This window comes from Gobio gobio (genome assembly GCF_949357685.1).
Source record: "Gobio gobio genome assembly, chromosome: 11".
In the NCBI taxonomy this organism is placed as follows: Eukaryota; Metazoa; Chordata; class Actinopteri; order Cypriniformes; family Gobionidae; genus Gobio; species Gobio gobio.
In genome coordinates, this window is record NC_137104.1 from 49,479,071 (window position 1) to 49,539,282 (window position 60,212).

General features: G+C 38.0%; 2 protein-coding genes across 3 annotated transcripts; one reads left to right on the top strand and one right to left on the bottom strand.

Annotated features, from left to right (window-relative positions):
- Positions 1-14,131: 14,131 nt before the first annotated feature.
- On the bottom strand, positions 14,132-40,401 carry LOC307134378 (casein kinase II subunit alpha). Of its 2 annotated transcripts, XM_079830076.1 has the most exons (14): positions 40,297-40,401; positions 36,089-36,158; positions 30,755-30,885; positions 28,481-28,592; positions 25,770-25,871; positions 25,623-25,673; positions 25,477-25,536; positions 24,191-24,274; positions 23,756-23,866; positions 20,975-21,076; positions 19,250-19,350; positions 19,003-19,151; positions 18,334-18,423; positions 14,132-14,528 (listed from the first exon to the last, which is right to left on the bottom strand). In XM_079830076.1, exons 3-14 carry the CDS (start codon positions 30,853-30,855, stop codon positions 14,410-14,412), a joined length of 1,182 nt encoding a protein of 393 aa, XP_079686202.1. In that variant the 5' UTR covers positions 30,856-30,885; positions 36,089-36,158; positions 40,297-40,401; the 3' UTR covers positions 14,132-14,409. The 2 variants fall into 2 exon arrangements, with proteins under 2 accessions (XP_079686202.1, XP_079686203.1); XM_079830077.1 differs by lacking the exon at positions 25,477-25,536 and having other exon boundaries at positions 40,297-40,377.
- A 12,426-nt stretch (positions 40,402-52,827) lies between these two features.
- On the top strand, positions 52,828-57,175 carry LOC307133499 (uncharacterized protein; the record flags this gene model as incomplete). Its single annotated transcript, XM_079828583.1, has 10 exons — positions 52,828-52,913; positions 54,097-54,155; positions 54,426-54,458; positions 54,550-54,582; positions 54,673-54,708; positions 55,545-55,577; positions 55,658-55,693; positions 55,807-55,836; positions 56,858-56,890; positions 57,003-57,175. The coding sequence occupies 10 exons, from the start codon at positions 52,828-52,830 to the stop codon at positions 57,173-57,175; spliced, it is 552 nt and encodes a 183-aa protein (XP_079684709.1).
- Positions 57,176-60,212: the final 3,037 nt, after the last annotated feature.

Here is a 60,212-nt window from a genome sequence, read left to right on the forward strand (position 1 = left end):
CAGGTGAGAAAATAAATATTTCATAAACGGTAGAGCACAGACATGTTTCATTAACAGTGTTGAGTGTTCATTGAACTGACCGTGTGAGAAACTGCTTTATCTGCTTGTTTCTCCTTTACTTTATTAAATTGTCTTTTCACCAGAGATGAAGAAAGAGTTTAATGATCTTACATCCAGATACAACACACTCAGAGAATGGCTGTCCTTTTACGATGGTGAGTGTCAGTTTACAAGCTTAGTGTGACACAAAGTGTGAATATTTTTGCACATGGAACCAGTTTGATTAACTTCATGATCTAAATAATAAAAGGTTTAATCACACTTTATTCATTACTCACAGCTCAGTCTTGTAATCTCTCTGTGGACGGCTGGATAGCTTGTCGTGGAAAGCTGTATTCATTCAGCTCTGATAAACTGAACTGGTGGAGCAGTCGAGATGCCTGTGTTTCAAAAGGAGCCGATCTGGTGACCATAACCAGCCAATCAGAACAGGCAAGTCAGATCAATTAGGAATAAATAAGGTTTGATCTCACACATATAACTAAATGTAAATGTGTAAAGGGTTCCTAAGCCAATTTCGAAGTGTCTATTTACACTTAGTGCAAATAGCCTGCCTTGTTGGCAAATGTTATTTGCACTAACTCTGCAATGACGTTTGGTCAGAAAATTTACGCAAATCGACCCGAGGTTCGAATCCCCCTTTTGCCAAACTTATCAGATCGGAAAGGCATTTATTTTCAATAAAATGAAGAAAATATTCAAAATGTGGAAATAAAGTGTTTATCGTGCTTATCAGTTAGGGGTAGGTTTAGGGAGGCCTTTATTTCCCAAAAACGGCGGCATTCAGAATTGCAACAGCTATTGAAAAGAAATAAGCTACATGCGAATCGATAAAATGTAATGTTTTTGAACTTTATATTAACGTAGACATTTCAATTGATAAAAAATTGACTTTTAAAAATATATTTTGGTGACCCAACAGATAAAATACACTTAAAAAGGTCAGAAGGACTCGAATCATACCGGTTTCGTGGAATGGCTCCTAATACAGTCATGGCCAAATTTGTTGGCACCCCTGAAATTTTTCCAGAAAATGAAGCATTTCGTACAGAAAAGTATTGCAATTACACATGTTTTGCTATGCATGTTTTGCGTGTTTATTTCCTCTGTGTGTATTGAAAAAACACAAAAAAGACAATTCACAACAAAAATGGGCCGAACAAAATTATCGTCACCCTTAATATTGGTTGCACACCCTTTGGAAAAATAACTGAAATCAATCGATTCCTATAACCATTAATAAGCTTCCTACACCTCTCACCCGGAAATTTGGACCACTCTTCTTTTGCAAACTGCTCTAGGTCTCTCATATTGGAAGGGCGCCTTTTCCCAACAGCAATTTTAAGATCTCTCCACAGGTGTTCAATGGGATTTAGATCTGGACTCATTGCTGGTCTCTTCAGAACTCTCCAGCGCTTTGTTGCCATTCATTTCTGGGTGCTTTTTGAAGTATGTTTGGGGTCATTGTCCTGCTGGAAGACCCATGATCTCGGACGCAAACCCAGCTTTCTGACACTGGGCCCTACATTGCAATCCAAAATCCTTTGGTAATCCTCAGATTTCATGATGCACACAGTCAAGGTACCCAGTGCCAGAGGCAGCAAAACAACCCCAAAACATCTTTGAACCTCCACCATATTTGACTGTAGGTACTGTGTTCTTTTCTTTGTAGGCTTCGTTCTGTTTTCAGTAAACAGTAGAATGATGTACTTTACCAAAAAGCTCTATCTTGGTCTCATCTGTCCACAAGACGTTTTCCCAGAAGGATTTTGGCTTACTCGTGTACATTTTGGCAAACTGTAGTCTTGCTTGTTTATGTCTCTGTGTTAGCAATGGGGTCCTCCTGGGTCTCCTGCCATAGCGTTTAATTTCTTTCAAATGTCGACGTATAGTTCGCGCTGACACTGATGCACCCTTAGCCTGCAGGACAGCTTGAATTTCTTTGGAACTTGTATTGGGCTGCTTATCCACCATCCGGACTATCCTGCGTTGCAACCTTTCATCAATTTCTTTCTTCTCTCCACGCCCAGGGAGATTAGCTACAGTGCCATGGGTTGCAAACTTCTTGATCATGTTGCGCACTGTGGACAATGGAACATCTAGATCTCTGGAGATGGACTTGTAACCTTGAGATTGTTGATATTTCTCCACAATTTTGGTTCTCAAGTCCTCAGACAGTTCTCTTCTCCTCTTTCTGTTCTCCATGCTTAGTGTGGCACACACAGAAACAATGCAAAGACTGAGTCAACTTCTCTCCTTTTTATCTGCTTTGAGGTGTGTGTGATTTTTATATTGCCCACACCTGTTACTTGCCCCAGGTGAGTTTAAAGGAGCATCACATGCTTGAAACAAACTTATTTATCCACAATTTTGAAAGGGTGCCAATAATTTTGTCATGCCCATTTTGTGAGTTTTGTGTGAAATTGTCAAATTTGCTTTTTTTCATCAGTTTTTTTGTGTTGTTCCAATTAACACAAAGGAAATACACATGTGTATAGCAAAACGTGTAATTTCAATACTTTTCTGTGAGAAAAACACTTTTGGCCATGACTGTATATTTTAATTTAATGTAAATCACAGATCGCTAGGAAACACTATTTTATACTTATGTACATTTACTCCATTAGGATTTCCTGGTCTCTAAAATTGAAGTGGCGCACTGGATTGGTCTCAATGATCTGGACACTGAAGGACACTGGGTTTGGGTGAACAACCAAACTCTCACTGAAACTGGAGTACAGTAAGAACTCATATGTGATCATGTCTAGGAATGTTAATCAATGTACCAATATACAGATGTTTTCTAAATATATTATTGCTTGTTTGTCTCTTGAAGGTTCTGGTTCATCGGGGATTCGAAACAACCTAATAACCGGAGAACACACGATCCATCTGGAGAGAATTGTGCTCGTCTGGGAAATGTGAAAGACAACTTAGACTCTTGGTTTGATGCTCCTTGTAAAAAAGAGAACAGATTTATCTGTGAAAAGGAATATTAATTTGCCTCCATCAGTGGTACTGTACGTTATTAAAGAGGTCTATCATATAAATGCACAGACAAAATATATTGTTAGCAAATTTTAGACATTTAGACAGTGTGATTGAGCCAGATTTTTGTCTAAAAATATTATTCATGAAACTGTACTGCGGTCAGCAGAGGGCAGCCTTGCAGTTCTGAAAAGGTTTTCTTGGAATAACCAAGTGTTATCTATATGTAGCCTACAAATAAGACAAGATCTGAAAAACCCTTTAGAGTTAAAATGAAAACACCAAAAAGGAAATTTCTGTCATTAATTACTCACCCTCATGTCGTTCCAAACATTACTGAGTTGTTAGAGTGCTGTCAGCACGAGTTTATTTTGTTTGTATCTGAATAAACACGAGTCCCAGTCACGCCGAGCCCGTCTTCCTCCTTATTCTACCAACTTTGAAACACATGTAATGTACCATTACAGCTGTCGAGATGAACGAGTTACGAGTAAGTGTAGATTATAGCATTATTTTGAGATATTTTCCAATCATATGAAAGGCGCCAGTGACTTGCATTGAGTACACAGCGCAAACAAAGACAACAGCAGTAATCGAATGTAATCCAGTTTATTGTGGGGATTGCTGGCTAGCCTAGCCCAGAGACCCCGCGCTTACCCCCTTCTGCTTAATCTCGTGCCGCGTTTAGTGCCTCTGCTGTGGGCGAGATGCGGTACTGGGGGTCGGTGATGTTGAAGGCCGACTGGTCAATGCAGCCCAAGCTTCGGTGTGCGTGAGGTTTATCTCTAAAGATGTGGCTCTGCCAATGTTGAGCAGAAACTCACGACTGTATGCACATTTTAGAACAGATAGACGTGACGAGGATGTACAAAAACACTGACTCACAAGATAGAAAACACTAGAACACTGTTCTGTGTCGGGAGAGAGAGAAGCCGCAGCACGAATAATAAAGTTCTGTGTGAACTTGAATAATTAGCTACATATCAGAAATCACTGATCACAGATCAGAAGGAACTGAAAAAAGACTTCTGTTTTCATTTGTACATCCAAACACTGAGAAACTGCCAGCATTCGCTCGTTCACAAGCCATGATCTCTCGAGGACAAACAAATATGGCGCTCGCATGGGCGTGCCAAATTCTCTCGGTGGAGGAAAGGGAGGTAACCGTTCCTGTTATGACGTCATAACAGGAAAATTCAAGATCAGCTCGTCTGGGCTGTCATTTTCTCAAAGGCAGAGAGAGACAGCCAGAACTCGGTTTACATCGATCAAAATTCCTAGCCACTTATTCAGGCTAGGGGGACTCATATTAATGTTGAAAAACCTCATAAAATTAAAATTTCATGCCATGGGACCTTTAATAAAATCTGAGCCAGTTCTGCCTCCATTGACAGCTACACAACTATTCCAAGTTCAAAAAGAGATCATAAAACAAATCCATATGAAGAGCAGTTTAGTCAAAATATTCTGAAGAACATGCTTGAGCTTCCAGCTTTTCACAATATTACTGTTATAATGTAAACTTGGAAAGCAATTTTGAATAAAAGCATCTGCCAAATGCACAAATGTAAAAATGGTTCTTGCACGTTTGATTTTTGTCTATGAATTATGTTGTACTTTTAAATCCCCAAACCTGTAGATTAACAGCAATCTCATCAGCAAATATCCATATTGTTCGAATAAACAGAAACCAAAAATAGGGACATATAAAATACATTTTATTATCCATTTTTCAGAATCTCTACACTGTAGTGACTTCTATATAGACACCATCATCAGGAAAAACTGCTGGACAACATAACAACTGTCTGCTGTGTGTCCCAGCTTCAATATATAATTATTGTATGGAGAAAAAAAAAACAAGAAAATAAAGGAAGAAAAAAAAAAGAAACCTAGTTTAGTCTCTCTTTTGTTTGTTTACACTCAACATAAAACTGTGGCCGGGGCAGAGAGAGCGTGAGAGTGTGTTCAGGGCTGCGCACCGGCGGCTGCAGGAACCTGTGTGGCAAGAGCACTGGGAGACGAGATGACAGGAGAGCCTGCCATGTTGGCCATCGGCTGGGACGAGGACATGGATGTGACGCCTCCTGCAGGGAAACAAACACATCAGCATTTAGAAGCAAACACACGCGCAATGAGTCAAGGATAAGCTGACAAACACAAGAAACACAAGCTCGATTCCTTCAAGAACTGCAGATGTTTCTCATGAAAACATCTGTCACAGAAAAATACCAATAGTTTTGTAATCGTAATTAGGAGCCAAGCACCTTTTGTAATCGTTGGCGTTCTTATTCTTCTTTTTCCATCTCTTCTTCCGCTCTGGAAGTCAGTGGCATAGAACCGCTTGTGGGAAAGTTGTGAAATTTGCACCACCTTGTGGTCTAAATTTAAAATTAAATTTACAAAAATTCTTATAACTTGATTATATTAGCCTATTATAATCATAGACAGTAAAAGAAATGGACACAGCGACCCCATAGACTTTCACAGAGAAAAGTGAAGTCAATTAGAAGCACTCACTTCCTGATGGCTGATGTACTGCGCAGCCTCAAACTGAGCTTGACGACGTTGATGTGACGAGAGCTACCTGTCTGACAGTAGTTGTGCAAAGTGAAATCTGAATCACCGAATCTTGCAGAGACGGAGAGCGTGAGCAGGAGCAACTTTTGGTAAGTATTCTTATTAATTGTTTAGTCATTTTGCATAGTATTTATTTATTTTAATAAATTGCCTCATAGACAGTAAAAGATTGCCTGCGAGCTTCTCCTCTTGTCTATACGGTAATTTCTCTACTGCGCAATTTCTCTACCACGAGTCTCGTGGTTATGACACAATCGTTAGCCTATTTTTACAAAAACAGCTTCTACGGGGCGATAGTGTAAGATACAAGGTAATGGAGCCTTTTATACATTGTTGTGTTTCTTTAGAAATAAACAGTGGTCAAATGGAGTCTTTAAACACCTCAGATGCAAAGTTATTCGCTGTCAAAGTGACGCCAAAATGACTGGGAGTCAATGGGATGCTAACAGCAGGTGATGGCTTGGTTAGCAATGGCTGCCCCTATGGAAGGTACGCTTTCCGGGTGCTGGATTACCCCCTTGATTATAATGAATCTGGTCTTAATAGGTTCCTCGGGTCATGCCGAGAACATAGATACCATATTTGGACGAACGTCCTGTCCGCCATTTTGATTTTATTTCAAAACCCCCTTTTTCTGCAAAATGACCAAGAGGGGTAAAAGCAGAGGGGAGCACACCTGGGACGCCATGTGTTGCTGTTGAGCCCTTTGGAGGTGTCGTGGACCTATCAATGAAACACCAAGGAAGTAGGATGCCCACCTGATGATCCCCATGATGTGATTACCCCTACCCATGCAAGATGTTAAGAAAGTGCCGATTATTCAAAGGGATTGTACTATCAAGTCCTATATGCTCAACTGATAAGTTGGAGAAATCCAATGACTGCTGTGAAAGTGCGGCTGACAACTAGGGAAAGACCATGTGGCTGCGTGGAAAGACAGCTGAGAGGAAGAAAAGACCCCAAGGGGCTGTCATGGACTAGCTATCCATGACGGCAGGCTTTGTTTTGTGACTAGGAGTCACCCTATATGGCTACGGAAAATTCTATAAGGAAAACACCACTTGAGTCTGCGAGAGCGGGGGCGGAAGATGACTCATCGATTGACAACCTGGTAATCGACGCTGGCAGGAATATGACGATGAATCAGATAATCGGCATGGCACCTACAACATCAGCTGTGAGACAAGAGCTCCGAACATGCAGCTGCGGCTGGTCCAAGATAACATCCATCAGAGGCCTAAAAATACATCAAGGGCAGATGAAGTGCTTGAAGGAGGTGAGACCGGGACCTCGCATTGATGTCTCTTGAGGAAAAGATCAAGTTGAGTGATGCTCAGTGGCAGGACATAATCCATAGTCCACGGAGCATCAATATCCCACACTCTAAAAAAAAAAAGGTTCTATATGGCACCAAAAATGGTTCTTCGTCGTAATCATAGGGGAACCATTTTTGGTGCTATATAGCACCATATCTTAACATGTTCTGTATATGGTAGCGGTGATAGCACCTTAGTTAGCAGTGCTATATAGCACCTTAGTCAAAGAACCGGTGAAGAACCTCTGAAGAACCACTGAAGCACCAAAATTGGTGCTATATAGCACTTCCCCTATGATTACGAGCCAAGAACCATTTTTGGTGCCATATAGAACCTTTTTTTTTTTAGAGTGCAGTTGCTGAGGAGGGCAATTTGAGCACAACACTGGAGAACCTGGAACCCAGCCAGAGGCAGTCTGTTATGGAGAAGAACATTCAAGGCTACAAACCTCAAGTGAAGTGGCCAAAGTCCGGCAGCAACTCTGATCAGGCCAATTACATCGTGTTTAGAGTCGGTGGGTGGGCTTAACATAATGACGGCAGAGTTGCGGCGGTTCTGCGTGCTACTTGTAAACAAAGAAGCTGGCGAACAGCAGTCTTTCGAATCGGCTTTCAAAGAGTCTCGAAGACTTGGAGTTAAGCTTTTCTTTGAGAAAAGAACAAAGAATGACACTGAAGTCATTCTTAAAAAAATGTGTTCTGAGTTTTGCCGACTGGATACGGCGAAAGTTTAATCTATCAACTAGCTCCGCTTCACCTTCTTCGTTGCTCTGGTTGATTGTAGCGCTATCCTATTGCGTGCAGAGGGAATTTGAAAGACAGCCGTTTATCCCGCCCCTCGGATTGAGCCCTGCCAATGGTGAGTTCCCAGACCCAACAGCTTGATGTGGGTCTGGCTTGTCAGGCTACAGAACTATGTATTTATTCACTAACGCGAAGAATCTCGGGACTAATAATATATTTGACGCATATTAATGCAAATATTGTTTGCAAATAGTCCCAAAATGAGTATTTCCCAAATAGAGCTAGACCTAGAATTTTCTTTATGCTTTAGGCTGCGTTCACACTTGACGTCTTTCTTGACAAGAAAGATTTGACAAGAGCACACAAAAAAAGCTGCAGAGATGCAAAATGTATTGATGAGAAACCCTGCGTAATTTAAAAATACTACCGTTAACCCCACCGAGAGCAGCCTTTGCTCGGCTAGTCCTTCTGACATTTACCGCTGGCTCTGATGTCCTGTGGTAGTAAAACATGAGAGATCATTTTTCTTGTGTATACAGGTGCTGGTCATATAATTAGAATATCATCAAAAAGTTGATTTATATCACTAATTCCATTCAAAAAGTGAAACTTTTTACTAGTATATTACATTCATTCATTACACACTGATTGATATATTTCAAATGTTTATTTGTTTTAATTTTGATGATTATAACTGATAACTAAGGAAAATCCCAAATTCAGTATCTCAGAAAATTAGAATATTGTGAAAAGGTTAAATATTGAAGACACCTGCTGCCACACTCTAATCAGCTAATTAACTCAAAATACCTGCAAAGGCATTTAAATGGTCTCTCAGTCTAGTTATGTAGGCTACACAATCATGGGGAAGACTGCTGACTTGACAGTTGTCCAAAAGACGACCATTGACACCTTGCACAAGGAGGGCAAGACACAAAAGGTCATTGCAGATGAGGCCGGCTGTTCACAGAGCTCTGTGTCCAAGCACATTAATAGAGAGGCGAAGGGAAGGAAAAGATGTTTAGAAAAATGTGTACAAGCAATAGGGATAACCGCACCCTGGAGAGGATTCTGAAACAAAACCCATTAAAAAATGTGGGGGAGATTCACAAAAAGTGGACTGCAGCTGGAGTGCTTCAAGAACCACTACGCACAGGCGTATGCAAGACATGGGTTTCAGCTGTTGCATTCCTTGTGTCAAGCCACTCTTGAACAACAGACAGTGTCAGAAGCGTCTCGCCTGGGCTAAAGACAAAAAGGACTGGACTGCTGCTGAGTGGTCCAAAGTTATGTTCTCTGATGAAAGAAAATGTTGCATTTCCTTTGGAAATCAGGGTCCCAGAGGCTGGAGAAAGAGAGGAGAGGCACACAATCCACGTTGCTTGAGGTCCAGTGTTAAGTTTCCACAGTCAGTGATGGTTTGGGGTGCCATGTCATCTGCTGGTGTTGGTCCACTGTATTTTCTGAGGTCCAAGGTCAATGCAGCCGTATACCAGGAAGTTTTAGAGCACTTCATGCTTCCTGCTGCTGACCAACTTTATGGAGATGCAGATTTAATTTTCCAAAATGACTTGGCACCTGCACACAGTGCCAAAGCAACCAGTACCTGGTTTAAGGACCATGGTATCCCTGTTCTTAATTGGCCAGCAAACTCACCTGACCTTAACCCCATAGAAAATCTATGGGGTATTGTGAAGAGGAAGATGCGATATGCCAGACCCAACAATGCAGAAGAGCTGAAAGCCACTATCAGAGCAACCTGGGCTTTCATAACACCTGAGCAGTGCCACAGACCGATCTACTCCATGCCACGCCGCATTGCTGCAGTAATTCAGGCAAAAGGAGCCCCAACTAAGAATTGAGTGCTGTACATGCTCATACTTTTCATGCTCATACTTTTCAGTTGGCCAAGATTTCTAAAAATCCTTAAGTAATATTCTAATTTTCTGAGATACTGAATTTGGGATTTTCCTTAGTTGTCTGTTATAATCATCAAAATTAAAAGAAATAAGCATTTGAAATATATCAGTCTGTGTGTAATGAATGAATCTAATATACAAGTTTCACTTTTTGAATGGAATTAGTGAAATAAATCAACTTTTTGATGATATTCTAATTATACAGACCAAAACAAAGACAGTTCGGACACAGAATGCACATTTTCACAGGAGAATAAATGACTATAGCAATGTTTTTCAGATAAACAAGTATGTTAACTTAACATGTTTCTTAAATATTTGCAAACATATTATGGTATTTTTATGCTTTAGTAGAGTCAAAAACCTACATAGAGCCCCTTTAAAAAGGTCAGAGACTCTAATCATACCGGTTTCGTGAAATGACTCCTATCACCATTTCCACTTAGTGTAAATCGCAGATTGCTAAGAAATGTTGCAATTTTCACTTGGTGTAATTATAATATATTACACTTTTCTGCTTTAGGATTTCCTGGTCTCTAAAATTAATGAGTCGCACTGGATTGGTCTCCATGATCTGGACACTGAAGGACACTGGGTTTGGGTGAACAACCAAACTCTCACTGAAACTGGAGTACAGTAAGAACTCATGTGTGATCATGTCTAGGAATGTTAATCAATGTACCAATATACAGATGTTTCACAAAATATTATTGCAAATGCATTATTGCTTGTTTGTCTCTTAAAGGTTCTGGTTCACCGGGGATCCGAAACAACCTAATAACCGGAGAACACACGATCCATCTGGAGAGAATTGCGCTCGTCTGGGAAATGTGAAAAAACAACTTTGACTCTTGGTTTGATACTTCTTGTAAAAAAGAGAACAGATTTATCTGTGAAAAGGAATATTAATTTACCTCCATCAGTGGTCAGTGGATCAGCGTCAGTTGTGTCGCATCCTCTCCCGTGGCCTCATGGGATAGTAAATTGTCCATGGATTGCACTTCACAATCTTGGCGGAAGTAGTCATCCGGGTAATTTGCCTACTCTTTTATGATTACTGTGAATTCAGACGTACTTCTTTTGTCACTTTTTGCCCACTATATAGTAGGGAAGTATATGATTTCAGATGAAGCCAATGTGTAACAAAATATCATCAACCTCTATTCAAAATTATGGGTTTTTTTGTTTTACAATATATTCACACAAAAAACAGTTCATTTAAATTGTAATCATTTTTCACAATATTACTGTTATAATGTAAACTTGGAAAGCAATGCAAGTCACTTTGAATAAAAGCATCTGCCAAATGCACAAATGTAAAAATGGTTCTTGCACTTTTGATTTTTGTCTATGAATGGGCTATGTTGTAGGCTACTTTTAAACCAGGGGTCTCCAACACGTGGCTCGCGAGCTACCAGTGGCTCGTGGCCTGATTGGTGGTAGCTCGCCAAGATGTAGGCTACTTTTCATCTCAGAGCCGTGAGGTTATTATTTTTATTTATGAACAAATGTAAATGTAAACATGCAAATGTAGGGATGTCACAAGTACCGGTACTTGACTTCGGTACCATGTAGGGCTGGGCCGGTTACCGCATTACCGCAATACCACGGTCACGTGACGCCTACCGCGGGTCTGAGATTGTCACCGCCATCACCGCAAAAAACAACAAAAAAAAAAACATTGGCCTGCACGTGTGCACGTTGTGTCTAATTCCATGGATTCATTGATTCTAATGACATGGATTGTGTCTAATGACGTGTGTCTTATATGGATTCAAGGTTTTCTAAACAAAACTTAATCAAAAGATGGAGCAAATCCGACCTTTCGTGAGTTGGGGAGCGCAATGTTCCATTATAACATTCCACCTGTGTAATGTCTTTTAGCCTATAATTTGAATTTCATTTTACTAAAGCATAAAATACAGGCGCATAAGCAGGACGTGCACGTTTTAATTGCACGTGCTTAACACAATTCTCTCACATGGTTGCGCAGCCGACAATAGCGGGTAGGGAGATAGAAGTCATGAAAGCAGAAGAAGAACGCATGGGTTTGCGTCGACCGCTGGTGACCGCTTTCTCCCATAGCTGATGAAAAAAAAAAAAAACACGGCTTCAGAAAGAACAAACTGAGCTGGACCTGCCTCAGTACTGGAAAGTTTTAACTCTCAACTCTGTTTGGGAAAGATTGAGCTGTGCCTGCGAAATTTCATTCAATATAATCAATAAATAATCTATTGTAGGCAATTAAATATAAGTTGGCTATGTGATTCTGAAATTCCAATTTCATTAAAAGGCTATCGAAAAAGATATCCGTCTGGCAGGCATACAAGCACAGTAGTGTGCGACACTTTGTTAAATTAAATAGCCTTCGTTAAATATTTGAACCACTGAGACAAAAGCGCACACGAGATATATAAATTAATATGAATATGTAAACATATATAATATAAATATATATAATAAGTAATATACAATCACGGTAGGCTAGTGTGAGCAGCGACACTTTGTTAAATTAAATAGCCTTCGTTAAATAGCCCCACTGAGACAAAAGCGCACACGAGAGGCATATAGCCTATATATAAATTAATATAAATATGTAAAATATGCCTAATATAATAATATAATATGTAAAAAATTGTTTATGTAATATAAATAACAAATATAAATAATTATATATATAGCCTATATAATTATTTATGTAATATAAATAACATATATAGACCTATATATATATATGTATGTATGTATGTATGTATGTTCAATCATTAGCCTAAAAAGTATTCCTTAAATAGCCTTGAACCACTGAGACAAAAGCGCACACCACACGAGATACGTAAAATAATATTTGTAAATGTTATAAAATATAAAAAATAAATATAAATAATAAAAGTAGCATAATATAGGCTACAATCAAGGTAGTGTGAGCAGCGAGTGAGTGACCACACTTTGTTAAATTAAATAGCCTTGAGCCTCGTTATTCTTCATTAACCACTGAGACAAAAGCGCACACAAGATGTAAATTGTAAATGTAAATTAATAGCCTGAATATTTAAAAATATGTAATATAAAAATATAAATAGCCTACTATAAATATAAATAATATATTATATTATATGGGCGGGTGTGCGCGAAAGTCATTATAGTTTAAGTGATTGTTTGATGACGACGACTGTAATCTGAAATTAAAAATATTGGAAATAAATAAACAAATAAATATACATTACTGATCAATACCGATAAATAAAAATGTGTTTGTTTGTCTTTGTTTATGCTGTTCCATCTTCAGATCTGTCAGTCGGGATCTGATCTGCTCTCTCAGCAAAAAATATGAAGGCTGGGATGTAAACCATGGTCTAGTCTAGATTTCGTTTTGCCAGCACTTTTTTTCAGATATCATTCCATTTCTGTTCTAATTGTTCCTGTTCTAAACGTGAAAAAATAAATGTAAAATAAACATGTTCCTTATTATGTTCAATTGCCTGCGCTGGTGTGTGTGTGAGCGGCTGTGCGCGAAAGTCGAGCGGGAGCCCTTTAAAGCGGTTTACCGCTGAACCGCGGGAATTTCTTGCTTTTCAACCGCGGTAAGAAAAAATCCATACCGTCCCAGCCCTAGTACCATGGTAGTGACATTTTTAAAATGTGACGATACCAGCATTTCTGTAGTACCGGTAGTACAGCCTCCCGAGGTACCCGCAGCTGCGTGGTCGCTTCCGTGTTTATCCAAGCGCAGGACTCCAGAATGTAGCCGAATATATATATATACACACACACACATACATATACACTATTGTCTGTGAATATTAAACTGCTAAATACTATTGAAATATTACTCCTGCATGTTCTGCCTCTCGCTCGTTGTCTTTGTAGTCTCTGCCGTTTGTCACTAAATGAGGACCTAACCCTCATTTAAAAAAAATTTCATAACATGAACACAAACACACTAAGGTCAACTTAAAGGCAACCCGTCAAAAAAAAAAGTTTGGTTTAACGTGAAGAAATTTGACAGAATATATTAGGCTATTGTTGTAGCCTACAGTAGATTTAACTACGTCTCTATGTAATAATAATACGTCTCTACTAATAATAATTATGCCTAGATGGTTGCTTATTTTTCACTCGAAAAATAAACACAATATAAACAATGTTTACTTTTAAACAGCATACAGCCTTTAAATATTTATGTATTGTTTACTTATACTGAATATCATCATAAATAGGCTAATAAACTATTGAATTGAATTTATTTATTTATTTTAATAGTTAAATAAAATAAAAAAATAAAAACTTTTGCTGTGGTAGCAAAATTGATACCAAGTAATGTTACCGTAAAAGTTTTATGGTATTGGTACTGACTACTGGAACTACTACTACACTCTCTCAGGTGCAACTTTCATTTTTTAAAAAGCAGCTCTCAAATGAAAAAAGGTTGGAGACCCCCGTTTTAAACTGAACCGAAACCTGTAGATTAACAGCAATCTCATCAGCAAATATCCATATTGTTGGAATAACAAACAGAAGCCAAAAATAGGGACATATAAAATAAATTTTATTATCCATTTTTCAGAATCTCTACACTGTAGTGGTTTCTATATAGACACCATCATCAGGAAAAACTGCCAGACACTGATGCAACATAACAACTGTCTGCTGTGTGTCCCAGCTTCAATATATAATTATTGTATGGAAAAAAAAACGAGAAAAAAAAAGGAAGAAAAAAAAAAAGAAACCTAGTTTAGTCTCTCTTTTGTTTGTTTACACTCAACATAAAACTGTGGCCGGGGCAGAGAGAGCGTGAGAGTGTGTTCAGGGCTGCGCACCGGCGGCTGCAGGAACCTGTGTGGCAAGAGCACTGGGAGACGAGATGACCGGAGAGCCTGCCATGTTGGCCATCGGCTGGGACGAGGACATGGATGTGACGCCTCCTGCAGGGAAACAAACACATCAGCATTTAGAAGCAAACACACACGCAATGAGTCAAGGATAAGCTGACAAACAAGCTTGATTCCTTCAAGAGCTGCAGATGTTTCTCATGAAAACATCTGTCACAGAAAAATAACAACCTTCTAAAACTGACCATTGTAATATCAGTGTCAGGTAAGACACATGTATAGATTTCTCTGCTAGGCCGTTGCTCAGATTTTCGTGAAAATTGAAACAGATCATCTTCAGACCAGGCCGACAAAAACTTAGGAAATTCAAGATATTTCGTCAAAACGTTCTCAAAAAACAAGCGAAGGAAAAATTAACATGAAGCTGAATCTCTGCAACGCTTTAGCGAATTCTGCATGACCTGAGGCTGCCAGCAGCGCTTCGACGCAGTGCCACCTAGTGAGATATGAAAGGAGATATGAAAAATTATTAGGGCTGTAATCAACCAAAGAAAATCTTGGTCGACTGAAGTCCTGAAATTTTCGACTAAAAATCGACTAAAATAACGTTAGGAAAAAAAAAACCTTAAATGAATAAGCTGCACACTGTGCGCAGTACTTGGTAGCCTTGTTGTCTCCCTAAATTAATTATAAATAAACATAAAAACTAGTAGGCTATTTGCAGTACATTAAATAGTTTGAGAGCTGATTATTTTGCACTGAAATGAGTCTGACACAAGAATCTGTCGGCTCTGACAGCGTCGCATCGCATGCACCTGCGCAATATCATAGCCTATGACTTCCGAAAATATAGCACTGTGTTGTCAACACAAGAACTTTTGAGGAATATGCAACATAATTTAGACAATTGTTTTTGTCATATGTATAACTGACAGACACTCATTTCAGCCGCTCTGTGCAGCTCGAACAGGAGCTCAGCTTCGCGGCTGAGACACGAATAGACTATTAACTTAAAGCTTGTACTCTTAAACACAAAAGGCACGTCCACTTTAATAAAAAAGGAATATTTATTAAACAAGCCAGATCAAGAGCAGAAAAAACGCTCTCACAATTAAATAAATAATATACAAGAAAACTAGCCTTCTTCAATCTGTCTCTCTCTCCAGCGGGTTGGGCTAATCCAAAATAAGTGAAACAATGGGGGTGTTCTGAAGACAGTCCGTTACCTGTGAAACAGGGGTGCTCTGAAAACACCCCCATTAGCAATTAGTGCTTTCCACCTGATGAAATGAACGCGGCGCGGCAAAACTGATGAAATGAACGCGGCAAAACTAATGAAATGAACGCGGCAAAACTGATGAAATGAACGCGGCAAAACTGATGAAATGAACGCGGCAAAACTGACAGTACAGATCCACTTATAACGCGGTGATGTGACGCTTCCCCTCGTGTGTATGTTGATGGGCGTTCCTCAAGTTTACCGCTATGGGTGTGCGTTTGAGCCAGCGGCCCAGCGGGGAATGAAACACAAAGGACCCGCGAGAGACTTCGCATCTCCAGTGGGTTGGGCTAATCCAAAAGAAGTGAAAACAATGGGGGTGTTCTGAAGGCAGACTGTTACCTGTGAAACAGGGGTGCTCTGAAAACACCCCCATTAGCAATTAGTGCTTTCCACCTGATGAAATGAACGCGGCGCGGCAAAACTGATTAAATGAACGCAGCAAAACTGATGAAATGAACGTGGCAAAAAATCGACCAATCAGAATTTTGGTCGAGCCAGACGTATCGACTAATAATCGACTAATCGACTGGGAGATTACAGCCCTAAAAATTATCCTTATAACTTCTGAACGCTTTGGCCAAAAATCACAAAACTGGTCTCTTTAGATTCGGTGCAGTCATACTAGTGCTGGGCGGTATGACCAAAAATGTATATCACGGTATTTTTCTAAATTATATCGGTTTCACGGTATATGACGGTATTTTTTCCCCCTATGCATGACCGGGTGTTAACCACATTTTCTACTGATTGAGAGAGGAAATACTGCAGGAGATTGACTGGAATGCCCTGTTTTACTGTCATGACGTCATGAGTTAATACAGGTTTGCAAAGACCCAAAAAATGATGCTATGAGACAACCGATAAAACACAGACCTGCAACACACTCATTACAGGCACATGAATATTAAAATATGACCACGGAGAGAAAAAAAAACAGTTGAGGGCACCTTAAGCATTTTAAAAATCTAACCCTATATAACAACAAACTGACAGAAGGAGGGAGAAACGCGGATATTTAACGCAGATTATACATTTAAGAGAGCTCTCTGAACAAATGACACGCATCAGAAAGAATAAAGCAGTTACTTTTTTGCCCATTCTTCTTTGAATTGTCAGTCTATTTATTAACTTACATCATTCATTGTCTTTTGTATAAGCAGAATAATCCATCGTGTCATCGCGGTCGTGATCAGATGTATGGTTGTATCGGTGTAGCCTAATTAGTGCACATTTCATTTGAAGACGACGTGATGAAATGTGCGCATACACGCTTCTGGTAGATGTTCGGAGCACTAGAGTATATGAAATATGTCCATTAAAAACTTAAACACGCTTGCTCTGGTCTATATATGTGCTATATGATCCATGTGGAGAACGCTGTTAATCTCATCACAGCGCTCATCACTGCCGCGTGCAGTTTGAATTATCCGCTATTATCAAGGGCTGAATCCAAAATCGCCCCCTATAACCTCAAATAGGCCGTTATTTGGAGGGGACAGCGCTTTGTAGAGGTGTCCGAAACCACAGAGGACGTTATTGAGTGCACTCATTCTATCCCACATCGCACCGCAATAACGATGCACAGCCGATGTAGCCTAAACACAACAGCTGTCCGACTTCACTCACTCATTTTCATTCACTCCTTCAAATAAAGTGATAACTTGGGGAATAGTGAATGAGGGTATAGGGGGCGATTTCGGATTCAGCCATAGGCTGTAATGCCATCTCAGCTATGCTCTGACTGCTCTCACTAGTACAGTGCAAATGAACAGCTTGTCAGGCTATAGAATTACAACACTTTATACCCAAATGTCAAAACATTTACTCAAATCAATGAACAGCATTAATAAAGCCCCAGTCTTGCAGATCATTAACTAAAAAAAGTTGGTTTAGGGTTTAGTTACCCTTTAACGAACACATTGGCGTATCATTACCAAACTTGGTATGCGTTTTCAGCACCATGCCCTTGAGGTACTAAAAGTTTCAGGGAAGCGCCACCTTGTGGTCTAAAGTCAAAACATAATTTACAAAAATTCTTATAACTTGATTATATTAGCCCATCATAATGAATCTGGTCTTCATAGGCTCCTTGGGTCATGCCTAGAACATAGATACCAAACCACCTTTTTCGAACTCCTGCTAGACCATTTGTTCAAATTTCACCAAAATCAAATCATCGTCAGACCGCGCTGACAAAAAGTTATGGATTTGGTGTCGAAAGACAAAACCGTTTCTGTATAGCGTAGCAACAAATTTGAATCATGATGCCATAATGACTCTTGAGGCTGTATCTCTGCAATGCGCTGGCATAATGACAACAAACTTCACATACATCATTGTCACCTCACTCTGACCACACCACATCAATTAGGTCACAGCACCACCTATTGGTTGAAAGTGATAAACCATTAAATAACTTTACCAGTGACTATATTTTTCTGCCATTTTGCCTAAAATCATCTTAATGTTTTTTGTTGCTTGTTTTTGCACTTGGTCTGATGCTACCAGCCATGTTGGCCCCGATAATTGCTGCTTGCAGTTATATTTATCATTTGTACTTCTCAATTCAATAAGCAAAGTTAAGCATGAGTCAAGGGTGGGAGTCACATGACTGACCTGTGATCATACTGGATGTGCTGACTGGAGTGGAGCCAGTGGACAGTCCTGAAGTGGAGCCCATCCTCGCCTGCTCCTTCACAATGGGATCTGACATGAGACATGAGCACAGTGATGAAATGCATGATCAGTACAGTCCGTTGTCCTAATGAAATTCATCCACCGTGTCCTCAGAGGCTCAGATGCCAGGAGTCTATGGAGACTCATGTTCATTGGTAAATCCAATAACAATATTTTTAATGTTTTTTTTTTGCGCAGACATTCTATATCTGCAGCTGCTACAGTGAGGAAACGGAAATGGCAGAGTGCTGCGGCTCACTCAGGGCGGGATCTATGCCAATAGGGCAGATCATCACCAGTCATGGGCGGGGCTTACGAAAAAGTAGAGGGAAATCTGGAACCGCTCATTGGGAGAGACCGTTTATGATTTATAGTGACTATTAAAAAAAAAGGAGTGGTGGATTTTTGTTTACACTGTGGATACACATCTGTATTCAAACCTTATCAAATTGAATTTTGCATAATGGGTCCCCTTTAAGCCAGCAGAATTGAATAAAATGCGTTTTAGAGATATTGGACTCTGGCTTGAGAATTATAGCAACGGATCTTCTTGTAAATGTGGCAATCAGGGTTTGATTTTTTTGAGCTTCTCTAGATGAAGACACTCACAGAAATAAGGGTGCTCCATGGCCTCGCGGGCAGTGAGGCGAGCTTGGTGGTCATAGCGCAGCAGTTTGTCAAGGAAGTCCAGCGCTTCAGTACTGACCAGGTGCTGGTTCTCACTGTGGACAAACCGTTCCCACCTTTTCCGGGAATGTCTGGAGAAAGAGAGCAAGAGGACAATGAATAAAAGAGACATAGTAAAATCCTTAAACTGAGGTTACATGCATAAACACAATCACACATCTCAATTTACCTTCCCAAAATATCATTGAACCGTGGGTCGAGCTCAATGTTGTATTTGTCGATGTAGTCGTAGAGGTCCTCTGTGCCCAGGACTTTGGCAATCCGTACAAGCTGGACAAAGACGTGTTAAACAGTACTGGTTAAAAACAGCAGAGGGCAGCAGACACCACACATCCAACAGATCAAACCAGCTGTCGTGTTTTATAGGCCAACCTGAAGTCAGCATCACCCTGATTCCCTCCACAAAATCCCAACAGGATTTTTCCATTGGCTTTTGGATTATTTCAGAAAATTAGCTCTGCACAAGTTTGATTCTTGCATGTTTTGGTTATGATAACCTTCTCAAATTGAGATAACATTTATGAATTTTAAAGCCTAAATACAACTGAACTACACCACAGTCGCACAACTTCCACAGTCCTAATAATAAAAAATAAAAAAACATCTCCTTAAATTTGAGTTAAAATAGTTTGCAAGTGTGTGGTTGTAAATATAAAGCTGTGAAAGCGACTACTGAGTAGATGAGTTTTCCTGTTCAGTGGGATGACGTTTAATGTCCCAAAAAAACACTGTAGTCCCATTTCTTTTCTTTATCACAAGGGGATATTACTAATGTGTTTTATGTCATAGAATAAAATGTATTGAGCTTGTGTTAACCAGAAACCTGATTTTAGGCATTTAAACAAAAATCCATTAAAAAAAAAAAACCTGATGAAACCGGAAGTGCTAAATGTACTCATTTTCAGGTTGGCCTAAAAAATTCTGTCATCATAATTGTATATATGGTTATATTACTATATAATTATATATAATAATCTTTTAGGGCTGCAACTAATGATTATTCTGATATATCGATTAATCTGTTGTTTATACAGACGTGACTAATCGATAATCAAATTGGTGATCAATTTTATCGATTAGTTGTTGCAGCCCTAATATATTTAATATTATTATAACTTATATACTTATGAGTATGCAAAGTATGTACTGCACTTTATTTACCAAGACAGACAGTAGGACACACAAACTAACATCATCTTGATAACATCAGAAAGGGGTCACACATCTTTCTTTTCACTAACACAAGGGGGATTGTGGGAAATATTAGTGCATACAATTCTCAAAATGTGCTCAATTCTGAGCAAATTTAAAAAATGGGTAAGTTACTCTTAAGAAGTAGTGAATTACTCGCTACTGATCTTCAACAGTGTAATGAGATTACTGTACTAATTACTTAGAAATATTGGATAACTTATTACTAATATTTTTTAAAATCCTATATCAATCTTGAACAGTTGAACAAACAAGGATAAACAAGAAACTTTTATACAATTGCATAAATTATTTAATTTTTAAATAATTTTAAATAGACCAAAGTGTGTAAAGGATTTACATTAAAAACACATTTTAACATTAAATATTTGTTAAATCCACTATTGCTTTGCATTAAATACTGTATAGATTATACAACAATTCTATATAATTACATTAGAAGTAACTAATTAAATTACAGAAGAATTAAGAGTAATCCCTTACTTTACTTTTTCAAGTGAAAAGTAATTTGATTACTTAGTAATTAATAATTAATAATGACCTCCAACACTGTTTGAGGCAAATTAATTCTGATAATGTTGTAATGTATAGTATACGAATTGGGATTACGTCACAAAAAGAGGACACTATAAAGTGGCAAGACAATGAATATCTGAAAACACCTGAAAGCAGTAGGTCTCACCTGATCATAGTTGTCGTGTCCGTGGAAAAAAGGCTCTTTCCGGAAGATCATACTCGCCAACATGCAGCCTAAACTCCACATGTCTAAACTGTAGTCATACATCTGTGGGACGAAACCAACATGAGCTACAAACAAGCAGCAAAGCGAAACAAACTAACCAAACGACTCAATGTTATACTGTTTCTGCATAGGGCTGTCAAATAAAAATTTGAATTTCAAATATTCGTTGAATTTACACCAAAAAAAAAATTGCACATTCGAATGCAAAAACTGTGCATTTGAATTTTTGGTAGAGGCGCGTGAGACATGATGGCATAGCTTACGCGTTATTTTTTTATCCAGTACAGCGCGGAAAAAAAAAGAGGCGGAAACAAAGAGTGAGGACTCGGAGAGAAAATGGGCAACCTGTTCGACGCCGTATATATAGTCAGACACAGAGAAGTGCAGGAGGCAATCAGGGCTTTGGAGCATGAGATGGATATAAATGAAAGATGATACGCTACCTGCTGACAAAAATCATGCGGTATACCGTATTTTCCGGACTACAAGTCACACTTTTTTTTCATAGTTTGGCTGGTCCTGCGACTTGTATATCAAAATTAATTCATACTGACTGACAAGAATAAACATTTAGCTTCGTCTACAGCTGCGAGAGGGTGCTCCTGTAGCCTACCCATGAAAAAATTTACTGAAAACAACTGAAAAAACTGTTAACTGAAATAATAACTTAAAGACAACTGATACCCCTTTTCCACCAAGGCAGTGCTAGAGCTAGTTTGGAGCCAGAGCCTAGTTTCAAATCGGTTCTTTGTGTTTCCACACCCAAAGCCCCAGCTCCGAGCCAGGAAAAGTGGTTCTTAAGTAGCACCAAAACATTGCTGGGCTAGAAGTAAGAACCGATTACGTCAGGCGCTGGGGGCGGGGTCAACAAGAACAACACAAACTTGAGATCCGCATTGTTGAAATAGCAGCTAATGGAGCTAACAGCTGCTGCTCGTTTGTAATCTCCATCTATACAAATTGCGGCGTAATGCATGAATGCGTTGAATTCGCTGTGTTTTCGTTGTGTTTTGTCGCCGATGTAGGATCGTAAAGCCATGTGAATCAATAGTAACACAACGTTTGCATTGTTGATGGAAGGCTTGTTGGCAGCGGTGCTGTGCAGAGACCGATCGCCGTATGATAACGAGTCCAGCGAGAGCACACGACTCCTTATGCTTTTGATTCACTCATGCGTTTTTTTTAATATCATACGTGGATTGGTCTGTGCAGCGTCGATGCATCTCAAACAAGCCTGGTGTGTGTTTCCCGCTGCCCAGGGTTGCCAGGTTGTCACAACAAAACACGCCCAATTGCTACTCAAAACAAGCCCAATCACGTTTCAGGGGGGCTTCCCCGGTAAAAATCACATTTGGGGGTAAAATATGTGTTTTTGGCATGGTTGCGTACTAAAATTCGCATTCCCGGGGCTAAATATCACATAATTGGGGTCGCTTCAACCCGCGGCAACAGTGATGAAGTAGCCCAATTCCGCGGGAAAACCGCGGACTTGGCAACACTGCCACTGCCTCGCTAGCGTTGCTGAGAAAGATGAGACATATACAGTGACGTAAGACCTGGCTCTGTTGTGGCTCTCAGCATGTGGAAAAGCAAACGGTTCTTAGAAGGCTCCTCAGTCGAACCAACTATGAACTGGGATTAGCATTGGCTCTGAACTAGCACCCGGTTCATTCTGGTGGAAAAGGGGTATGAGAGACTGAACACAAACAAAATGCCCCCCAAAAAGAAAATCCTATTCTGCAAATTACAAACTGCAGGTAGTAAAATATGCAAAGTTTGGAGTGAGTGAGAAACTTGTGAGGGACTGGCGAAAAGCAGAGGTTACTTTAACTGTAATGAAGAAAACAAAGAAAGCTAATCGCAGACTGAAAGCAAGATGGCCAGAGCTGGAGGAATGAGTCCACAGATGGGTACTTGAACAACGTACTGCCGGGAGAGGCTCAGCTGCACGAGACAACCGCTGCCAGTGTGAATGCACAGCGGGCTCCCGCTCTCCGCACTGCTTCTGCCCTGCCAATGCACGCGGTGTGAAGCCGGCGTTATAGTCCAGTGCAACTTATATGTTTTCTTTCCTCTTTATGATGCATTTTTTGACAGATGCAACTAATAGTCCGGAAAATACAGTATATGGATCCACATATTGCGCAGCTGGCAAGGACATAATTGACCATACCTCAGCAAAGTTGACTGTTTGGTGTTTTTGACGAACAATATGTAGATGTTTAGTGAGTGGAAATGGATTGTTTCTGAATGTCCGTTTGTTATTTTGTGTTCACGTTACGTTGTCTGTTGAAGGTGTTTTCACGGGTTACTCATGCACTTGCAGTTTTATGCACTTTTGTTACCTAATTTTTCTTATATGCTCATTAATGAAATTACATTAACTTTTTACAGTGCATTAACTTTTTAAACAATTCTTAAATAAAATATAATTTAATTTCAATAAAAGACGCAATGCTTGATTTGGTTTACAATCGCTTGTGTCCTCTTGTGGGCATAGGAGACAATACAGTACTTTTTCCCTCTAACATGAAATATTTAGAATTCGAATAGAATTCGAATTTTGCTAATATTTAAGAAAGAATTTTGAATTTAGCTTTTCAGCCATTTTGACAGCCCTATTTCTGTATGTGCATGCTTATTCAACAGAAGCATTTGATGCTAGATTTGTGTCTCAAACAGCAAACCAAGTCTTGTTTGTATCGCTGTCTCTTGTCTCACCTGATAGTCCACCAGCAGTTCAGGTCCTTTGAAATATCGAGACGCCACCCTGACGTTGTACTCCTGACTGGGGTGATAAAACTCTGCTAAGCCCCAGTCTATCAGACGCAGCTAAACAACAAAACACACGATCAGACAAGAATCAAATGTGAACTCAGCCAACAGGGGAATAATTAACGATTCATAATTACAATTTGATTTTCATAAGAGTGACCCAGCTGATGCAGGGAATGTGCAAACTGTAGACATTTTAAATTTGATCTAGCTCAAAGTAATGTGCTTGATTGCACAGCAACAAACAAAGCTTCTCTTTTACTACAGCAATTGTGATTGGTGCAGGCAAGCGAGCTCGTCGTCATTTAGCCAATCAGACGTGTGGAGTGAGATGGCATAAACACAAAGGCTGACGCGAGTGATGACGCGGGCGGGCAGTACCTTTCTGTGTTCATGGTCGATCATTACGTTGTGTGGCTTTACATCTCTGTGCATGATTCCCATACTGTGGCAGTAGTCCAAAGCCTGAGAGACAGAGAGAACCAGACTTTACAAACAGGCTTCTCATGCCTTGACAAATAAATCATTATTTCATTGTTTGTGATTACTGGATAATTTTTTTAAATAAAGATTACTGATGAAATATTTGTACATTAAAAATATTTTATATTTGTGATTACTGGATTTTTATAAAAAAAAATTATGATAGCTGATGAATATTTGTATATTAAAATATTATATTATTTTATATACTCTAATACAATTCTAATATACTGTATAATTTAATTTAACTCAATTTTAATGTAAATTTAAAAAGGTTGAATATTAAAAAAACATTAGGGAATAATCTAATTGTATCTTGTAAAATTCCGAATGAAAAAAAATCTATATTTTCTAATAATCACAATGCAATGACTTCTATATGTTTTTTAAAATAAATAAATATATAAAATAAATACAATCCCATATATAATCTTTTATGGAGCAAGGATGCAGTAAATTGAATAAAACTGACAATATTTATATTGTAAATAAATGCTGTTCTTTTAAAATTTCTATTTATCAAAGAATCCCATTCCCACAAAAAATATGAAGCAGCACAACTGTTTTCAACACTGATAATAATCATAAATGTTTCTTGAGCAGCAAATCATCATATTAGAATGATTTCTGAAGGATCATGTGACACTGAAAATTCAGCTTTGAATCACAGGAATAAATTACATTTTACAATGTATTCAAATTGAAATATTATTTCACAACATTATAAGAAATAGGAGATTGTTGATCCTAATACAAAAAGGGTCTGGGAATCAAAGACAAAGCGAGAAACAGAAGGAGGGAAAAGCAGCAAGAGTGGTAAAGGTACAGAGGTTAAGTCAGTGGACAGATGCTCTTTCTGCTGCAGTGACGCAGGTTTACCTGATCCAGATTAACTCCGGGATTCCCACACAACTGACTAACAGCAAATGTACGTCAACAACATACTAAAACTGGAGCAATACGATCTTTCTGAGTGTGTAACAGCTGCACAACTAGCAGCACCAAACAAATGCAGAAAGTGGGGTTCAACATGACAACTACACATTGGTTCAAGATGGGGAGAGTTTGAAACAGATTGGAAAAATACAGGTACAAAAACTAATATTTAGGTACAAGTGGGCACAGACTTGAGATACTGTGGAGTTTCTGTGAACAGCTTTAAGATGATATCTGAAGGAACTTACCTTTAGGATCTCGTACATGTAGAACCGAATGTCGTAGTCTGATAGCGTTTGATACAATTGCTGCACGACAGAACAAGCGGATGGTTGAGTTTAAACAAACTGATTTTTGGGTCTTACATTTTGTTGAGGTGGCAGAAAGGATTTACCTTGAAGTCTGTGTTGTTCACATGTTCAAAAACCAGAGCTGGGGTTCGAGACTTGAGGGAGAAACACAAGAGACTTCAGTTAAAGACGCATTCTCAACAATAAAGATTATATTTTTATATCAAATATCATCAAGAAAACCAACTGACCACTGGATCCTTGACAATGTCTAGAAGTGTGATGATGTTGGGGCCGCCTCTCAAATTCTCCAAAATTTTGATTTCCCGCTTAATTTTCTTCTTCTTTACTGGCTGCATATGGAAATAATGACAAAACAAGCAACACAAAATCATTAGAGACGACATAAAACGGCATTTGCAACACATTTAACTTCCATAATGTGTTAAACAATATTCAGTGGGAAATAAACTAGGGAGGGAATTGATTTTATCCATCTGTGTTTGTTTGACAACACTGACACTATCGGATGAGGACAAAACTGAAATCAGGTCAATGATGAACTTTACACAGTAGCTTCGTTTACATGGACTTTTGGCTTCAATCTGAATGAATTCTTTCAGATTGATGAATCCGAATGCAGTGTTTACATGAACGTAAAATAAAGTGAACGGGTTGATGTAAGCATCTATATGTCCCAAGCTTCTGATCGGATTTAATCATTTGACATGCACACACTAGAGTTGGGCAATGTCCCCTAAATTTTGTTAGTTGACGATGTTTGGGGGTGTATTTTACTATATCTCTTTACATAAATACTATTTTCTACTTAAAAACTATAATTACGCTATTTTACTAACCCAACTCATGACTCATCCGGGCTTTCCAATAGGTTGCATGCACTTTTCGCAATCCGTTAAAGAGCTATTCAATTTTGATTTTGCATATTGTTTTTTAAACGTTGATTTGTGTAGTTCATTAGACTGATCTGTCTGCGATTTGATTTCGCCCTGCAACTCAGTCTGGAAACCTGTACGTTTCATTTTTACTGTACTTTTGCGGGAACCAATCACAGACTGGCTTATCCACCTGGCGCGCTATTGGCGGGTTTAACACGATGATGGATAGAGAAGCAATGGTTGCCCGTTGATCACGCCTCTTGTGGTCTGATTGGTTGAAGGACTATCCAATTGCATACAGTCATTTAATTTATGCTCGTTAATCACACCTCTTGTGCAGTAGAATATACATAGCATCCGAAACAAGGACTGGTGGGACGTTGTCCTGCTCCACTTCAGAAAATGAGTGGAAAGAGAATCTTAGAATGACGGGACACTCATTAATGACTTTATTCAACAGGAAGAACAGCTCGTTCCGCATGTCATTACACTATTTCTACCTCATTGCACACGCGCAGAACTCTCCAGTTTCGGTGTTCAATCCAATCAAGTGTGTGCATGTCCTCTCAATCGGGTTACAAAAGGAATGAACAACCCCTTACAATTCGAATAAAATTAATCAGATCTGTCCAATTCATTCCGATTGACGTGGTTAATCTTTTCCTTTTTATTGTCCGATTGTGCTAGTAGTCCGATTGCAATCTGATTATTAGGGTCCATGTATATGCAGCCATTTATTGAGCAGAATTGAATCAATACTGACCAGACTTGAGCTGAATAATGACATCTTTTTAGAGCTACTTTACAGCAGAACTTGAATTTGACTCATATTAGAAGAAATTTGCATCATTGACTATTATTTTCCTGTTACTGTGAGGTTTAGGGCTGGGTTAAAAATATTGATTATCCGATACTAATCGATTCTCATTTTGATAAAAAAAAAAAAAAACACTAGAGAGGAACATTGTCATAAATGTATTCACTATTCATTATATTTTTACCTGTTCTTCAATATTTTATACATGTTTGAATAAATCTGTCAATAAAGTTATACCAGTATTTAAATATTTATATTTCAAAAACGAATTGGAGAAGAAACCTAATTTTGTTTTAAAGTTGTTTTAATTTAAAGTTGTTTTAATAAAAACTGCCTTTTGTGCAATTCAAATATTTGTAAAGAAATCAGTTGTTCATTTCAACAGGTTTTCTCTTGAGAATAATTGACACACTCTGTACCCGATATACAGTATATGCAAATAAATCAATATCAAATTGAGTCAAAATCAGAATTGAATCGAAACTTGTGAATTGAAATTAAATCAAATCATGAAAATTGTGTAAATGCCCAAATGAAGGTGCTTTGAAACAATCTGTTTTGTATAAAGCGCCATATAAATAAAGGTGAATTGACTTGATTGGATCATGAAAAGTGGGCTGAGAGATTATTGGTTAATGTTTATTTCACAACCAACATGACACTGGTCACATCAGGAAAAAATAACTAAATCAGAGGCAGTTATTTCACTTTGACAATGAGCTTAAGGGGGAATGGAACAAGCCACAGCTCCCAAACAAAGTATAGAACAATTTCGATTTCATCTCGAAGCACAGACGAGTTTGACGCAATGACATCTGATATAACTGCGTCTAGACTCAATCCGTGCAGCTTCATCCTTCGTGTCTCCAGGTAGGGGAAGTTCATTATACACGACAGGCTACATTACGGGACAACGGCGCTAATCTTCAAAACTATTTATCACTTAGCTTGAAAAGAAGCTCTCAGCTCGTCGGGTGTTATCGCTAGAATCTAGAGCTTTCTCTGGTTTAGAGGAGGAGGGGGCGAGGAAAGAATTCGACAGGCGCCCGTTCATCTGAACGTCGGCCAGCAGCTTCTGGTTTCGATACCATCCAGTGCCTTCCATAACGTAAACAGGCTTATCTCAGCATACGTTCTTGTCAACGACTTGGAAAATGAGAACCTGGAGAGCATGAGTCTAAGGGTCTTCCCTTAACCTGACTTCTCCCAATGCTCATCAGGAAGATGGAATAACAACGCTCTTCACCTTGAGTATTTTGACGACTACTTTCTCGTTGTTTGTGATGTTGATGGCTTCAAACACTTCGCTGTACTTTCCTCTGCCGAGTTTCCGCACCAGCTGGTAGTCATCTTGATTCCTGTTGACAAGACCGACAGCTGTTATTACAAGTGCAAATGAAATGCCGATCCAGACAAATAAAGACATCAGCACTGTATCCCTACAGAGAAACACTTCACACAATCCTCTGCAAACTCTGACAATTGAATGAAAACTAACAAGATCATTTATATATGATCATTAAACATGTGACGTGTTCAAACACCATTAGCTTGCAATTACTACTGTGTTTCTGAACAACAAAGTCCTCAAGACCCCTGTGTTCTGTTCAATTCAATTTCATTTAATTGAGAATAAATCTGCCCTTAAACACGCAAATCGAGAATCAGTGTCACTGCGAGAGAAAGAGCAAATCTTGTGATATAGATCAATACATTACTGTGCAGGCACAATCCTTCACGTTACACTGATTTATTCAAAAAAGTAAACTCAAAAGAACAATTCACTCACTATCACTATGGATTGTGAAAAAGTTTGACCTTTTTATCGTCTCTTCTGCAGATCAAAAATACAGTAAAAACAGTGAAATATTTTTAAAATTTAAAGAGTTAAAGTTTAACGAAAAGTTTAGTATTGTAATACATTTTAAAATGTAATTTATTCCTGTGATCAAAGCTGAATTGTCACATGATCCTTCAGAAATCCTTCTAATATCAGGGCTCGACATTAAGCCTGTTCACACGCTTGTCCTTCGGACAAGTAAATCTGTCATTCACTTGTCTGAGAAAAACATTTGCTTGTCCGGATTTTTTTGTAAATATAATCTATACTGAAGCAATATTCTCACCAGTGTTTAATCAGCTTTGACATATTTAAATATGCATATTTTTCATATTTGTACCTTTTTATAAAGGCCATTTTTCCATAATCTTATTAAATATAGGGTATGCTTCGGCTTTCCTTTTATATTCTTAAATTTGATCAATAAATTAAATTAGAATAAGACACTATAGGCTGATTATTTTAAATATTTTTGAATATACAAATAAGAAATGTTGGAAAGATGAAACTAAACCACCAGTAGGTGGCAGCATGTGACCGTCTTAAGGAGCGAGTCACTGAGTCGATTCAGTGAAACGGCTGAATCATTCAAGAATTTGGCGGTCGTTTACGAATAGGCCATTGAATCTTTGATTCAACCGATTCATTAAAACGCTGAATCATTAACTAACACACACTGTTGCCGTGAGATGCGTTACGGTTCTGCTGTGATCTTAGTTTGGAACTATTTTCGCTGCTGAAATAGAACAAAAACAGTCCATATTGCTTCTAAAATGTAAGTGACTTAATGTTAAATTGTTTATGGAACTGGCGTATGAAATCAGTGTCATTTTCAGTCGTGATGGTATTCAGGAAAACAACACTCTTGTTAGTGTGATGTTGCTTAACTGTATCATATGTTATAAATATAATAACTACACAATTTTAACTGTGTATGTTAACTGAGTTTCTGTGTGTGAGCGGCACTCATTTGTTTTCGATTTTCTCCTCGAGAGGCTGCGCGAGCCTCAACAGCACAATCTTGTTAACGTCAGTTTGTTTTATATTATTATCCACTATCGATCTCCACTTACACTAACTGAATGCAGAATCATTATTGCACTTTGGTGATTCCCTAGTTATTTTTTGTTTTGACGTTTTAACCAGGATACTTGTCCGTTGGGCAAGTAAAATTGTTTTTCACTTGCCCCTTCAAAAAATCCACTTGTCCCGGACAAGCGGACAAGCGTTAATGTCGAGCCCTGAATATGATGATTTGCTGCTCAAGAAACATTTCTGATTATTATCAATGTTGAAAACAGTTGTGCTGCTTCATATTTTTGTTTTCTTTGATGAATATGAATTCCAAAAGAACAGCATTTATTTGAAATATAAATGTCTTTACTATCCCTTTTAAATGAATTTAATGCATGCTTGCTGAGTAAAAGCATAAATAATTAAAAAAATATTTATTCCAAGCTTGGAAAACATTATTAAAACAATCCAATCTTGTGATAACCCTGTAATTTCTGTAATTTTAGTAATCTTCGACCTTCCAGAAGTCTTGTAATGTAACCCAAACTACAAAAATACAGACTCCGCATCATTTCAGAAAACCAGCTCATATCAGTCCACATTCATTCTCACATCAAAATCACGCAGTGTCATCAAAAGCTGAACAAAATCTGTCTCAGCACTCACCCCCACTCTACGACGTGAGATTCATAGTCCCAGTATTCCCGCGGTCTCTGTGTGTTGACGTCTGGATAAACGCGGGATCGACTCGTGACAGGGCCGGACATGATCTGTGTGTGTGGCTGCGCCTGTCAGGGCTGAACACACACACACACACACACACACACACACACACACACAAAACAATCAATACAGGGACAGAACTATCAGGCCGACACACATCGATAACATTGACTGCAATGTAATGCTTGGTGCCTGAAATACGTGGCCCCATTTGCACGTGGAGAAACAACAGGAAAGCAAAATCTCCAACTGGCATGTTTGGCTTTACAGGCCCCCGCCCACGACACGGACCCCTGACTGTCTTGATAAATTGGATTAAGGTTCTGAAACTCTGCCCAGATAGAGGAAAGTTTTAATCTAGATGCAAGCAGACCGAGGAAGACTCGACCACCGCAGTCCAAACGGTGTCAGCACATTCTTTCAGGGTTGAAAACACGCACACTAAAAAAAACAAAAAACACACGCACACACACAAGATGGCTTAAGGACACAATTGAGTTTTCTTGATTTTTTTGGCTTTCTATTCATTTTAAAGTGATTAATTAGAGTTGTAAGTAACACTTTACAATAAGATTTCATTTGTTAACATAAGTTAAAGGGTTAGTTCACCCAAAAAGGAAAATTCTGTCATAAATTACTCGCCTTCATGTCGTTCCAAACCTGTAAGAACTTCGTTAGACATAGTTAAAATAGTCCATGTGACTACAGTGGTTCAATCTTAATGTTATGGAGCGACGAGAATACTTTGTGTGCAAAAAAACTAGCAAAAATAACGACTTCATTCAACAATTTCTTCACGTCCCTGTGTCGGTCTCCTACACTGTTGACGTAGTAAATACTGTCCAGCGCTTCAGTTACGTCAGAGCTAAGCCAGCACGGCGGCTTACCATTGGCCAACGCTGTTCAAAAAGTATTCTCATCGCTTTATAAAATTAAGATTGAACCACTGGAGTCACATGGACTATTTTAACAAAGTGTTAATTACGTTGCTCTCTATGGAGGGGTCAGAGAGCTCGAATATATCTTAATTTGTGTTCTGAAGATGAACGTAGGTCTTACGGGTTTGAAACGACATGAGGGTGAAGAATTAATGACAGAAATTTCATTTTTGGGTGAACGAACCCTTTAACATGAACTAAATATGGACATTTTTTCACATCATTCATCTTTGTTAATGTTAGTTAAAGGAGCACTGTATAACTTTTTTAATCAAATTAACACATTTTAAATGAGTCAACCAATCAATCCTTCCAAAATGAGTTTATTTTACCCTGATTCACTATGGTAGGCCTATTATAGGTGTTTACATTTTAAACCTGTGAGGATTTTTCTCATGGGATAGTGCGTATATTGCATACATTAATGGCATAACGGCAATTACGTCTTCAGCTAGTGAGTCAGCTTGAGATCCTTTCCATCTAAACTGGTTATATCTCTTAAGCCTAGCAGTGAATGTTTTATGAACAGTAAGATAACCATATTCATCCACACGCAGAGCCAAAGCACAACCAAAACTATGTTCTTCCCCAAAATGCATGCAGTTTTATTTGTTAACCGCTAAAGGGCCAAACATTTATAAATGCTGTAGCAGTATTGTTCATTTTTAGTTCATCTTAACCAATGAAGTCAACTAATAACAAATGACTCATTATTTTAAGGTGGTTCAATCAACCCATAACCAGTCCAACACCACAAGCTTCCAAGGGCAAACCTGTTGGAACAGTCCAGAATAATAAGAATGATTTACCATCCAGCGCTCCTTCTCCTTCACCTGCTGACCTATCTGATGCAGAGTTTGACATTATAGAGCAAAACACATCAAAAGCACACTGGGACTTCTAGTAAGTGAGGTAATGAATAACCACTACGGGTGGATAACATGTTATCTGGGTGGCAACTAACTCAACTCATGTCTCAGTTCCCTTCTTCATTTCCATTTTATTGTACACCTGGTAAAAATCACTTTAAGTAAAAGAACAGAACACTAAACCGAAACGTCAATAAATAATGACCAATGGACCCTTTCCACAGACTGTGATGATGCATTTCAACAAAAATCTAGTTAATGTTTTTTTAATTAACATTTAAAACCATATACTTTGCATTTTCTTACCTTGGCATTACATTACAGAAAACTAGTTAATGCTGCTGCACAAATGTATCTAACACAACGGCAGAGGGAGTGACAGCTAATTTTTCTCTCTTCTGACCAATATGATCAATCTAAAAAAAAAAAATCCTTTTGTTGGAAATACGCAAAAATTATATATGTTTTAGTTTCCGTTCACCACTGAAGTTCACCCAACTATGGTGACTTGAATGTCTGAAAACCCCATTCTCAAATGTGAAAGAACAAAAGTAACGCTTATGCTTCTGAAACACCATTAAAGGCACTGCGGGTCGGTTAATGTCATTGAAATCAATTCATTTTACAAAAGCTCTGAATGTCTCATCACATTTGAAAGGGATAGTTCACCCAAAAATGAAAATTAGCCCATGATTTCATCACCCTCACCCTCAAGCCATCCTGTATGACATTCTTCTTTCAGAGGAATACAATCGGAGTTATATTAATAAATGTCCTGGCTCTTCCAAGCTTTATAATGGCAGTGAATGGCAGCTTTCGGCGGACCGCCTTCCGTATTCAACTTATGAAAAAAACGTAAATGGCGCGACAATGACGTTGGAACTGCGAGAGGTGCTACACTTTCTGTGTTAAATACAGAAGGCGGTCTGCCGGAAGCTAGATATTTTACTTTATAAAGTTTTAAAAATTTATATTTTTCCTACACAAACGCATCGCTTCGCATCAGAAGGCCTTTATTAACCCCCGGAGCCGTGTGGAGCAGTTATATGATGGTTGGATGCACTTTATTGGGCGTCCAAGAAATCATATTTTGGCCTGCTATTCACTGCCATTATAAAGCTTGGAAGAGCCAGGACATTTTAACATAACACCGATTGTATTTGTCTGAAAGAAGAATGTCATATACACCTAGGATGACTTGAGGGTGAGTAAATCAAGGGATAATTTTTCATTTTTGGAAGAACTATCCCTTTAAAACAGGAACCGCCTGTTTAATAAACCATTTTGATACAGTTCAGGAATCAGTGCTTTGATGAAAACTGGCCTGCAGGACCCTAGTGTGATTCGATTTTACCCAAGTCTGTTCTACTGTAATTTCATTTAACTAGTTGAAAGGGAAACCAAATCATCCTATTCCACCTCTAACTTCATTGTTAAGTCATACTGGACACGATTTCGACCAGGATTAGCTTAACCATTGGGAATGACAAATGAAACATCTTTGGCCTAAAAGGATAACTTTGCTCATTTTCAACCAGCTTTGTATTGTTAGTTACAACGTCAGAAGTACATAAATGAACAATGTGTACTCTTTCTATGTTTAACATGCACCCAGATGTCCTCATCTACAGTGCTGGGGAAAGTTACTTTTAAAAAGTAATGTGTTACAATATTGCGTTACTCCCTAAAATAAGTCTTTTTTTTACTGCTTTACTTTGTTACTTTTTATCGAAAGTAACGTGTTGCATTACTTTTTCCTCACCTGGGCTGAGCTTTTTTTAACAAAAAACAAAGTTATTGGTTAATAAAGTGATATTAAATACATGGAGTATATCCGTATTTTTTTATATTTAATTATTGCAGATTTGCTGATTTCTCTCAACATGTGGACAGGAGAGCTGTCAGTCAATACATGACTTGCATTACATATATGAAAAATAACTGATATTTTGTTGTACATTTAAAAGCAATACATTACTCGTTACTTGAAAAGTAATGAATAATCACTAATCTTATTATGAAAAGTAATCTAATTATGCATCTCGAGATACTTGTAATGCGTAAACACTTTATTTGCTGATAAATTTTGCCTGAAGACGCAAAATGCTAACAAATCTTACAGACATTGTAAGAATACAGAGCTGACCCTTAAATGTTAGCGACGCAAGATGCCAAAATACCTGTATTGTTGCCTTATTAGAAAAGTTATCTATCGATTTATAACCTCTACAGCTATACACATACAGACAGACATCTCGAGCATTCAATCATGTCTCAGGCTGTTTTTTTTATTTTTTTTATAGGTAGATTGTGTTTTTAAGGGTGTGTTCACACTTGTAGTTCGGTTAGCTTGGTTCATTTGGTCCGGACCAAAAAAAAAAACATTCAGTCCAAACATTTGGTCCACTCAGCGTTCACATTTGCATTTTAACACCGAACCTAAAGGCATTGGGATACGTTCACAACCTCACTGGTCGGCTTTTATTGCGTTTATTTTGAGACAGAACTTACGAACATCCAAAACAATGCTGTGTGCTGGGATAAACGCTCATATAATGGTACTTTGACCAGCTGAGAACTTGTGAAGAGCTTATAAAATGTGTAAAGGAGTCAAAACAGCAGCAGGAATCCCTTCGTCACACAAACAAAGATCTGTTGCGAGGAGACACGGATCACACACCTGTACCGAACTGTGATGGGCAACATCACGACTATGACGAGAAAAAACAGGTATGTGTGAGCATTCAGTCCTTTGTAGGGTCGCATCTTGTGAGATGTCCTGTTTTTGGTTCGTTGGCATGTCTTTGGTCAGTGTTGGATTCATATTTCATTTGAACCGCACAAGAGTTTGTTTGGAAGCGGACCAAGACCCATCTTTTCAGTAGTCTCGGTCTACTTGGGTTTGTTTTAATTGAACCAAACATGCCAAGTGTGAACACACCCTAAGATGGCATATCAATTTAAAAATAAATTGTTACACTATCCAGCTGATTTTGAGCATTTATGTAAATGCTACTCAAGAAATGCATCAGATCAGGGTGAACTAAACCTGAAACCTGCCTAATTATACAGGGACCAATTTATCGACTAGCCGCAACTCGCCAACTAGTCCGTTTAAAAGCATGTCTGCTTGAATGCTCCAGAAGTCAAGCAGGGATGCTGGAACAAAAATACAATGATGCTAAATGACATTCATGGGAATGTACCATCAGCAACAATGGATAATTTTGTTTTGCCAGATGGGATTTGGGTTTGATCGCCATTCCAAAGATTCCTGCCCCCTCAGAAGAGCGCTGAACCTGATATCACATGATTCACAAAGCCTGTATTCACTAGCAGCCATTATAGTATCTCAGAGAAAATAAATTACATGATCTAATCTACAGATCAAATATGCAGACACATTTTACATGCTCCCCTATGTCAAATTAGGTTAAAAAAAAAACAATGGATCTTTAACTCATACTCACCTTAAATTGTACTTGCGGCAGCCTTGGGGAATCTTGCACTGAATTTACAAGAGGGTGACAGTCCAAACACCTGTGAGGCAAAGTAAAACAAACAACATTAAGAATTGCTACTCACGTCGGTATCGTTTGCACAGATGTGCGCTTGTTTGTTTGTATGAACAAAACCTGTCGTGTGCAGCCAAACCGGGCCACAGCAACAAAACCCCTCAAAGCAACATTTGTAGTGAACACACCAAGTGATGATGCAGTCAAAAACACAATCATAAACATTTATTAAGAAACATTTTCCATCTCTCCATCAGAACGGTGTCGATCTCAGTCACTAGTGCACAGACAGTGAACAAAATGTACAATGAACTCAGCAGGATGTAACCCCAGGGTATCTGACGTACACACAGAGAAAAAGGGTGTCAAAATTGTACCTTTAGGGGTACAACAGCTTGTCGATGGGGCAGTACCCTTAAAAGGACACATTTGTACCTCTTTTTTTTTTACCACAAATAGGTTCATAGTAGGACCTTAAGGTACGTAATTGTACTCTAAGGTACTAATATGTACCTTTTAGGAGTAAAACAGGTACAAATATGTCCTTTTAAGGGTACTGCCCCAGCGAAAAGCTGTTGTACCCCTAAAGGTATAATTTTGACACCCTTTTTCTCTGTGTGTAGGGATGTGCGAGACTGGGCGACTAGTTGATTTAACGATAATGCTGCTGCTAGTCAACTTGTCGCTTACAATTGTCTTTGCACATTTAATGTTTTGCTTTATATATTTTTTTTTTTACAAAGGCCAAGTTTAAATCCATAATGTTATTAGGGTTAGGTACTGAAACCCTATAGAACCGTATGTAACCGGACCGAGTCAGAACGCAGATCTCGTCACATATCACAACTATTCAGTGTTTTCAACCACTTAACTTTTTTTTTTAGGTTTAGACATTTAAATGCGCAGAAGTACTAGCAAAAAAACAACACACTGAAGTCAATAGTGGCAATGACAATCCTTTCAGACAGTTATAATTTGACTATGTGTTTTTTTCATACCAGATACACATTATATAGTAACTATATAGTTTATTCTTCTCTCAGTTCACCGGTTACTTACTTTCATGTATTTCGCGAGATGTGGATGAATTTACGTGTTGTAAATCCGAAAGATCCGATTCTCAGAGGCGCAAACTAACATGGCGGCTCCTAGGGTTGTACGATTAATCGAAAAATAATCGAAACCGAAATTCAGAACCTCTAACCGACGTATTTTTCCCATGTCGGTTATTTCGGTTTTAGTCACGTGACTCCGCCCCGTCAGTCACATCAAGTGCAGTTTGCAGGCACACAGAGAGATGCAGGAGCAGTTATCTTTGTTTATAGATGCCCAGAATCACTATAGTAACTGCATGTTTTACAGTTTATACAGGTAAGTTAATTGCCGTTCTTATAGCCTACGCGCTGCCACACACACACACAGATGGCGCGCACAAGCCCCGAAGCCAGATCGCTTCACTTTCGTCCTCATAAAGTTTGTCAAGTAAATGCGTTTAAAGGCTTGCCAGTTTGAACATTAAAGCGATTGTGCACTATTCAAAAACAACAATACGGAAAACTTATCTGTTCAGTGCTCAGCTTTTTCAGTGACACAGAGCCGAGCCGTGTCGCGTCTCTGAAAACGCGCGCGCCCTGAAGGCAGACCTCTTTCACCTGCGTCCTCACAAAGCTTTGTCATTTGTATGTATTTTTAAGGCCTGCCAGTTTGAACATTAAAGCGATTTTAGACCATCAGATGTGTATTATGTTGAACTAATAGTGTATTATGTTGCCTGATATATTGACACACAAACACTCACAGACAGTAGCTCTCACATCACGTGAAGATCGCGCACAGAGAGCAGCGCAGAAACGCAGTGTCAACGCTGTCCTGTGACTAAAGTAAAGTCACTAAAGTAGCTTAGAAACTCAACCGTACACAAAGAAATGCACTTTCATTAGAAAAAAAAAATCCACCTTTAATAGTAGAAAATATTTACAGTAAAAACATTATCAGGAACTTACTCAAAAACCTTATGAGGGCAAAAAATGAAAATAATAATCGCTCAACAATCGTAATCGAAGTAAAATGTTAAATTAATCGAGGTTTTTATTTTTGGTTACAGCCCTAGCGGCTCCCATCGCGCATTATAGATCAACTAACATGACCATTATAAAGGGTTTTAAATGACAAGCTAATAATAACAGTTAATAAAAAGCCACTCTTAAAATGTCATCCACAGTCGTTTTGTGTTTTTTACAGGCACGGGTACGGTTTTAAAAGTATCGGTTTGGCACCGATATCATAAAAAACCCAAACGATACCCAACACTAAATTTTATATCTTGAAATTAGTATATAATCGACACAGAGGTATAAACTGGGCTGGTTGTGAGGGACAATACAGCATGACAATTTTTTAAACCGGATTAAAGGAGAAACATTATGAATGAAACTTTACACTTGCTATATCAACATATAAACAATAAGATGAGGTATAAATCGCTTAAAAAAGTACTCAACTATTATATCTATATTCAATATTGAAACTTCCATGACATTTTTAGACCCATAAAGTTCATAATAGGCTTTTCTTCTCTACTGTGTTATACATGCGGGAAGGAACCTGCTTCTCGAACAAGAACAAATGTAGGGCAGGACATGATTGGATGGCTTGCTATTGGTCGATCTCATGCTATTGGTCGATCTCATGCGAGTGACAGGTTATCCCTCCCACCAATTAAAAGTATTCCATCACTGTGGCAACACTTATTTGTTTGCCCGGGAAAAAGTGTCCCATTGGCCAAAGTCTGTATTTTTGAGCATCATAAGCTGCGTTTCCACAGCAGGAACTTTCCCCAGGAACTAGGAACTTTGGGGTGGTACTCGGTGTGTTTCGACCGCAGGAACCAGGGTCTAAATGAAGTTCGGGGTAAATATTTCACCCCTCCAAACGGCCCTGCTCGTGAGGTAGTACTTTTTCAAAGTTCGGGAACTTTCGGGGGTGGGACTTGGGCGCTGAACATGCTGATTGGCTGACTCTGCGCAGCATTTTATTTCAACCGGCATTTTTAAGTCTTTTGCGAGGTTCGTTCAGCATTCAGTAAATATCAGTCTTGCTCTTTCTGTCCGATGGCGCGCGTTCGTCTCAGCAATCTCGCGGTTAATGTCCGTAATAGCTGATAATAACATACGTTGTCTTTTTTTAAAGTTCCTGTAAAAAAAGTTCCTGGTACAAATTGTTCCGGGTAATTTTGGTGGAAGCGCGGCTATAGACATGTTTTAGATGCATCCTAAAAATGCTGCCTAAATAATTAGCTCACTATTCTAGGTTTAATAATTATACATTGGAATCAAAGGAGTGTCACAAACCAGTTCCCCACCATCCAGACTGCTCCAACTAATTGCGTTACTTTGTTACTTTTTATGGAAAGTAAGGTGTTGCGTTACTTTTGCATTTCTTTTTCTAGGCTTGCTTGTTTGTTTATTAATAACAAATAAAAGTTGTCAAATGTAAAGACCCTTTCAGTGCCTTCAGTGGATACTGATAAAAGCATTTAAAACAGATGTTTTTATAAATATAAACCTATAACCTCACATGGAAGCAAATGCACCTTTAGTGCATTTTTAATACTTAAATATTGACTGTCTTAATGAATTATCCACCAATGAGCTTAAATATCATCTGCAGCCTCTTTATACAGGATCAAAACACAGAGTGTTAAATATATTACATTTTTATGAAGGTCTTTACATATATAAAGTGGAATAAGGACCAAATTCAGACATGAAGCTCAAACACTCATTCAGATCAGGATGTAGAGCATCAGTTAGGAACTAATCTAACAGCCTGTCCTTATTTTACACATTCGCAACCACTCAGCTGCTTTATTTTCAAATAGATCTACACTTAAGCACATTTACGACAACATTTAAACGTTAAATAATTTAAATGCCATCAAATCATCGAGTTTATCTTACATTTCATTAGCATATCATCACGTTAGCCACGACCATGCTAACGTTCCATCATCTACACATTAAACATTTCTAAAGACACAAGAGAGCATAATGCCCCACACAAAACTCCCTCGTCGTCCTTGAAACGATTTAAGGATTATGTACGTATTAAAAGTTCCTAGAGAATGAAACAAAAGTATTAAAATAAAGGGCGGTTTGTATTACCTCTCAGCTCTGTGTTAATATGGCGGCGGCGAAGTTAGCGCGAGGAGACGCGACGCTCCTCCAGTCCTGCAGGGGGCGCGTGGCAGCGGCGCTCTCACTGATACTGGCTTCCGCTCGAAGGCGCTGGATCGATCTGTCCTCCTACTGAACACAGGCTTTTGATTAATGTGCTTATATGTTTAACCACATTTCACATCCATAAATACAGTTTAATAATAAAACCTCAACTTTATGGATTTATTGATTTAAGTAAGAACGTACACAGACAGTACAATGAATAAGTTTGAATAAGTATTTTTTTTATATTCTGCTTTTTTACTTCTCCCTGGCACTTTTCATATATTTTTTTGTGGTTGTAGTTTTTCTTTTTTTATTATTGTATACGTAATTGTAGAATGTTCAATATTTGAAAACATTCCTAATTCTGAGCATACATGCATAAAGTAGCCTATGGCTATTGCGTGATCCAGATGTGATGAATTGATTTTTCATACATTTTGGTCTAAATGTATCCGATTCTGTCCCCTGGTTTTGTTATTATTGTATGTTGTCAATTAGTTGTGATTTGATGTAATTGTTTTGTCACCAGTTCAATATTTTGTATTTTATGACTCCCTTTGGGCAATAATAAAAAAAAAATAAAAAAAAAATATATATATATATATATATATATATATATATATATATATATATATTGTGTGTGTGGGTAGATGGATGGATGAATGGATAGATGATTGGATAGATAGTTGGATGGATAGATGGGTAGATAGTTGGATTGATAGATAGATGATAGATAGTTGGCCAGACAGATAGTTGGATAGATAGATGGGTGGATAGATAAATAAATGGACAAATAGATAGTTGGATGGATAGATGATGGATGGATAGTTGTATGGATGGATAGATGGATGATATAGTTGTATGGATGGATAGATAGTTGCATAGAAAGAAGGATGAATGGATAGATAGTTGGATGGATAGATAAATGGTAGATAGTTGGATGGATGATTGTTGGACAGACAGATATTTGGATAGATAGATGGGTGGTTGGATGGATAGATAGATGAATGGACAGATAGATAGTTGGATGGATAGATGATGGATGGGTAGATAGTTGGATGGATAGATTGTTGATTGTTGGACAGATATTTGGATAGATAGATGGGTGGGTGGATGGATAGATAGATGAATGGACAGATAGATAGTTGGATGGACAGATGATGGATGGATGGATAGATAGTTGCATAGAAAGAAGGATGGATGAATGGATAGATAGTTGGATGGATAGATAAATGGTAGATAGTTGGATGGATGATTGTTGGACAGACAGATATTTGGATAGATAGATGGGTGGTTGGATGGATAGATAGATGAACGGACAGATAGATAGTTGGATGGATAGATGATGGATGGGTAGATAGTTGGATGGATAGATCATTGATTGTTGGACAGATATTTGGATAGATAGATGGGTGGGTGGATGGATAGATGAATGGACAGATAGATAGTTAGATGGATAGATGATGGATGGATGGATAGATAGTTGGATAGATAGATAGTTGGATGGATAGATGATGAATTGATGGATGATAGACAGATGGATGGATAGTTGGATAGAAGGATGAATGGATAGATAATCGATAGATACAATAGGTGAATGGACGCATAGTTAGATGATAGATAGTTGGACAGACAGATATTTGGATAGATAGATGGGTGGGTGGATGGATAGATAGATGTATGGACATATACAGTAGATAGTTGGATGGATGGATGGATAGATAGTTGGATGAATAGATAGATGGGTAGATAGTTGGATCGATAGATAGATGGATGATAGATAGATAGTTGGACAGACAGATAGATGGGTAGATAGGTGGATGGATAGATAGTTGGATAAGTAGATAGATGGGTAGATAGTTGGATGGAAAGATGGATGATAGATAGTTGGACAGAGAGATAGTTGGATGAATAGATAGATGGGTAGATAGTTGGATGAGTAGATAGATGGGTAGATAGTTGGATGGAAAGATGGATGATAGATAGTTGGACAGAGAGATAGTTGGATGAATAGATAGATGGGTAGATAGTTGGATGGAAAGATGGATGATAAATAGTTGGATAGATAGATGGGTAGATAGTTGGATGGGTAGATAGATGGGTGGGTGGATAGATGATGGATAGATAGATATCTTCCAGTAATATGACATAATCAGAAAGTCGTTGCTTCAGCCAATCATAAATTCCGTTGAGCACCGTGTGACTATAGAATGTGTGGGATTCCAAGATGATCTTTTCTCTCTTGAAAGTCGAAACCGTCTTTGTTGGCATCATCCTCTCTCTCTCCAGCGTTAATTAAGATGACAGAAGTGGGACACACTAGAGCACAGGGAATATTAGCAGGCTATGAATGCCTGTCTGACACGTTAATGGATGACTGTCAGGAGAACTGGTGTTATGGGCTAATTTACCTGATGACAGCCAATTCATTTATACATATTTAACAATCCGTAATCCAAGGTAATGGCCGCTTGGACTCCACAGGCAAGTGACGGAAGAATCTTAATTGATTCTGAGATAGGATTCGACTTCATCTGGATGAAAAAGCACTGGCTCTTAAAACTTAATAGCGTATAAATGTGACTGTATAGGCAGACATAGATTTATTTATATTCAGTGTGCCATTTAAATGACATTGAGCATCATCACACAGTGTTACACTTGTTTCTTGTTTAGTCTGTACCCTTTAGCTCAAGCTAGTTGCTCTTAATCACACCATTATGTGATTTGATTTAGGAAATTGCTGAAATATTAATTAGGATAGCTTTGTAGTTTAATACCCGAGAAGCAAACCTTCCATCAAACTATGTGCTAAAATGCTGAGTAATTCCCCACAGATTATTCTCCCCATCAGACAGGTCTCATGCGATACTCTGTCTATATTAAAAAGCTATTCAATCCCATCAGCCTCTGAATAAATCCTGTCTGGTATGTGTGCTGGTCAAAGAGTGCAATTTTTCATGATGATGGAAGGCAATGGAAACTGCCTCGAAATTATGACAGTTCATTTACCAAGTTGGCAGCGAGTAAAAGCAGGAGAGATCCCCACCGAAACACACAAACCCAGGGTTTAGCGTTCGTGTTTTGGATGAGGGATGCTAAACATGATTCTAGCAAGGTCACGATTTGAAATGATGCTTATGATGCCATATGCTCATGGGTTGTTAGCAGTAAATGGCAACTGTGTTGACGTATATGTTCTTCGAAAAGAGAAAGCAGGGATGGGCCATATCAATGTTTGTTTTTAAAATAGCTAATAAGATTTAGTTCATGTCAGATTCATGAACCATGATTTGCTACTTACTAATGCTAATGCTAATCAGTGCCAAGAGAAAATTGGTCCATTCCATTGGACAACAAATTCTATACCTCAAGATGTGTTATTCATTTATTTATTTGGTCAGTTTTATCAGAATATAGATTAACTTCCACTGTATTTTTGTTCATAATGGAAGTCAATGGGAACCAAAGCTGTTTGTTTACCAACATATCTTTGTGAGAAGAATGTTTTTATACAGGTTTGAAATGACACGAGGGTGAAGAAATCGTGACAGAATACTCATTTTGGATTGATGATATCAAAACCCCATGAAATCAAAGTGGACAATTCCTGTTTTTTATGGAATATGGCAGCATTTATTATAAATTATTTTATCCAGGCACATCATTCCTTTTTTTAAATTCATGGGTCCCCATAATCTTTAATCAAAATCACTGCCCATCCCTCTTCAAAATGGAATAACTTCTCTGATGAAGTGTTTACTTAGCCTAGAAATCTAGACCCTAGCGGCAGAAAATCTAATTTAACTCTCCATTGGCTTGCGAGCTGGAAAAACCAAACTCAGGTCAGGCCAATCACATCGTGTATAGAGTCGGTGGGCGGGCTTAACATAATGACGGCAGAGTTGCGGCGGTTCCGCGTGCTACTCGTAAACAAAGAAGCTCAAAGCAGCGGTCTTTTGAATCGGATTTGGTTAAGCTTTTCTTTGAGAAAAGAACACAAAAACGGCACTGAAGTTATTCTTAAGAAAGGAAGATGTGTTCGAAGTTTTGCCAACCGGATACGGCAAAAGTTTAATCAACTAGCTCCTCTTCACCTTCTTCATTGCTCTGGTTGGTTGTAGCGCTATCCTATTGCATGCAGAGGGAATTTGAAAGACAACAGTTTATCCTGCCCCTCGGATTGAGCCCTGCCAATGGTGTGTTCCCAGACCAAACAGCTTGATGTGGGTCTGGCTTGTCAGGCTAGTGTTTACTGGCATGAGGGCGGGGCAACCTGTCACTCACAAGAGATCAACCAATAGCAAACCACAACCATCCAATCAATTCCCCATTGACAAAATCAAGTCCCGACATACATTTGTTCTTGTTCACTCACGCAGACATAACTATTACAGTGCATCCGGAAAGTATTCACTTTTCCCCACATTTTGTTATGTTACAGCCTTATTCCAAAATGGATTAAATTCATTATTTTCCTCAAAATTCTACAAACAATATCCTATAATGACAACGTGAAAGAAGATTGTTTGAAATCTTTGCAAATGTATTAAAAATAAACAACGAAAAAAATTTACATAAGTATTCACAGCCTTTGTTGAAGCACCTTTGGCACCAATTACAGGCTCAAGTCTTTTTCAGTTTGATGCTACAAGATTAGCACACATATTTTTGGGCAGTTTCTCCCATTCTTCTTTGCAGGACCTCTCAAGGTCGGATGGTGTATGGTGAGCGTCGGTGCACAGCCATTTTCAGATCTCTCCAGAGATGTTCAAATGTTGTTGCCTGTTGGAAGATGAACCTTCACCCCAGAGTGCTCGTGAGCTGGTTTTCATCAAGGATGTCTCTGTACATCGGTGTATTCATCTGTCCATCGATTCTGACCAGTCTCCCAGTTCCTGCTGCTGAAAAACATCCCCACAGCATGATGCTGCCACCACCACGCTTCACTGTAGGGATGGTGTTGGCCAGGTGATGAGCAGTGCCTGGTTTCCTCCAGACATTACGCTTGCCATTCAGGCCAAAGAGTTCAATCTTTGTTTCATCAGACCAGAGAATTTTGTGTCTCATGGTCTGAGAGTCCTTCAGGTGCCTTTTGGCAAACTCCAGACGGGCTGTCATGTGCCTTTTACTGAGGAGTGGCTTCCGTCTGGCCACTCTAGCGTACAGGCCTGATTGGTGGAGAGCTGCAGAGATGGTTGTTCTTCTGGAATGTTCTCCTCTCTCCACACTGGAGCTCTGTCAGAGTGACCATCGGGTTCTTGGTCACCTCTCTGAATAATGCCCTTCTCCCCAATCGCTCTGTTTGGCCGGGCGACCAACTGGAAACGTCCTATAGATGTACGTATTGATATATCCCTTTTGATACATCCAAAATTAATTACCTTATGTTTAAACACTATCTACATATGAGCCAGCGAATTCTAGTGATGGGCGATTTCGAAACACTGCTTTCATGAAGCTTTGAAACCTTTGCGAATCTTGTGTCTCGAATCAGTGGTTCGGGGCGTGTATCAAACTGCCAAGGTTACATGATTTCAGTAAACAAGGCTTCGTTAAGTCATAACTGTTTCAAAATTTTAATTGTTCACCACTGGGGGAGAATGAACCCTTGAATCATGAGTTCACTGAGATCGCCCCAGCAGCGAACCACTGAACACAGATTTATTTGCCGATAAAAAGAAATGACCCCTCTGCATTTAAACCTTTAATGGATTGTCTCGATGAGGTAAAGCTTTGGCTGGCAAGTAACTTTTTAACATTAAACGATTCAAAGGTTATAGTTTTTGGCCCATCTGACAAATTTGAGTTTGACAAAAACACTTTAGGTAATTTGTCTGTTTTTAATACAAGCTGTGCACGGAACCTGGGAGTTTTCCTAGACAGTCGATTAACTTCAGAGAAACAGGTGTCCTCTGTTGTCGCTTCATTCTTTTTTCAACTCCGCCTTCTTGCCAAAATGAAACATTTCGTGCCTGAAAAATCCCTGTAGACAGCTATTCATGCTTTTATAACATCCCGCTTGGATTACTGTAACTCACTCTACTGTGGCATTTCAAAGTCCCAGCTCGTTCGTCTTCAATTGGTCCATAAAGACGAAAATTCAATCATGTCACTCCCATCCTGCGAGCTCTCCATTGGCTACCAGTCCAATTTAGAATTGACTATAACGTTCTCCTATTTGTTTTCCAAATGTCTGCATCATCTTGCTCCAAGTTACCTGTCTGAACTTCGACATCCCTATAATCCGTCCCGTAATTTAAGATCTAGTAATCTAAATATACTCAATGTTCCTTGTACTATAGGCTCAAACGTAGAGGCCAGAGCCTTTTCCGTGGTGGGGCCTAGATTGTGGACCAGCTTGCCGGCACAACTTAGCGCCCTATAGACGTACGCATTGCAGGGTAGTCGAATAAGACCAAAAATTGTCCCTTTTGATATATCCAAAATGAATTATACCTTATGTTTCAACACTATCTACAAATGAGCCAGCGAATTCTAGTGATGGGTGATTTCGAAACACTGCCTGAAAATTGATAAAAGAACACATATTATACTTGATATTTAATCTTAGATGATTATTTAATTGCATTGGATAGATTTTACTTCCAATAAAACATTTGCAACGTGTTTGTAAAAGAGTTTTTATTGGATTTGCACTGTTCTGACCAGCAGGGGTTCACCAGCGTGAGGCGTTTCGAACGCTTCGAAACAGTCAAATCATTTTGCGAAGCAATTGGTATAATGGATTCAAAGCTTTGAAAAGCTTCAAATTCCCAAAGGACTGGCCGAGATGAAGCTGTTCTCTGCGGGTACATGAGCGCTAGCGCCGCTGACGGTCTGGAGCTCACATCTGCGAAAGCGTCTAAACAAATATGCGCTAGGTTGCATATTTGAGGTAGAAAAAAATGACATTCTGTGAGACAACAACAACAGTATTTCAAAAATGATGGTTGTTTGCTTGTCCACCATAACATTCGCTGTGAGAAATGTTGCAAGCGTAGTGATACAAACGGTTCCAGTGCTGATACTGGGGAATAGCCTATCGCACGGCTGGAAAAGGCTCTCGGCCAATCAGATTCGAGAAGCAGAACATTTAAATATGACACATAACTATTTTTTAAAAACAACCGTTTTTAGGCACTTTATCTTTGATTAAAACATTAAGTTTGTTAATTGCTTTTCTCACTAAATCCTGACCCAAACCACAACAAACAGAGGTTTCTTAGTTCAAACTGGTCCTGTAACCCGAGCGAGCTCGTACTCCCTAATGTAAAGTGCCGCGGAGCATGAGAGTACGTTCTGTACCTCATGGTTCCGGCAATTTCCTTTCAGCCTCCATGTTTAAAAGGAAAATCCAGAGGTCCCGTGTGCCCTTGGGCCTTTTTCACATACACATGTAAATCTGACCTTACCAGCTTTCAAAGACTCCCCTCAACAGTGTGTTTCTTGAAAAGACAGCTAAGCGGCCATAATGTGGCCTAGTGAGGGATCCTCAACGGTTAATTATCCATTTACGCTTTTAAAGAGAAAAATCCTTTTAGCGCGCACACAGAGGACTTCTTTGATAGTAGGCAAGGCCCTCCTAAATACCAGAGTGGAGGACATGTCAAATGTAACTCTATTACACAGGACCACTCTCTCCCATTATCAAAACTCTAACCCTGTTCTGCTCCACAGCGGCCCGTTCCATTTTACCACAGGCGCCCATAGAAATGCAGGAAAGGTAAAACCCAGATGGGTAGACTTCCTGTCTTGTCTAGCGACGGCCCATTCATTTCCATTGGCAGTGGTTCCGTCTGATAAAAGGGAAAAATGGCCAACAGATCGAATATCCACGGACGGATGAGTCTCTGCTTGGGACGTGCAAGGGATTTAGTTTTAGTTTGTGAAATCGTGAATTTTCGACTTCCCCTAATTTAAAGGGATAGTTCACCTAAAAATTCTGTCATCATTTACTCGCTCTCTAGTTGTTCCACACTTGTAAGAATTTCTTTCTTCTGATGAACACAAAAGAAGATAGAGTGAATGATGCCAGTTGAAGTGCCCCATTGACTTCCATAGTATTTTTTTCCATACTATGGAAGTCAATGGTGTCCATAAACTGTTTGGTTAACCACACTCTTAAAATGCTGGGTTGTTTTCAATTGCGGGTCAAATATGTACAAACCCAACCATTGGTTTACATTTATAAATTGAATTAAAAATGTAACCCAACAGTTGGGTTTGTCCATATTTGACCCAAACATGGGTTTAAACGACCCAGCATTTTTTTCAGAGAGATATTCCTCAAGATATCTTCATTTGTGTTCCGCAGAACAATTTAGAACTTCATTCAGGTTTAGAACAACTTGAGGGTGAGCAAATGATGACAGAAATATCAATTTTGGGTGAACTATCCCTTTGGAAATACACTACAAGACTTTTGCACAGATTTTTGCCTTGATTCACGTCACTTCAGAATATGATTCCATCCAGTCTGAGGAGATCAAACATGTTTAATATTTTGAGCCGATTTTAAAATCCTGTTTTCATTTGTCACACGTCTCCTAGCAACAAGGCACAAGTTTGTTGTTTTTGGAACAACTTGAAAAGTTGTGTTCGTAGCATGTGAATGATCCTTTTAGGTCATTTAGTGCATGATGCCCAGTTTTTCTCTGTAAAGTTGCGTTCACACCAAACGCGAATAGAGCGTCAAAATCGCGTCTACCTCATCTAGTTGGACGCTTGAACATTTTGAATCCATTCACGTGTCCACAGCGAATTGGACGCGCGTATAAATCGAGCGTTTGAAGCGAAAGGAGAAATATGTCATAAAACACCACTCTGCCTCTTTTCATTTTCATTAAAAATATATAGGCCAATTAAACATTAATAGCCACACAAATGTGGTCCAGGCAACGCACTACCTACATTATCTTCACTGCATGTATATTTAAATATCCTAAAAAAATTAAGTAATGAAACTTCTCTTTGCCCTCAGTCAAAACGATTTGGCAGACAACAAATTCTAGATTCATGACACCAAAGATCACCCGTTAGATCCACATAAGACAAACTACTACAGGACATCAGAGCTGGCGGCAAACGTCAGAAGGACTGGCCGAGGAAAGGCTGCTCTCGCCGGGGTTATTGAGCGCTGAGCGCCCGCTGATCGCCTGGATCTCACAACTCCAAAGACGCAAGATAATTTTTTTTAAATAGGCGCTCTCTTTATAAATACTATAAAAACTACATTTTGTGAAACAATAGTAGTATTTTTAAATTATGTTGGGTTTCTCATCACGTCACTCTACCACGTGACAGCAGCGAGCAGGCTCCTGATTGGTTAACGCAGCGCGAATTGACGCCAAAGTAAAAAAAATTCTACTCGGGCGTCAGACGCAAATTCGCTTCAAACGCGTGAATGCACAAAAAGCACCACTCGTGCGTATTGCGCAAGACGCTCGAATCACGCGAACCGGACACGCGAATGAGGCGGAATCGCGTCGCGCGAAACGCGTCTATCGCACCGCAGGACCTCCAGACGCGCCTTTCCATTGACTTAACATTGAAATCACTCGCTCCTGACGCTCTATTTGCGTTTGGTGTGAATGCAGCATAACAATTTACTAAGTTTGCAAGTGTATGATGCCTATAGTGGTTTAAAATATGTTCTGATTTTAAAAGTTGTTAAAGGACAACTCCGGTGAAAAATTAACCTAGGGGAAATTGACACATGGTTACCGAGTAGCCACGAACGATGTGCTAAGCTGCGATAATTCCTATTGACCAGCTCACTTAGCACAGCGTTCGTGGCTCCGAGACTGTTTTCCAAGATGGCTCCTGTCTGTATATGCGTAATGTATTGTCTTTATAAAGTATCTTCTTATTAAACTGTTTGTACACTTACAAAGTTCTCAATGCTTCGGTTTGCATGTAGGGACCCTCATTATGCTACCGTGTTAGTGTGAGGTTATTTTGAGTTTTGTTAGTGGTATTAACTAGCGATTTAATTTTACTTATTCTATGCCCCATATACTAGCATTATAAGCTAATCTGTTTTTAGAGATAAAACTCTTTACATTCGATTATCATGAAAACGCATCCCAGAGAACGATCTACTCGGTAACCATGAGTTAATTACTCCTAAGTTCATTTTTCACTGGAGTTGTCCTTTAAGTGTAGCCTATTCCAGCTAGCCTGACGTCATCATACTCAATTCTAGTCATAATATGAGTCTGATACTGCTCCATTGGGCTGTGTTTATGGGGTGTGTTTCAACCGAACCAGGAAAGACCTCAATTGAATAGACCTACAACCAATCAGAGCAACGGAGCAACACATAGTTGTCAACAGAACTCAACTGCAAGCATACTGGAAGAAGAAGATTGGAGATGTTGTAAAAAGAATTTAAGGATACACAGAGTACTTACCAACACTATCATCATTTTTGAGAGAGATAGTAAAGGTGAATGCATATACGAACAAGTTCTCCGTTTAGGATTAGAACGAATTCAACCCAAGCGCTCTTTGGTGACGTGGATGATTACGTTACTGTTGATCATCTGTCCATCATCGTATAAAGCCCGCCCTGACAATTTGATGGGTCCGAACAGCTCCTGCTCGGGCATAGTTGCTCCACAACGGATCAAGTCCAGGCTGAATTTCCCGAACTCAAATGTTGTGGGAGGGGCTAAATTTGGCTGGCATCCAGGCTATATTCCAGCCTTAAGGTGCGGCTATCGTGGCGAAATGTTCCAAGAATCATTCCAAAAGGAATCGACACGATTGGGAGTTTGCGCGAGGGTAAACATTTTGATTTCATATTCAAGTTGGTAACGCAAAGTTGTCGCATTGAGCATCAGAAAGCTGCTTGGTTTGAAAGTGACTAGTGTCAGGTCGTCACACCCACACACCACTGGCTGAACGTCTGATGCATATGGCACACTTAACTGGAAACACTTCAGAAGTTTCAAAGTCGTCAGCTGATTGGTTGAATTCTACAGGATTTCTGGGAGAAGCCAAAACGTTGTTGTGTTTACAACTGTGACAATGAGCAATTATCAGGATCAGAAGTATGTGAAGTAGGGCTGGGACAATAAATCGATGCATCCCGAATCGAGAAATGAGTGCATCTGCTGTCAAAAACTAAGCTCTGAATCGATCCACGAATCACGATGCATCAATTTATTCTCCCAGCCCTAATGTGAAGTATGTAAAAAGAGCATAGGCTCTTTAAAATACATCCAAGAGTTTTACACACCGGCCTGTTATTGTAGGGTTTTCGACTTTACATTTTTACACCCCTAAACATGATGTGGAACAAAATTGTGATTGGTTGCTTTATATGTCAGTCAGACGGCCTTTGGGTGGTCCTTGGCCAATGAAAGCTGCGATCGAGTCCAGACCTTCTGCCGTCAGTCTTCATATATCGCTAACACTATTGACAAATAGACAATGGACATATTTTACATGCAAAGTTTCACTAATGTGACCAAACCCCAGCTGACAGGGAAGGTTCTAAGAACTTAGGCAGTTCTGGTGAGGTTCTCTCAAAGTTACGAACAAACGTTCTTCCAGTAACGTTAATAGAACGTTTGTTCAAAGTTACCTGGTATTTAATATTGTTCTCAAAACATTACCACAAAAACATGATCATGGAAAGCTTTTTCTGAAACATTTTAGTTGGACGTTCGTCTAACATTTTTTAAATGTTACTACTTGTGTGATAACATTCAGAGAACATTCAAAAGTAACATTCCCGTTACGTTAGCAAAATGATCAAAAGGAAGAAACTGGATGTTTTGAACATTAAAAGAACATTTAAAAGAACTAACTTAACGGAAACATTTTTGGTACATGCTTTTTCTGATTGTTCTGTGTTATAATTCTACATTTACGGAATCGTTTCGGAAACGTATCTCAAAGTCATCACGGAGTCCCTGTTACATCATAAGCCTCAAATCCCAACTCTTTCCGAGTCTAAACCTGACCTTGGGGTATAGATTTCCAACCTTTGTGGGTAAATTCCCGACCTTTTGGTAACATTTCTGGAACTCACTGTACCTAAAAAAAACGACAGGTCATGCGTTTGGCCCAGGATGTTACCCGACACCGTCTTTCTCTCAAAATTAATCTCAAGGAAAGCTTGGGGGGGAAACGTGGAATTTCCTGAACACAGATCCCAGAGTCTCTCCCGCAGCACTGAGCACTAATACCTCCATCAGTAGCAACCTTATCGCTGGCATCTGGACAACAAGAGGCCAAAAAAACAAGCGCCATTTCCCCAACACCAACCTTTTAAAGAGGAAAAATTCTATTAATGCCCTGCCAGCTCGCTATTGCTTTACAGAGCAATTAGGTTTGCATTTCTCCCCAAATACTGGCCTCAGTGACCCAGGGAATCCCCAGCATTGAGCGCATTTCAACACGGCACGCTCGTCAGACGGCCAGGTCACCGGGGGCAGTTATGATGACCTTGGCATTGGTATGGCGCTTCACCTGAACCTTCCACTTACAGGACTTCTGGGGGGAGAGAAACATTTCACCATGAGGCAGGCAACAAAAGGTTCACTGTGAGGTAAAGATTTCCCCTTTTAACGGAGGCGAGAGAGAATCTTTTAGTGGGAATGTACATGGGAAGGAGACATATCAATCCTTACATTAAGCCATGCAATTAATGTAATCCAAGATGAAGCCGTTTTTTCCACGTCTCCTCTTTCACAATAAGAGACCCTCCCCTCCCACAGTCTCAATGGCCTTTGAGGAGGTATAAAAGCCTTGACGGCTGCTGTGGCCACAGGACCAGTTCAAGTGCAATACTACATTGTGTACTGTACACCGCCGGACCCTGTCTCTGACCTCCAACCATGCTGACCAGGTAAATCTCAAACACATCCACTACTTTTCTTTCCTTTTTATTATCACTATGATACATTGAGATCATTGTGGGTCTGAATTGGATATATATGCCATTCTGTAAAGACATGGAATTCTCTCAAATGGTTCCACCAGATTAATTTATACAATTAATATTGATACATTTTAAATATTTAAACACATAATTTTCATTTTGAAACATGTACTTTAATGTAGAATACTGTCTGTTTTTCTTATAATTAAAATATTTTAGAGCTGACGATGAAATATAGAGATTTACAAAAAGAAGAAATTAAACAAGCATAAATCCAGAGCCATGATATTGTGTCAGTGGTTTGCATGCAATTACAATGCCTTGACTTCAACATTAATCAAACACTTTCACTACACATAGAATTGATGCAGAACAGCTTCCCAACTAACAAAAATAGGTCCTAAGAACGTTTCGCTAACGTTCCCATTAAGTTATATCTGAATGTTCCCTGACCGTTCAAAACGTCCAGGTTTTTAAATGTTTTTCTTGGTTGTTCAAACGTTAAGGGAACATTCAATGTTATCATTCTGCAAACGTTACAGGAACGTTGCTTTTGAATGTTCTACGAACAAGTTTTTCAACATTTAAAACGATAGATGAACATCCAACTAAACTTTTCAGGAAAAAAAGTTTTTGTGCTCATGTTTTCAGAACAATATTAAATACCAGATAACATGGAACAAACATTTTAGTAACTGGAATGTTTGCTCATAACGTTGAGAGAACCTTGCCAGAACGTTAGCTAAAGTTCCGAGAGCGTTCACTGTTAGCCTGGCCCTTACCTGCTTATTTACACATGAGATCTATTGTGTGAGGAAGTGATTGATTTGTGTATTTGATCACAGGAACATTCTCATCCTCTGCTCATTGGCGCTGGTGCTGGTTGAAGCGGACCTTGAAGCAGGTGAAAGAGAACATATTTTTACCCTGTAATATAAGAGAGTTAACAAAATAAGCCACAAATATATAGAACATTATCATATCAGTGAATAATTGTTTAGAATTTCTTTAAACACTCAAGAATTGCATGGTTAAAAAATGTGGTACAGTATAATACATACATATATATCTTTAAAATATAATTTTGTTTTACAATTTAATGTGATAAATCTGTATAAATCTCTGTATACTGAAGAATGTGACACAAATATTTCCTATTTGTTTGCTTCTGTAGCTGAAGGGGGGTCCCAAGCCATGTTTGCCACAGGTAATCATAAAACCAGTAACATTACAAAACATGTTGCATGCAAATCTGTCAAAAATAACCCTTAAACTAAGAATCCCTCATTAACCCACAGATCATGATTCAACCTCAGATGAAGCTCCAACTGGTGAGTTTCTCACTCTTTCTCTGTTTTGGACTCACAGTCTTCTGTCAGTCGGACAGTTTTCACTGCAGCGTTTTGTGTTTTCATTCACAGAAAGCATGAACCTGGTCTCACCCGACCTGCCCAACGGTGAGTGATCCCTCCTTCACATGGTAGGACAGAAGCAGATGAAAGATGGTTTGTTATGAATTTTGTATGTGGATTTGACTGTACCCTTGATTTTCCTGATAAACAAGAGAATGATTGTTAGTTTAGGAAGAAACAAAGTGTTTTATAAGATGCCCGTAGGGATAAACAAGGTTTCAAGAGCGTTTGAACCTCAGCTCAAGAACATGAGAGATTCATCTTCACAGATAACTTTTTATCCTCTAGTTCTTGCAGGTTCTGGCACATTATATAACAAAACACCAATTTCAAATCCCAATTCGCCCACCCAATACTATGCCCTTAAAGTATGTACTGTTTTCGTGAAGGAAAAGTACATATTTTGAGTGTGTAGCAGAAGAGTGGGCAAGCTAAATTGGGACATACTTTGTCATAATTGCGTAAAGAAATGTAGTAGCTAGCACATTGTGTTTGCATAATGATGCATCTAAAATTGAATGAACAAATGGGTCGTTATAAAGGTTCACAATGCTGTTGCAGATGAAATATAATGTGGACAACATTGAATAAATATCTTTTCGCCAGGTTAGATACTGGTTAATCACTCAAACCTCTTTATCTAAACCGCTCTCCTCAACCGTCGGTCTCGCACATCCGCCATGTTTGTAGTTTTTCAACCGTTTTTATTTGTGTTTGTAGTTCTGATCGTTAGACTTTACAAGTCTGCCATCTAGTGGTGACTAAACGAACTCTTATTTTCTCTAATCTGAGCTACCCAGAGGAAATTGAGTTAAATTCTCAGTTAAACTGTGAGATATTAAGGAGAACTCATTTGTGATTTCTCTTTCTTATGGCTACAGATGAGCTTCTGTATTACAACGGAGCAACTGCAGGTATAAGAAAGAACCATGTCAGTCGTTCAAAAATACAAAGTATTAGACAATTAAAAATAAATGTGTTTTGTGTCATTTAGATGCCAGCAGCACCAGCGCTGAGGCAGGAAATAGTGGTGAGTATCATATTTACTGAAGAAAAGTGTGAATGATATTAAAATATATAGTTCCTAGAAATAAACTGAAAGCGAATATGGTCCAATAATTGACACAAGTCTAATTTTTTTAGCACCTCAAGTAAACGACGTGCCCAAAGCTGGTGAGTAATTTTTTTATTTTTATTATGTGTGATATGTTACCAAAATACAGTCTGGAATATAGAGTCCAGTTTTTACTGGAGCCACATGAGAGACATCCAGAATGTCCAAGTCACATTTCACCCTACAAATAAAAGAGGAAAAATATTTAGCATTAAAAATTATGAAAATTTAGCATGACATCATGATGTTTAAGCACATTTTCCACCAAAATTCTCATTACTGTAATGCTCTCTATATATATATTTTATATATATCTCTATATATAATATATTAAAAACAAATGTGTCCACACAGGAGGATTGTTGCATTACATGCATTTATTTATTTGAATTTTTTATTTAATTTAAACATTTATTTATTTTATTTTCTAAAAGAAATGATCCTAAGATCCATTTTTTTTTACCAAACATAATTAATTGTATGCTATAATAAAATAATAAAATGTTATATTATTATTATTATTATGAATATAACCAGATATTTCACTCCTAAAATCCCAATGTATAAATAAAGAATTTTGTAATAATTAAAATAGCATGAAATAATACATTAATAACACAATAAATATGGATAAAACTAATGTATAAATTGTATTTGTATTGTTCATATTATTTATTATATTGTAAATTCAATTTCATTTTAATTTTATATATATATATATATATATATATATATATATATATATATATACACATTAAAAAGTAATTACATTTATTACAAATTATATAATAGTCATATATATATATATATATATATATATATATATATATATATATATATATATATATATATATATATATATATATATATATATATATATATATATATATATATATATACACATAACATATATAATAAAATATATATATATATATATATATATATATAAGTAATTACATTTATTAAAAATTATATTTAATATATATATTGTTTTCGGGAATTATGACATGGCTATTTTTCTCCTAAAATCCCATGTGTCTCATGCATTGTTGTTTTTTTACATTTATTATTCATCTTTAGATGCAGCTAAATCCAGTATGGAAGAAAATGATGGTAAATATCACATCATAAACACACACATGCAATCAGTGAATGTTAATAACTTCATATCTTGTGAATTCGAGGTCTAAAGTGTGTGTTGTCTCACCTCTTTCTCTCCGTACAGAAGATGAAGGCCCAGACTCGGAGGAGGCGGCGGCGGCGGCGGTGGCAGCGGCCGTCAAACCCGCCCCCGTCCCAGTCCAGCAGCGCGCAACCAAATCCCATAATGCATCAGCACGCAAGCGGAGCAAGCCCGCCTCCGCCTCCAAAAAGAGGTCAAGAAACCTCCGTCCCTGAGACGTGAACTGTGGAGAGAAACAGGGCAGAGCTGCAATGACAAGGCAGTGACAGAAGAAGGAAAAAAAATAACTATACAGTTTATGTTTTCAGTGGCATTTTTGTATGTTTTGAGAATCTTGAACTAGACTTTATCCTGTGATGTCCTGATCCGTTGTGTTTGACTGTGTGTGTGTGTGTGGGTGTGTGTGTGTGTGTGTGTGTGAATGGTTCTGCGGCCTCATGGGAGTTTTCCTGTGAGGTCTCTGTTAATGTGAGCTACACGGTTGTGCTTGCCAAATATTCTTCAGACTTTACCCAGAGGCAAGGCTGACGTGACACTTTATAGGATTGATTTGATTTTAGATCAGACTAGTTTGATATGAAATTTATAGGTGGTTCATTTTTGCTTGATTAATTACAGGATAGATTTGAATCTAAAAATCTCAGCGAGATGAGAACTGGTGCTGGCATCCTCAGACGTGCCGTGATTCTAGCAAACACAGAAGCCTTCGCTCGCCTCAGTGTCAGTGTTTCAATCAAAAGTGTTTCTCTCTTTGTTTTCAGTTACTTTTTTATACGCAAAGTATTTAACATTATTGAATTGACAAATATTACAACCAATAACATGTGATTCTGAAACATTTCTTTCTTTTTATTGTACCCCTAAATAAAAGCAATGAATATGCTAATAGTCAAATGGTGTCTCTTCATTTTGCTTTGGTCTTTGGTTAACGCAGAATATGAAAGATTATTTTGCATAATCTAAAATAAAACCAATAAAGAAAGACGTTATGTTTTTGCTCTAGAGAAAACGATATACTGTATTTTATATTTAACTTGAAATAAATACCAAGTACAAAACTGCTTACATAAACATCACATATATTTAATTATTTGAGATTAACATAAAAAAATAATTTAAATTAAATAACATTAAAAAGCAAAGATGCATACAAAAAAAAATAATAATAGTAATGTTTAATAAATAACAAAATAATAAAGCAACAAATACAACACTGCAAAAAGTATATAATATTATTATCAAATAATAATAAAGCAAATCATTTTGTAATAATTTAAAGAACAAATGAATAACATAATATATATGAAAAAATATTTTTTAAGTTAAATACATAAATAAATAACATCTGGGCTTTTTAACTAAATTAAAAGCACATGCATAGATATAATAATGTTTAATAAATAAAAAAGTAAACATTACATAAAAAAAGAATTGTAATGATATAAAACATTTATTTAAATTTAAATGTATTTATTAATTTAATTTAAAATCTCATATGAATTAAAAAGCACAGATGCATAAATGTAAAAATAATGTTTAATAATAATAATAATAATAATAAATAAAAAACACTGCATAAAGAAATTAATTATAATCATAAAAAATAGCATGACAATAAATATAGAAAAAAGAATGAATTCATAAATTCAACCAATTTAAAACATTTTAAATAAATAAATAAATATATACACACACACACACACACACATATTTATTTTTTATATATATTTTTTTAAATATATATATAAAAAAATATATATATATACATATATATATATATATATATATACATATACATATATATTTATATATACATATACACACATATATATATATATATATATATATATACATATACACACATATATATATATATACGTATACACACACACACATATATATATATATATATATATATATATATATATATATATATATATATATATATATATATATATATATATATAAATATATATATATATATATATATATATATATTTATATTTAAAATGTTTTATGTTTTGGTTGAATTTATGATTTATTTATTTTTTTGATTAAATCATTTTGAAGGAATTTAGATGCTGTTATGAAAGGACTTTCCCACTGAAATCCTTCTTTTTCATTTTAAAACGTTTTATTCCTATTTTAGCAATTCAAATGAATGATTCCAGTGGGAAAGTCCTTTCATAACAGCATCTAAATTCCTTCAAAATTATTCAACTTGCTCCAAAAAAGAGAAAGAGACACACTTGTAAAGTTATTTGGCGCAGCGTCATGGCCTGAACTCAACTGGAGCAGTCGACTCGACTGTAGGCTTTAAGAGACACTGTGGCGGCGTCTATAGGCTCCCAGAACCCTATACTGTACCTCGCGCTGTATGTGTCCGGGACGCTGAGCTGAAAGGTCGGGCCGTTCTCTCACGCTAAAGCTGATACCCGTCTGGGCTTCTCCTGTGACGTCCACAGCGCTGCCACACAACACAACCTTTCGCCTGTAAAAGGTCACGAGGTCAGATTGAGAGCTTTGTTGTAATCTCACACACACAGCGACGGGATTTACCTTCTAGAATATCAACACAAACGCTCACATTCACAGCGCCGAAGTGAGATTCTCCTGCGATTCCCACACACATCACGGATCTAGAGGCAGAGGTCAGGGACAAAAGGGAACAATGGAAGTCATACAGATTTGGGAAGACACAGATGAGGAAATGTTGACCTTTCATTTTAAGATAAACTTTCCATTTAAATCAAAGACTTTTACTGTATCATACAGGCCAGGTTGTGCCATTCAAGTCATGATGATTCATTATTATTTAATTATTTTTAAATAATGTAAACAAATAATAAGCATTAAACAATATATAACTACAAATGCACAGATATAAATGATAATAAATGACTTATTTAAAAATAACATTTAAATGAATAACAAAGTAAATGCACAAAAACAAACAATAATACAAATAAATTTCTAATTAATAAAAATAGAATAACAATACAATTTTTAAATAAAAAATAACAATAAAAAACATAAATAAAACCAATCATTTGTAATTAATATTTATAATTATTGTTAATTTATTATTCTTTTTTTTTATAAATTCAAATTAGTGGTCATTTATTATTATTATTGATAATAATAACTACAAATGCATAGATATAAATGATAATAAATGAATTATTTAAAAATAACATTTAAATGAATAAAATAAACAACAATGCACAAACAAAACATAATCATACAAATAAC

Excerpts from the sequence above, each read along its gene's own strand:
- LOC307134378 (XM_079830076.1), bottom strand. The coding sequence starts at position 30,855 with ATGTCCGGCCCTGTCACGAGTCGATCCCGCGTTTATCCAGACGTCAAC. Across the intron at positions 25,872-28,480 it reads TAGTCGTCAAAATACTCAAG|CCAGTAAAGAAGAAGAAAAT; the intron begins GTGAAGAGCGTT and ends TTCCATATGCAG. Across the intron at positions 18,424-19,002 it reads CATGGAGCACCCTTATTTCT|ATCCCATTGTGAAGGAGCAG; the intron begins GTGAGTGTCTTC and ends GTCTCATGTCAG.